This window comes from Zea mays, chromosome 1, assembly GCF_902167145.1.
Source record: "Zea mays cultivar B73 chromosome 1, Zm-B73-REFERENCE-NAM-5.0, whole genome shotgun sequence".
In the NCBI taxonomy this organism is placed as follows: Eukaryota; Viridiplantae; Streptophyta; class Magnoliopsida; order Poales; family Poaceae; genus Zea; species Zea mays.
Genome location: NC_050096.1, coordinates 109127663 through 109199751, shown reverse-complemented (window position 1 = coordinate 109199751; position 72089 = coordinate 109127663). Strand labels below are relative to the sequence as shown.

General features: G+C 49.6%; 1 pseudogene; it reads right to left on the bottom strand.

Annotated features, from left to right (window-relative positions):
* Positions 1 to 39415: 39415 nt before the first annotated feature.
* LOC103637758 (mitogen-activated protein kinase 12-like) lies at positions 39416 to 56521 on the bottom strand (annotated as a pseudogene).
* Between the last annotated feature and the right edge of the window lie 15568 nt (positions 56522 to 72089).

Genomic DNA, 72089 nt, shown 5'->3' with positions numbered 1-72089 from the left:
TATATTCGATTAAAATAAAAAAATTAAAAAACACACAACTTACGCGCACACATCTAAATTGAAAAAAAAGAAGAAACGAGAAACAAAAACAAAATCAAAACAAAAAGTCATGGTCCTGCCTAAGAGCATCTCCAATAGACTAACTAAATAGCTTGTCAAACTAAATTTTAGCTACTTAAATCAAAATAGCTCTGCAGCAGACTAGTCATCTAACTTGTCAGACTATCTGGCTCTCTAAATTGACTCCATCACTAGTCAAATTTCGCTAGCAACTCTCGCTAGCCAAGCTAACTTGCATGTTGGAGAGTCTGTTGGAATGAGATGTTATATATAAAGTTTAACTAGTCGGTTGTCCGTACATTGCGACGGCTTACAACAATACCCATGTAACCTATCCACAAAAAAATTCAATATTTTTTATTGATTGTCTCCGCTCTTTGTATAATATTTTTTTTAGATTTGGCTAACTAATATTATTATTTACTTCATTCAATATGTCTTGGTATAACACGACCAATGAAGTAAGCGATTAGAAGGAGTTCACAAAAACTGTCTGAACGAATAGAGATTATAGAATGACATAATTCCACCATACATAGACCAAATAAGAGAAAGTTTATGAGCTCAAGTTTCTAAAATAAGTCACATGAACTCAAACTTATAAAAAAAGATAGATCAAAATATGGAGTGATTGCTAAAGTCAGACATCAATAAAAACTAAATGCGCTCCATATAAATTATGCTACTTCGTAGCAATTACTAACGTTTAAAACCAACAAATAACATTTTATTTTACTGTTAGTGTGACAAATCATTGTTGCTACATCCAATTCAGCAAACTCAAACATTATGGAGTCAATTGCGCCAATGTGGTCTCAGAAATGATATAATGCTTGCAAGAGCCAAGAACGCCGTGTCGTGCTTGAGTTGTAGCCTCGGCCCGTAGTGCTGGTCCGGCCCGACACGATTATATATTTTTTATTTTACAAAAAAACATATATACATATATATAATTTATATTCAATATTACAAATATTTGAGCATAATGTTCTACTGGTTAGACAGCTTTACTTATTGTTTCCTGCCCTTCTTCCATCGGGGCATGAGTTCGAACCCCCACCTCCTGCACCGTTTTTTTAATATTTTACGCTGATTTAATCAAATGGGCCGACGGGCTAACGGACTGGCCCGGTACAGTCAGCAGGCCAGCATGACATGCGTGGGCCAGAGTTGTGGCCCGCGCGCGTCTGGCCTGTGCCGGGCCGCCGTTTGGCCATGTATAAACGTGCAACGGATTAATTTGAAATAGTTGTGAGTGGTTATTTGTAAAAATATGACGCTTGACGATCGTTAAAACTGGTGATTTAAGTATATTAAGTTTTATTTTTATAGAGAGATAAATAAAGATTTAAATAGAGAATAAAAAACAAAGAGTCTATTGGAGATGATCCAAGGAGCACGTCAGCCACTCTCGCCAAATTTTTTTTGTGCCCATAACAAGTGGGTCCCACTAGATAGTAGATCTTCTCCATTTCTCTACCCATCCGCTCTCTGTTCGCAGAATGGCATAACCGCTGCTGCTGCTCCTGCCTAGTAGCTCGTCCACCGTGCGCTCGCCTTCTCGTGCCCCCTCGCCTTCTACTGAGCAAACGCCGCTAACTGCCATCTATTCCCCTTCCTCTTCCTCCTACCAACACAGTGTGTGCTCGACAGTTTCTTCTTCTCACCGTTAATGGTTGCGACTGTTTCTTCGATTTGTAGCACCATTCTTCAATCTACATCAATGGAGATTCCCACCGCCAGCTGCTCTGCGTTTCACCTCCTCGAAGCCTCTCTCCCTTCTCTGCTCAGCTATAAAGTTGTCAACGCAGCAGTATTACCCGAGGTGTCACAGGAGGATCTACAGCCACAAGATGCTGGCCAGCACCTGCTCGGGCGTGGTCGACGTACTCGCCGAGCTAATACTTGTGTACACGGACCTGAATGGGTGTAATGTGGTGTGTGTGGGTTTCCCTGCGTGGTAACCGGGTCACATATAAGGAGAATACTGCTCTGGTGACGGGATGGAAAAACTGAACTCTGAATACACTACCCTAAATTCCCCAATTCCCGTCTCCTTCCTCTGCTTTCTCTATGCAATCTTCTTCCTCCAGTAGTCGTAGCTAACAAGTGGTATCAGATTCGTTCGTCCTCGGCCTCTTCCATGGCGTCTTCTACTCCGATAGACTTTACACTTACCCTCGCGCTAGAATCGCAAACCAGATCCCTCCTGTCCGAGCTGGATAAACGTCTCCATGCGATCGATTCCAAATGGGAATCCCGTGTTGGCTTGCTGGAACAGCGCGCCGCCGAGTCGGCCAGATCCATGTCCGATTTCTCCACCGCGCTGCGCGCCGATGTGGAGGCTCACCTGACGGCTGCCGATAGCGAGACCGACTCGAAGTTGCTCCAGATCGAGGCAGCTGCCAACTCTCGGATGGCGGCGCTAGAGTCATCCATGCGCTCCGTCGAGACTTGGCGCCCATGCGTGGACTCGACGCTCGACGCCTTACCCTCGTCTCTGGACTCCGTCGCTACCGAGGTGTCGAAGATGGAGATCCAGTGGTCGCGGGAGGCACGCGCCGATGGCTACACCAAGCCGGGCGTGCTCGACGCACCTGGATCGGTGCCGGGACGACCTGCTGTTCCCGCGGCATACACCGACGGCTCCCAATTTGGGCACGGCTACGACAACTTCCACCGGGATAGTGGTTATGGGCACCCCGGTGCCGATTTCCACTACCCGGTCACGGGTATGTGGAACTCCAGCCCATCCCCTTCATTCTCATTCCATCACGATAGTCCTCGTCCTGGAGAGTTGGAGCCCAACAGCATGCTGAATCGCCACCTTGGCGGTCTGCCCAAACTGAATTTTCCATCGTTTGATGGGTCCTATCCTAAGTTGTGGCAGAAAAGGTGTGAGAATTATTTTTCCATGTATGCCACTAATGAATGTGTCTGGGTTAAGGCAGCGACAATGCATTTTGAGGGAGTCGCAGCTCGTTGGTGGCAATCTGTCGAGTCCCGGGTAGCATCCATGTCTTGGCGGAAGTTTTGTCAGGCTATCCATGATAGGTTTGGGCGTGAACAGCACGAGTTAGTGATTCGCAAATTGTTTCACATACGTCAAACCTCCACTGTTCAGGAATATGTCGATCGTTTTTGTGAGCTGGTCGATTTACTGGTCACGTATGGGCACAACACTGATCCTCTTTACTATACTATGAAATTCATAGATGGTCTTCGTGATGACATTAAATCAGTTATTCTTGTTCAACGCCCGGGAGATTTGGATACTGCTTGTGTACTCGCCTTGTTGCAGGAGGAGGCTGTGTCGGCGCGACGCCATTCCGTTCGGGGTGACCCTACAATCTATGCTCGTTCGCAGTTGAAGCCATCCTCCGCAAATTCTTCTCGTTGGGAGAAGCCCCTGCCTGCTGCATTGCCAGCTACACCACCTGCTGCTACTTCTTCGATGGATGCCAAGGTGGATTCTCTTCGTACTTATCGTCGGGCTCGTGGGTTGTGCCAATACTGTGCTGAGAAATGGGTCAAAGGACACAAATGTGCCCCTACAGTCCAATTACATGCAGTTCAAGAGCTCTGGGACATGCTGTCGGTTGACCAACCTAAACCTGAGCCTGAGTTTCAAGATAGCACTGACCAGTTTTTGATGTTGTTGTCGCAAGAGGCTTTTTCAGTTAACCGACCATCTAAAGCTTTCAGGTTACGTGGTCAGCTTCAAGGCATGAACCTGTTGATACTGATTGATTCTGGCAGCTCTCATTGTTTTCTGAACTCCGTCCATGCTGCATCCTTGTCAGGCATTACACCTTTGGACCATCCCTTAACAGTTAAAGTGGCCAATGGCAATGTCCTACAATGTCACCAACAAATTACCAAGGCTGAGTGGTCAGTCCAGGGTGTGTCCTTCTGCTCTACACTTAAGCTGCTGCCTCTGCCTTACTATGATTTGGTTTTGGGAACAGTTTAGCCCCATGTCAGTGGATTGGAAACACAAGTGGATTTCTCTTCCTTACCAAGGACAAACTATTCAACTGCATGGTTGCCCTCCTGTTGTGCCGGCCGGCACATTGTTGGAAATCAGGCATATTCCGGTGATGTCCGAATCTTCAGAGCAGCTCTTCTCTGTGGATAGCCTTGCTGTCCCTGAGCCGATTCAGCAACTCCTTCACAAATATGAAGCACTGTTTCAGCCTCCTACTACATTGCCTCCAAGCCGATTCTGTGACCACTCTATTCCTCTCATCGAAGGAGCAAGACCTGTCAATATCAGACCATACAAATTTTCGCCAGACATGAAGGATGAGATAGAATCCCAGGTTAATGAGATGTTACAAAGTGGGCTGATTCAACACAGCTCCAGTGCCTTTTCATCTCCAGTCTTGTTGGTGAAGAAGAAGGACAATTCATGGCGATTTTGTGTTGACTATAGACATTTGAACGCCCTCACTCTCAAGTCCAAATATCTTGTGCCTATTATTGATGAACTGCTCGACGAACTGTTCGAGGCTGCTTGGTTTTCTATCCTCGATCTTCGAGCGGGGTTCCATCAGATACTGTTAAAAGATGGTGAAGCCCACAAAACAGCATTTCAAACCCATGTCGGTCATTATGAGTTTAGGGTAATGGCGTTTGGACTCCCTGGAGCGCCAGGAACCTTCCAACGAGCCATGAACCACACATTAGCCCCTTTGCTCCGGAAGTGCGTCCTTGTATTTTTTGATGATATACTCATCTACAGTGCAACACTGACTGATCATGTCCGCCACTTACAACAAGTGTTTGAATTGTTGGATCGAGCACATTGGAAGGTTAAAATGTCTAAGTGTTCGTTCGCCCAGAACAAGGTCTCCTATTTGGGCCACGTAGTCAGCTCCCAAGGGGTTGCTACGGACCCTACTAAAGTGCAGGCACTGGCTGAATGGCCAACACCAACTTGTCTTAAGGAATTGCGCAGCTTCCTTGGTCTTGCTGGATATTACCGAAAGTTCATCCGTCATTTTGGGGTTATTTGTAAGCCTTTTACCGTGTTGTTGAAGAAAGGCCCCTTGTTCGTGTGGACATCTGATCATGATCTAGCATTTAACACTCTGAAGCGAGCACTTATTTCAGCCCCAGTGTTATCCTTGCCTGATTTCTCTACACCGTTTGTGGTAGAAACCGACGCTAGCGATGATGGTGTGGGCGCGGTTTTGATGCAGAATGGTCACCCTCTTGCGTTCCTCAGTAAAGCCTTGGGCCCGAGGTCTCGTGGTTTGTCCACTTACGAGAAGGAGTACCTTGCTGTTATCTTGGCTGTTCAACAATGGCGGGCTTACTTGCAACATAGCGAATTCACCATCCTGACTGACCATAAAAGTTTGTCTCAACTCAATGAACAACGCCTTCACACACCCTGGCAGCACAAAGTATTCACTAAGCTCTTGGGGCTGCATTATAAGATACTGTACCATCCAGGGACTGACAACAGGGTAGCTGACGCTCTTTCTCGCTGTGTCCAAGGTGAATTACAGGCTATTTCTGTGGTGGTTCCAAAGTGGTTGTCCGAAGTGCAGTCTAGTTACCTTAATGATGTTGAAGCCCAAGACCTACTTGCTAAGCTATCTATTGACCCGTTGGCGGTGCCACACTTTACACTGAAGGATGGGCTACTACGCTACAAAACACGCATTTGGCTGGGGGCCGATGCACAGCTTCACCATCGGATTAGCCTTGCACTGTTCTGCTATGGGGGCCCATTCTGGCGTGCCAGTCACTTATAGTCGGGTGAAAGGCATATTTGCATGGACGAATTTGAAGTCTTCTGTCCAATAGTTTGTTGAGCAGTGTCAAGTGTGCCTTCAAGCTAAACCTGATCGCTCGGCTTACCCAGGCAAGTTGCAACCGCTGCCAGTTCCACGTTCCGCGTGGCATACCATTTCTATGGATTTTGTGGAGGGACTTCCCTGGAACAGCTGATTGCATTTTAGTTGTTGTGGACAAATTTACTAAGTTCAGTCACTTTATCCCTCTCAGTCACCCTTATACAGCAGCTTCCGTCGCACACCTATTCATGTCTCATGTATACCGGCTCCATGGATTTCCCATTGCCATCATTTCTGACCGGGACCCAGTATTTACAAGCCAGTTTTGGACCACTCTCTTTAAGCTTGCTGGTACCGAGCTGCGCCTGAGTTCAGCATATCACCCTCAATCAGACGGCCAGACGGAACGTGTTAATCAATGTCTTGAGACCTTCTTGAGATGCTTCGTCAGTGTCTGCCCGAAGAAATGGTCTGCTTGGCTTTCCGCAGCAGAATTTTGGTACAACACAAGCTGCCATTCTGCTCTTGGTCGTTCTCCATTCGAAGTGTTGTATGGGTGCAAACCTCATTCGCTGGGGTTATCCATGAATGCTACAGCGCCAGTGCAGTTGTCTGAATGGCTGCAAGAAAGAACAACTATGCAAGAACTGATCCGACAACATCTCGTCCGTGCTCAGGATCGTATGAAACGTCAAGCTGATAAGCGTCGCTCAGAAAGGGTGTTTGCAATTGGTGATTGGGTCTATATGAAGCTTCAACCGTATGCTCAATCCTCGATACTACCTCGTGCCCATCAGAAGCTGAACTTCAGGTAATTTGGACCATACCGCGTCCTATCCAAAGTGGGAGCTGTCGCATATCGCCTGGACCTTCCGACGTCCAGCCGTATTCATCTCGTCATACATGTTTCTCAACTCAAGCTAGCTACCGGGTTCAAAGGCACTGTTTCACCTACCCTGCCATCGTCTGTTCTTGAGCTCAGTGTTCCATTAAACATCCTGCAGACTCGAGGTGTCACCAAGGGCAATAGATTGGTTCAACAGGTCCTTGTGGAGTGGTCTGGTCTACCGTCAGAGCTGGCTACCTGGGAAGATCGCGAAGCTCTCAAACAATGTTTCCCTGGTGCTCCTGCTTGGGGGCAAGCAGGCTTCAAAGGGGCAGGGAATGTCAACACAGCAGTATTACCCGAGGTGTCACAGGAGGATCTACAGCCACAAGATGCTGGCCAGCACCTGCTCGGGCGTGGTCGACGTACTCGCCGAGCTAATACTCGTGTACACGGACCTGAATGGGTGTAATGTGGTGTGTGTGGGTTTCCCTGCGTGGTAACCGGGTCACATATAAGGAGAATACTGCTCTAGTGACGGGATGGAAAAACTGAACTCTGAATACACTACCCTAAATTCCCTAATTCCCGTCTCCTTCCTCTGCTTTCTCTCTGCAATCTTCTTCCTCCAGTAGTCGTAGCTAACAAAAGTGTGCGCCGTGAGCCACTGAGCCCGTACCCACTCCTCGAAGCCTTTCCCTCACCCGCTCCCTCGAGCATGTTGCTCTCTCTGTCTCTCGGCGCCGCGTCCGCCCTACTGCTTCGTCGTGCCGTCGTCTTGTTGCTGCTGCTCGCCGACCGCTGTTGCTCATCACCATTCGTTCCACGCCCGTAGCCAGCCGATCAGCCACGCCTGCCATGTCTGACTGTGCACCGCCAAGTTACCTACTCGCACAGCCACCTCGCTGCCAGCAACCTTCGCAGCTCTCTAGAACACTGTCACGCGCCCTGCTTGCTGCTGTTTGGTCGTCGTCAGCAGTGCTCGCCGCGACGCCCTTGTTGGGGCGAAGGCGAAGACGCCACCTTCGCTCGATGCCTTCACCAGCCTCGCTGCACCAACGAAGACAAGACGACTAGCAGACTTACCATTCGTCCCACGCATCGCCGGACGAAGGCCTGTGACGAGGTCGTCCCATCCCGCGGCCCCATCCAACATGGAGGCCCACGTATGATCCGTCCCATTGTAACAGGCTCTGCGTGGCCGCTGCGCATTACGGGCCTAATTTGTAAAGGTCTCCCTGTAATTACATTCTGTAACCCTGCTTTATGGGAATATTCCGGGGATAACCTAAGCGCCTGAGGGCACATGCGTCCTTAACTCAGGATGCTGGGCACTCAGATACCTATAAATACCCCCGCACAGTGCCCTTGAGAGGCTAGATTAAAAGAGATGTTGTCATCTCGAATTGAAACCTTGTTTACGTTGCTCTCACTCCCCCGTTGGATCAACTTGCTCGGGAGAGCAAGTTCCAACAGCCCTACTGCTGTGCCTCGCCGGTGACCGAGCCTTACCGCCGGTACCGAAGTCGTTCCTCCACGCCACACCACACCTTCATCGTCGCATCACCGCCTTGTCAAATTCTGCGCCCCAGATCTCTGTGTCGTGCCACGACGTCTAGTCCCTTCTGTTTCTCGACGTGAGGTAGAAGAAAGATCAAATTTTTTTACACGCTACCTTCTATCATCTACGTTTAATTTTAAGCTAACCACTACAACAATTTTTCCCATTATAAAATGTACATTTGAGACTAAAATAAATTAAATATTAATTTTTAGGGTTTTTTAAATTTGTGCCCTTAGTTTTAGTGGTTTGCTCACCTATACCCTTAGTCGTATGCTAAACATTTAAAACTAGTGTTTTCAATAATTTACATGTTTTCGCAAATAATTTTGAAATATGCTTGCTATAATCAATTTATGTGTATTCAATATCCAAATAAATTAAATAGTATTTATATAGCTATATGTTATTGCGTTGATCAGTTTGAATTGATAGTTGCAATGATTTATATGTTTTTGTAAATTAATTTGTATTATATTTGTTGTAATGTGTAGTTTTCAAATTAAGAAATTAAAAAGATTTATAGCCTTATGTTTCATAACAAAGAAAAGTAGAGATAATGATTTATAATGACATATGTATACAAAAATATAAATGTATCAGCTACCCTTTCTAGCCTATCTTTATTTATGTGTAGGTCCTTGTTAAATTTTTATTATAAAATGTAAATTTAGAATCCAAATAAAATAGAAATAGCTTTGTTAGTTTTAATAATTAGTTGATAAGCATTTTAATTAGTGTTTCCAACATTTCATGTATTTTCATAGTTCAATTTGAATTATGGTTGTTATACAAAAAAATATTAAAATGGTCTTCTTAATAGACATCATGTTTTCATAATTTAATAATGTTCATTATAGATGTTAAAGTATAGCTTTCTTAAATAGAAATTTAAAATAAATATCATACTTTTCCTAATAACAACAAAACATAATAATTATCTTTTCACATAAAATGAGATTTAGATTTATACCCAAGTTTTTCTTAAATAAGATATATTATATGTTTTGCAATACCAAATTTGTCATAGAGTTTTTCTAAATATACTAGAAGTGATATAATTAGTGTTCATGTTTTGGTAAATAAAGTAATGAAGTGTGTGTGTGTGTGTGTATATATATATATATATATATATATATATATATATATATATATATATATATATATATATATATATATATATATATATATATATATATATATATATATATATAAGCTTCCAATAGTTAAAGGAAGTCCAGGCCAATCACTCCTCCAACGTGGTTCAATCCAGCGCGCTGACTCAACGAGATTGTCGGGTGCGCCACCCACCCTATGTCTGTGCGCGCAAAAAAAAAGAATGCATACATGTGTCAAACACGTTTGCTTGCATGAGCGTAAATTTAGGAAATATATGTTTGACGGTTTCTATTTTTAAATGCTTTATTTTCTCCATAAATTTAGGATCGCTGCAACAGCCATGCAGCTAGACTCGTAAGTACCATTTTATGATATATACTGATACTAAATATGCTACACTGTGTAGATAATTATGCAATTCGGTATACTGCATAAAAATCTGTTATCAGCTGCATGTGGACGAATTTATGATGAAAAGAATGTGCAATGAAAGGAAATGAATTGCACGCATAGAAACAAAAAATCGTATTTAATGTTTTATTTCCTTCATAAATATAAGATCCTCCAGCAGTCATGGAGCTAAACACGTTAGAACTAGTTTATGATATATACTGATACAAATTATACTACACGGTGTAGGTATTTATGTAATTCGGTACACTGCGTAAAAAACCTGGCATGTTGTTCACTGGTGGACGCATCTCCGGGTTGGAGCGTAAAAACCTTAAGTTTTGAGCATAAAATTCCTCAATTATAAGCTTAAATACCGAGCTAATCTGAGAGGTTGATAGCTCTAGTAGGTTGTTATTACGATCCTATTTTTATGGCAGATCCGAAAAACATGGCAGCCGTATGCATGCGGTTTCTATTTTTATACAGATCTAAAAATTATGGCAAAATGAATGTATGAGTCACACGTTTTCTTGAATGCTCGTAAATTTAGGAAAGATATGTGTGGCGGTTTCTATTTTAAATGTTTTATTTCCTCCATAAATTTAGGATCGCTGCAACAACCATACAGCTAGACTCGTAATGATCATTTTATGATATATACTGATACTAAATATGCTAAACTGTGTAGATAATTATGCAATTCGATATACTGCGTAAAAATCTGTTACCAGCTGCATGCGCACGAATTTATGATGGAAAGAATATACAATGAAAGGAAATGAATTGCATGCATAGAAACAAAAATCGCATTTAATATTTTATTTTCTTCATAAATATAGGATCCCTCCAACAGCCATGCAGCTAAACGCATTAGAACTAGTTTATGATATATACTGATATAAATTATACTACACAGTGTAAGTATTTATGCAATTCGTTACACTACGTAAAAAACCTGGCATGTTGTTCACTGGTGGATGCATCTCCGGGTGGAGCGTAAAAACCTTAAGTTTTGAGCATAAAATCCATCAATTATAAGCGTAAATATCGAGTCAATGTGAGAGGTTGATAGCTTTAGTAGGTTGTTATTATCCTATTTTTATGACAGATCCGAAAAACATGGCATCCGCATGTATGCTGTTTCTTTTTTTTATACAGATCCAAAAATTATGGCAAAATCGTGGAAGTTTCCATTGCATGCGCGCAAATTACGAACAACATAAATCAAGAAATTGACTTTCCAATGTGCATGCAAAAAATATGCATGCAGTAAACTGATATACGAACTCCGTGTTCAAGCATAAAATCGTACAGTTTTTAGCGTAAATAATACATGTAGTAGGCATAAAACACAATAATCGAAAAGAAAACATGAATCGAAGGAGGTAGTGGCCGGAGAACGTCGTCGATGACACAAGCACAAATGTAGGTCGTCACTCGGTGCCGCCCAAACTGCGCCGGATCAGAGGATGTCACGCGCGATCATCGTTGTGCGCATCTCGCGCCTTCCGTGACACCGCTCGCTCGAACGTCGTGCCTCATGCATCGCCGTCGCTACTCGCACGTCGACGGGCGCTGCTTGCTTGCCGGCCTTGAAAGTGCCACCTCCTCGGGGCCTCAGGGACGCCGCCGCCCGCACAAGGGCCCCGCTGTCGCTCACCCTCTGGATCGAGGAGCCGCTGCCACCGACCTGGGAACCGCCGCCACTACTCCGGATCGAGGAACCTCCGCCACCGTGCGTCGAGGTCATGGAGCTGCGGCCACCGGCTGGGGGTCCACTGCCACGCACGCTCTGGGGCAACCATCGTCGTTGCACGCGGCGTCGCTAATGAATCGAGGTGGAGCGTAAAAAACTGAACCCTAGCACTCTGGGTCCTGTCGGGGACCATAATTAGGGGTACCCCCAAGACTCCTAATCTCAGCTGGTAACCCCCATCAGGACAAAGCTGCAAAGGCCTGATGGGCGCGATTAAGGTCAAGGCTCAGTCCACTCAAGGGACACGATCTCGCCTCGCCCGAGCCCAGCCTCGGGCAAAGGCAGCCGACCCTGGAGGATCCACATCTCGCCCGAGGGTCCCCTCAAGCAACGGACGCACCTTCGACTCGCCCGAGGCCCAACTCAGGCAAGCTTCGCGGAGAAGCAACCTTGGCCAGATCGCCACGCCAACCAACCGTATCGCAGGAACATTTAATGCAAGGATCGCCTGACACCTTATCCTAACGCGCGCTCCTCAATCGACAGAGTCGAAGTGACCGCAGTCACTTCGCCGCTCCACTGACCGACCTGACAGGAAAACAGCGCCGCCTGCCTTGCTCCGATTGCTGTGCCACTCGACAGAGTGAGGCTGACAGCAGCTAAGTCCAGCCTCGGGCGCCATAGGAAGCTCCGCCTCGCCCGACCCCAGAGCTCGGGCTCAACTTTGACGCCGGACGACGGACTCCGCCTCGCCCGACCCCAGGGCTCGGACTCCACCTCAACCTCGAAAGATGGTCTCCGCCTCGCCCGACCCCCGGGCCCGGACTCAGCCTCGACCTCAGAGGAGCCTCCGCCTCGCCCGACCCCGGGCTCAGACCGACCACGTCACAGGGGGGCCATCATTACCCTACCCCTAGCTAGCTCAGGCTACGGGGAACAAGACCGGTGTCCCATCTGGCTCGCCCCGGTAAACAAGTAATGATGGCACCCCGCGTGCTCCATGACGACGGCGGCTCTCAGCCCCTTACGGAAGCAAGGAGACGTCAGCAAGGATCCGACAGCCCCGACAGCTGTACTTCCACAGGGCTCAAGCACTCCTCCGACGGCCACGACATCACATGAACAGGGCGCCAAACCTCTCTGACTGCCACGACGGCATGTACTCAGGGCTCTGGCTCCTCTCTGCCGGACACGTTAGCACATTGCTACATCCCCCATTGTACACCTGGGCCCTCTCCTTACGCCTATAAAAGGAAGGTACAGGGCTCTCGTACGGGGAGATTGGCCGCGTGGGAGAACGGGCCGCCGCACAGTCTCTCTCGCTCTCGCTCTCTCCCACGCGGACGCTTGTAACCCCCTACTGCAAGCACACCCGACCTGGGCGCAGGACAACACCAAGGCCGCGGGTTTCCCCTCTGCTGTTTTCCCCCTTTGTGCTCCGTCTCGCGCCGACCCATCTGGGCTGGGACACGCGGCGACAATTTACTCGTCGGTCCAGGGACCCCCCGGGGTCGAAACGCCGACAGTTGGCGCGCCAGGTAGGGGCCTGCTGCGTGTTGACGAACAGCTTCCCGTCAAGCTCCAGATGGGTAGTCTCCAACAACATCTTCAACCCGGGACGATGCTTCATTTCGGGAGTCTTGAGTTCATGTCCCTCGACGGCAGTTACGATATGATACTCCTTCCTCCGCCACGCGACAACGACAATGGCGGCCGTCAGCCCGCCCGCCGGCGGCGGAATCGACAACGTCTTCCCCACGTGGCGGAAGAGCAACACCCGGGTCTGTCTCGTCACCTTCCCGACTGACGGAGGAGGAGGCGGGGCAGGCATGGCCAAGCAGGAGGCAGCACCTTGTCGGCTGTCGAGCGAGTCGACAGCGCCGGCGCCCCAACGGGGGACACGTCTGGCGTTGACCTCGCGTTTGAGACGAAGACGAGCGTCGTTTCCCCGCAACACGCCAACTCCAAGCAGACGGACGACGCCAGCACGCTCGCGAAGGACTTGCTGGGTGTTAGCTTCGTACCTGAGATAACGGTACAGTCCGTCCCTGACGCGACTTCATCACCACCCATCGATCAAGAGGTACCGTCCGTTTCCCGTTCCATGCCTTTTAGATTCAGCTGCGACCCACCAAGCGACCTCGCTTCGGTGGAGGCTTTCATAAAGGCATGTCCAAACCCTCCGGGGTATCATATGCGGTCACCCTGGGACCGGCTGACGGCCGTCTCGACCTACGGGCCTCTAGGTTCCGAGGAAGATAACGAGCCCGACTCTGGTTGGGATTTCTCCGGGTTCGATAACCCCAGTGCCATGCGGGACTTCATGACCGCATGTGAATACTGTCTCTCCGATTGCTCCGATAGCAGCCACAGCCTCGGTGATGAGGACTGTGGCCCAAGTCGCGAATGCTTCCACGTCGATCTAGGGGGTCTCGACGAAGGCAACCATCTTGGTATGCCGGAGGATGGTGATCCCCCTAGGCCTGTGCCTCGCGTTGACATCCTTCGGGAGCTAGCTGTGGTCCCAGTCCCTGCGGGGGGTCAGGACGCATAGCTCGAGCAAATCCACGAGGTACAGGCCAGGCTCGACGAGGAAGCAGGACAACTTGTGCAGCTTCGGCAAAATATCGGGCAGGAGTGGGCAGGCCGAGCACCGGCCAGAGAAGCGCGTCACCTGGCCCAGGACGTCCAGCACCGCATCGCCGACGATGCCAGGGCAAGGCTGCCCCCGGCTTCTAGTGGGGTCGGCCAGAACCTGGCTGCAGCAGCGATATTACTCCGAGCGATGCCGGAACTATCCACTACCGAGGGGCGGCGTATCCAGGGAGAGCTCAAGAATCTCCTGGAAGATGCCGCGGTCCGACGGGCCGAGAGCTCTGCCTCCCGAAGGCAGGGGTACCCCCCAGAGCATCGCGTCACGACTTCCCGATTCTTGCGGGAAGCCTCGGTCTACACCGGGCACACGCGGAACACAGCGCCTGCGGCCCCGGGTCGCCTCGACAACGAGCACCACCGCCACGACCGTCGAGCCCACCTCGACGAGAAGGTGCGTCGAGGCTACCACCCCAGGCGTGGGGGACGCTACGACATCGGGGAGGATCGGAGCCCCTCGCCCGAACCACCCAGTCCGCGAGCTTTCAGCCGGGCCATACGACGGGCGCCGTTCCCGACCCGGTTCCGAACACCGACTACCATCACCAAGTACTCGGGGGAGTCAAAGCCAAAGTTGTGGCTCGCGGACTACCGGCTGGCCTGCCAGCTGGGTGGGATGGACGATGACAACCTCATCATCCGCAACCTTCCCCTGTTCCTCTCCGACGCCGCCCGAGCCTGGCTGGAGCATCTGCCTCCTGCGCAGATCTCCAACTGGGACGACCTGGTCAAAGCCTTCGCCGACAACTTCCAGGGCACATACATGCGCCCTGGGAACTCCTGGGATCTCTGAAGCTGCCGCCAGCAGCCGGGAGAGTCCCTGCGGGACTACATCCGGCGATTTTCGAAGCAGCGCACCAAGCTGCCCAACATCACCGACTCGGATGTCATCAGCGCTTTCGTCGCTGGCACCACTTGCTGCGACCTGGTGAGCAAGCTAGGTCGCAAGACTCCCACTAGGGCGAGCGAAGCTGATGGACATCGCCACCAAGTTCGCCTCTGGGCAGGAGGCGGTCGAGGCCATCTTCCGCAAGGACAAGCAGCCTCAGGGGCGCCAGCAGGAAGACGTCCCCGAGGCGTCCGCTCAGCGCGGCGCGAGGAAGAAGGGCAAGAAGAAGTCACAAGCGAAACGCGACGCCGCCGACGCGGACCTTGTCGCCGCCGCCGAGCACAAAAACCCTCGAAAGCCTCCCGGAGGCGCCAACCTATTCGACAAGATGCTCAAGGAGTCGTGCCCCTATCATCAGGGTCCCGTCAAACACACCCTTGAGGAATGCGTCATGCTTCGGCGCTACTTCCACAAGGCCGGGCCACCGGCGGAAGGTGGCAGAGCCCACAACAACGACAATAAGGAGGATCACAAGGCAGAGGAATTCCCCGAGGTCCACGATTGCTTCATGATCTACGGTGGGCATGCGGCGAACGCCTCGGCTCGGCACCGCAAGCAGTCGGGAGGTCTGCTCGGTAAAGGTGGCGGCGCCAGTCTACCTAGACTGGTCTGACAAGCCCATCACCTTCGACCAGGGCACCCACCCCGACCGCGTGCCGAGCCCAGGGAAGTACCCGCTCGTTGTCGATCCCGTCATCGGCAACATCAGGCTTACCAAGGTCCTCATGGACGGAGGCAGCAGCCTCGACATCATCTACGCCGAGACCCTCGGGCTCCTGCAGATCGATCTGTCCTCGATCCGGGTCGGCGCGGCGCCTTTTCACGGGATCATCCCTGGGAAACACGTCCAACCCCTCGGGCAACTCGATCTGCCCATCTGCTTCGGGACTCCCTCTAACTTCCAAAAGGAAACCCTCACGTTCGAGGTGGTCGGGTTCCGAGGAACCTACCACGCAGTGCTGGGGAGACCATGCTACGCTAAGTTCATGGCCGTACCCAACTACACCTACCTCAAGCTCAAGATACCGTCGGCTCCACGTACCGACACGCATACAAATGCGATGTGGAGTGCGTGGAGTACACCGAGGCCCTCGCCGAATCCGAGGCCCTCATCGCCGACCTGGAGAGCCTCTCCAAGGAGGCGCCAGATGCAAAGCGCCACGCCGGCAACTTCGAGCCAGCTGAGACGGTTAAGTCCGTCCCTCTCGACCCCAGCAACGACGCCTCCAAGCAGATCCGGATCGGCTCCAAGCTCGACCCCAAATAGGAAGCAGTGCTCGTCGACTTTCTCCGCTCGAACGCCGAGGTTTTTGCGTGGAATCCCTCGGACATGCCTGGCATACCGAGGGATGTCGCCGAGCACTCGCTGGATATCCGAGCTGGAGCCAGACCCGTGTAGCAGCCTCTGCGTCGATTCAACGAAGAAAAGCGCAGAGCCATAGGCGAGGAGATCCACAAGCTGATGGCTGCAGGGTTCATCAAAGAGGTATTCCATCCCGAATGGCTTGCCAACCCTGTGCTTGTGACAAAGAAAGGAGGGAAATGGCGGATGTGTGTAGACTATACTAGTCTAAACAAAGCATGTCCGAAGGTTCCCTACCCTCTGCCTCGCATCGATCAAATCGTGGATTCCACTGCTGGGTGCGAAACCCTGTCTTTCCTCGATGCCTACTCCGGGTATCACCAAATCAGGATGAAAGAGTCCGACCAGCTCGCGACTTCTTTCATCACACCCTTTGGCATGTACTGCTATGTTACTATGCCATTCGGTTTGAGGAATGCGGGTGCGACATACCAAAGGTGCATGAACCACGTGTTCGGAGAACACATTGGTCGAACGGTCGAGGCTTACGTCGATGACATCGTAGACAAGACGAGGAAAGCCTCCGACCTCCTTTCTGACCTTGAAACGACATTCCGGTGTCTAAAGGCGAAAGGCGTAAAACTCAATGCCGAGAAGTGTGTCTTCGGAGTCCCCCGAGGCATGCTCCTGGGGTTCATCGTCTCCGAGCGGGGCATCGAGGCCAACCCGGAGAAAATCACGGCCATCACCAACATGGGCCCCATCAAGGATTTGAAAGGAGTACAGAGGGTCATGGGATGCATTGCGGCCCTGAGCCGTTTCATCTCGCGCCTCGGCGAAAGAGGCCTACCTCTGTACCGCCTCTTGAGGAAGACCGAGCGCTTCACTTGGACCCTCGAGGCCGAGGAAGCCCTCGGGAACCTAAAGGCGCTCCTTACCACCGCGCCCATCTTGGTGCCCCCCGCTGCCGGAGAAGCCCTCTTGATCTACGTCGCCGCTACCACTGAGGTGGTCAGCGCCGCGATCGTGGTCGAGAGACAAGAAGAGGGGCATGCATTGCCCATCCAGAGGCCGGTCTACTTCATCAGTGAAGTACTGTCCGAGACCAAAATCCGCTACCCGCAAATCCAGAAGCTACTGTACGCGGTAATTCTGACGCGGTGAAAGTTGTGACACTACTTCGAGTCTCATCCAGTAACTGTGGTGTCATCCTTCCCCCTGGGGGAGATCATCTAGTGTCGAGAGGCCTCGGGTAGGATTGCAAAGTGGGCGGTGGAGATCATGGGCAAGACAATCTCATTCCCCCCTCGGAAGGCCATCAAGTCCCAAATCTTGGCAGACTTTGTGGCTGAATGGGTCGACACCCAGCTTCCAGCAGCTCCGATCCAACCGGAACTCTGGACCATGTTTTTTGACGGGTCGTTGATGAAAACAGGAGCGGGCGCGGGCCTGCTCTTTGTCTCACCCCTCGGGAAGCACCTCCGCTACGTGCTGCGCCTCCATTTCCCGGCGTCCAACAATGTGGCCGAGTACGAGGCTCTGGTTAACGGGTTGCACGTCGCCATCGAGCTAGGGGTCCGACGCCTCGACGCTCATGGCGACTCGCAGCTTGTCATCGACCAAGTCATGAAGAACTCCCATTGCCGCGACCCGAAGATGGAAGCCTACTGCGATGAGGTTCGGCGCCTGGAGGACAAGTTCTACGGGCTCGAACTCAATCACATCGCCCGACGATACAACGAGACTGCGGATGAGCTGGCTAAGATAGCCCTGGGGCGGACAACAGTCCCTCCCGACGTCTTCTCCCGAGACCTACATCAACCCTCAGTCAAGACCGACGACACGCCCGAGCCCGAGAAGGTCTCGGCCCTGCCCGAGGTGCCCTCGGCTCAGCCCGAGGCACCCTCGACTCAGCCCGAGGCACCCTCGGCCCCTGAGGGTGAGGCACTGCGTGTCGAGGAAGAGCGGAATGGGGTCACGCCTAATGAAATTGGCAGACCCCGTACCTGCAATATCTCCACCAAGGAGAGCTACCTCTCGATAGAGCCGAAGCTCGGCGACTGGCGCGGCGCGCCAAGTCGTTCGTCTTGCTGGGTGACGGGAAGGAGCTCTACCACCGTAGCCCCTCAGGCATCCTCCAGCGATGCATATCCATCGCCGAAGGTCAGGAGTTATTACAAGAAATACACTCGGGGCTTGCGGTCACCATGCAGCACCTCGAGCCCTCGTTGGGAATGCCTTCCGACAGGGTTTTTACTGGCCAACCGCGGTGGCCGACGCCACTAGGATTGTACACACCTGCCAAGGGTGTCAATTCTATGCAAAGCAGACCCACCAGCCCGCTCAGGCTCTGCAAACAATACCCATCACCTTGTCGTTTGCTGTGTGGGGTCTAGACCTCGTCGGTCCCTTGCAGAAGGCACCCAGGGGCTACACGCACCTGCTTGTCGCCATTGACAAATTCTCCAAGTGGATTGAGGTCCGACCACTAAACAGCATCAGGTCCGAACAGGCGGTGGCGTTCTTCACCAACATCATCCATCGCTTTGGGGTCCCAAACTCTATCATCACCGACAACGGCACCCAGTTCACCGGCAGAAAGTTCCTGAACTTCTACAAGGATCACCACATCGGGGTGGACTGGGCCGCCGTAGCTCACCCCATGACGAATGGGCAAGTAGAGTGTGCCAACGGCATGATTCTGCAAGGACTCAAGTCGCGGATCTACAACGACCTCAACAAGTTTGGCAGGCGATGGATGAAGGAACTCCCCTCGGTGGTCTGGAGTCTGAGGACAACGCCGAGCCGAGCCACGGGCTTCACGCCGTTCTTTCTAGTCTATGGGGCCGAGGCCATCTTGCCCATAGACTTAGAATACAGTTCCCCGAGGACGAGGGCGTACGACGACCGAAGCAATTGAACCAGCCGAGAAGACTCACTAGACCAGCTAGAAGAGGCTTGGGACATGGCCTTACTACACTCGGCGCGGTATCAGCAGTCCCTGCGACGCTACCACGCCCGAGGGGTTCGGTCCCGAGACCTCCAGGTGGGCGACTTGGTGCTTCGGCTACGACAAGACGCCCGAGGGCGCCACAAGCTCACGCCTCCCTGGGAAGGGCCATTCATCATCGCCAAGATTTTGAAGCCCGGAACATACAAGCTGGCCAACAGTCAAGGCGAGGTCTACAGCAACGCTTGGAACATCCGACAGCTACGTCGCTTCTACCCTTAAGATGTTTTCAAGTCGTTCATACACCTCGTTTACATACGCCAATAAAGTCTAACCATCAAGGAAGGTCAGCCTTGCCTCGGCAAAGCCCGACTCTCCCTCGGGGGCTAGAAGGGGCGAACCCCCTCTGCGTCAAAATTTTCCTCGGAAAAAGTCTTTCTGCCAGAACATCTTTCGTGCTTTTCGACTACTTCGAAAGTGGGATCCTGAAAATGACGGAGTACACGTAAGCAGGCAAGGCCGACCGAGCCAAGGGACTCCTACGCCTCCGGGATACGGATACCTCACTCATCACCTTCTGCGATAAGTAACTCACGCTCGGATAAGCGATTCCGCTGACCGAACAAGTCTTAATGCTCGAAAACTTTTCTGCCGAAACAATTTTTCGTGCCTTCTCGACTATATCGATAACAGAATCCAACGGACGAGTAAGAGTACACGTAAGCGGCAAGGCCGACCGAGCCGAGGGACTCCTACGCCTCCGGGATACGGATACCTCACTCATCACCTTCCGTGAAAAGTAACTCTCGCTCGAACAAACAATTCTGTTACCGACAAATAAGTCCAGATACTCGAAACAAGGGGAAAAGAAACGCGGCTTTACAACACGACGACGATATGTTTGGGCCTCGGCGGCCGCAAAAAACATACGCACACTACAAGATAAACTGTTCCTGTAGGATCAGACATCAGTGGGGGAGCAGCAACACCCTCGACGTCGACTCCACCTTCGGCGGAATCCGACCCGGCCTCGAACGGCAACACGGTCGGAGGATCTCCACCTCGAAGGAACCTGTCAGCACCGCGCCTGGGCCATCGTCGCCGGGGTCTCCTCCGGGAACCCGGCCCGAGCAGACGGCTCGACCGGCCGCTCAGTAGCCTCAGCCAGCTGTCCCCCGAGGACATCAGCCCGGCTCGTGGCCTCGGCAACCCGACTCCAGCGTCAGTCCCGCCAGTGGACGGCCCGACCAGGCTCCGGCCGACGAAGCTTCTTTTCGAGCCAACTCTACCTCTGTTCGTGCTGGCACCGCTGCCTCCGGCTCTGGCTCATCGCAGAGCGGCGGAGGGTTTCTTTAACTAAGCAAGAGAAGCCTCAGGCGGCAAGGCCGACCGAGCCGAGGGACTCCTACGCCTCCGGGATACGGATACCTCACTTGTCACCTTCCGCACGAGGCAACTCACACTTGGTTAAGCGGTCCAGCTAGCCGACAGGCGAGTCCTAGTGCTCGAAATGAGGAAAAAACACGGCTTTATGCCAAAATACACATGTTCAGGCCCCGACAGCCACAATGAACAGACACCGGCACTCAAGGTGCCATTACAAACGGAACTCCGGTTCCACTCCCGCGGGTATGAACAACCTCCACATCGAAGAGCCTGCGGGACGACAAACTCCTGGTGACTCGCCGGCGACCTTTGCAGCAGCAGCGATGGTCCCAGGACGGACGCTGCCGCCAGAAGGCTCTCGTTCGCGTCCCCACTCAAGGGACGAGAACCAGATATTAAAGCTAAAGAGCCATAGGTCGGTCCGCAGGTGGCGCTGACGGTCTAGACGGTGGGGAAGCTTTCTCCAGCTGCCACCACCTCAGCACCGAAGGTGGTGACCACCTGTCCACCAACACCGCACCAGCGAGCGCCGGCTGCCCCAAAGCGCACTGGCAGGTCCTCACTCTCGTCCTCGCCACGAAAACGAGGACAGAGGACGGAATGTTGCACCCTGGCTGGGTGGCAACAGTTCGCCTTCCCTGGCATGGCTGGAGGGCGCCTCCTCCGCAGAGCTGGAGGATGGTTTCCACCCCCAGAAGCTGGAAGAAGAGGTGGCCCGCCGACCCGTGCGGGAGGTAGACCTCCGGCTCAGCCCGCCCTCCGCCCCAGCAAGGATGATGAAGATCCTTGAAGCTGAGGGCGAGGCAGAGGCCGCAGCCCGGCTCGCTTCTCCCCACCATCGAACTGGTGGTCACCGTCTTGGGTGACCACCGGCGAGGGGATGCAACCGGGCTGCCTGTTGAAAATCCTTGAAGCCGAGCGATGGCCGAAAGGTACCAACTTCCGTGAAGTTATGTTCCTCCAACGACGACAAGACGAAAGCGACGCGGGCGCTCCCCATCCGGGGGCTCGGAAGGCGGAAGGGTGCGATGCATGAAGGGAGTGCGAAGACATGGTTGCCACCCAAGGGGGTCACCCTCCTTTTAAAGGCGACTCTCCCCACTTGCGTCCTCAGCCGTTGCGGGCTGAGTCTTCACCAACACGCTCCAAGGTCCTCCCCCTACGACACGGGGGCTGGGTCCCACGCGTCATGCAAGCTAGCCCAGGACAGAAGGAGCCAAACCGCCACGCGCGGAGCGTACAACTGCCCAGCGGTTACAAGCACTCCTCCACTTTCGCCCAGACCAGCGGGTGAAAAGGCGGACCTCCATGCAGGCGGCATGCAACCACACCAAGGGGGCACACCCTTTCGACTCCGACGCGTCCAGCATGGAGGCCCAGGCCCACACGTCATGTAACCGGCGCGCCGGTTACTACGTGCGAGAAACTGCACCGCCACTTGCACCAGTACCGCGCCTTCTCGACTGCGGAACCGGTGCCGCGACTCAAGGCAACCCTGCGCATGGCCCAACAGTGCCAACCGAGCACGTCGATCATGGGTCTGTCAGCCGCGGGAGAAGGCGCGACAGTCGATATGGCCAAAAATGGGCCGGCAGTAATGGCAGCGGCAGGCGGGCGGAAGCAGCGGTCAAGTCATCTGCAGGCTCATGTCCCCTCCTGGGACAGCGAGAGAGCCCTCTCCCACGGAGTGAAGACGACACGCCCGTGTTCCGTTCCTCGAACGGCTCGCGCACGCACAACGGCAGCCCCGCGAACCACTCGTCTCGTCGCATTAACTCTGTGGCAGGACAGGCGGCACCTTTGGCAGGCGAAGCAGGCGACGCTTCGCCTCCGCCATAATGACCACGTCAAAAAAGGTGCGCCACGTCGTTCGATTTCGTATCCTTTTCCTCTTCCTCTTTCTCTCTCTTGCTACAGGGACCGAGAAAGGGGATACGCCGAAAGGGATCCTTCTCCATGAAGGAAGCGGGCCCCGAGCCCCCCTACTGATCAGAGGTTCGAAGGCTGGCCCCTCGGAAGGGTTCGACAGCCGCCTCAGAGCACTCGAGCTCCGCGCCCACCACTGGTCAGAGGTTCGAATGCTGGACCCTCGGATGGGTTCGACAACTGCCTCAGGCCACTCGGGCTCCACGCCCACTACTGATCAGGGGTTCGTAGGCTGGCCCCCGAAGGGTTCGACAGCCGCCTCAGAGCACGCAGAGCGAGGGATGACTCTGGGTACGTCTGATACATGGCCGAGGCTCGGGCTACGCTCTCGAGGTACCCTAGGACATTTCCAAGACCAGCAGGAGCGATTCTGTAATGGAATCCCATCAGAGGGAGGCATCGAGCCCTTGGACCCTATCAAACGGGACCGGGTCCGGCAAATCACCTGCAGGTACTTTTGGAGCGCACCTCTGGGCCACTAGCCGACCCTTATCGAACGGGGCATGGGCGTCCACTCGGATCACCCGCTAGCAACTCAGTGGAGACACCACGTTCGGCGCCCTCCTAGGGCAACATGGTGCTTTCCCCCCTCCTCCTTGCGGAAAGGCGACGCAGGGGCGTATGAAAAAAGCCGAGTCTGTCCTTGACCGTCCTCTCGCTCTATGCGGAGGCTCGGGGGCTGCTCTCGCAAACCCGGCTCTGGCCAAACCGTTGACAGCGTCAACATATCAGCCCAAGAACTTGGAACCTGACAATGCACCCGGGCTATGGCCAGTTCACATGAGGGAACAACCAGATCGGTCGAAGCATCACGAAACGCGCTAAGACCTCGAAGGAGTCAAACCACTCCTCCGAGGCCTCGGGGGCTACACCCGGCGGGTGCGCTCGCGCGCACCCACCGGAACGAAACGCAACCGAGAAAGGTCGGTCCCCTTGCAAAAAAGTGCGACAAAAGCCTCCAAGCGAGTACCAACACTCCCTTCGAGGCTCGGGGGCTACTGTCGGGGACCATAATTAGGGGTACCCCGAAGACTCCTAATCTCAGTTGGTAACCCCCATTAGCACAAAGCTGCAAAGGCCTGATGGGCGCGATTAAGGTCAAGGCTCAGTCCACTCAAGGGACACGATCTCGCCTCGCTCGAGCCCAGCCTCGGGCAAAGGCAGCCGACCCCGGAGGATCCACGTCTCGCCCGAGGGTCCCCTCAAGCAACGGACGCACCTTCGACTCGCCCGAGGCCCAGCTCGGGCAGGCTTCGCGGAGAAGCAACCTTGGCTAGATCGCCATGCCAACCGACCGTATCGCAGGAACATTTAATGCAAGGATCGCCTGACACCTTATCTTGATGCGCGCTCCTCAGTCGAAAAGAGCCGAAGTGACTGCAGTCACTTCGCCGCTCTACTGACTGACCTGACAGGAAAACAGCGATGCCTGCCCTGCTCCGACTGCTGTGCCACTCGACAGATTGAGGATAACAGCAGCTAAGTCCAGCCTCGGGCGCCATAGGAAGCTCCACCTCGCCCGACCCCAGAGCTCGGGCTCAACTTCGACGCCGAACGACGGACTCCGCCTCACCCGACCCCAGGGCTCGGACTCCACCTCAACCTAGGAAGACGGTCTCCGCCTCGCCTGACCCCCGGGCCCAGACTCAGCCTCGACCTCGGAGGAGCCTCCTCCTCACCCGACCCCGGGCTCGGACCGACCACGTCACAGGGGGGCCATCATTACCCTACCCCTAGCTAGCTCAGGCTACGGGGAACAAGACCGGCGTCCCATCTGGCTCACCCCGGTAAACAAGTAATGATGGCACCCCGCGTGCTCCATGACGACGGCGGCTCTCAGCCCCTTACGGAAGCAAGGAGACGTCAGCAAGGATCCGATAGCCCCGATAGTTGTACTTCCACAGGGCTCAAGCACTCCTCCGACGGCCACGACATCACATGAACAGGGCGCCAAAACCTCTCCAACTGCCACGACGGCATGTACTCAGGGCTCTGGCTCCTCTCTGCCAGACACGTTAGCACATTGCTACACCCCCATTGTACACCTGGGCCCTCTCCTTACGCCAATAAAAGGAAGGTCTAGGGCTCTCTTACGGGAAGGTTGGCCGCGCGGAAGAAGGGCTGCTGCACAGTCTCTCTCGCTCTCGCTCTCTCCCACGCGGACGCTTGTAACCCCCTGCTACAAGCGCACCCGACCAGGGCGCACGACAACACGAAGGCCGCGGGTTTCCCCTCTCCTTTGTGCTCTGTCTCGCGCCGACCCATCTAGGCTGGGACACGCGGCGACAATTTACTCGTCGGTCCAGGGACCCCCCCGAGGTCAAAACGCCGACAGGTCCTATTTTATAGACGTCCGGACCTGGTCCGGCTCGACAGGATTGCACCGTCCGACCTGGGCTTCCTCTAGGTGGAGGTAATGGAAGCCCTGGGCTTCCATTAGTATGGGAAGCCCCAGTCAGGTATACTCACGCGCGCCCGATCGCGTGCTGGTTCTGGCTCGGTCGGATTCTAGCGTAAAACGTGAGCTAAAATAGCGTAAATGAGTATGAAATTTAGAGTAAATCCTATATTTATTTTGTAACAGCAAACGAGGCCCAAAATTACGGCGTGAAAATCGCGTGCAACCGATCGTGCGCTGGTTCTGGCTCGGTCGGATTCTAGCGTAAAACGTGGTATAAACATCGTAAATGAGTACGAAATTTAGCGTAAATCCTATATTTGTTTTGTAACAGCAAATGGGGCCCAAAATTCCGGTGTGAAAATCGCGTGCAGTCGATCGTGCGCGGGTTCTGGCTCAAATAGAGTTCAGCATAAATCGTGAACTAAAACAGAGTAAATGAGTATGAAATTTAGAGTAAATCATTTATCTGTTTCGTAACAGCAATGGGCCCCGAGATTACGGTGTGAAAGTTATGTGCGGCTAATCGTGTGCGGGTTCTGGCTCAAATGGATTTTAGCGTAAACGTGAACCAAAACATCGTAAATTAGTACGAATGTTAGCATAAATCATATATCTGTTTCGTAATGGCGAATTGTAATACCTACTTTGTAAGAAAAGTCTAAAAAAGAGAAATCATATTCCTTTATACATATATGTGTTATCTATATTTATCATTTCATGAGAACATCACATGAAAACATATAAATAAATAACAAAAGATACCCAAAAATAAATTATGAATCATGGTGGGATTTTATTTTGTGTGCATTTTGTGACAATATAAAAATGATGTGACAAGAAAAATATTGAAGTCCAAAAAGGGAATTTAGAACCTAAAAGAAATTCTTGAATCTAGAAAAGAGAAGAAAATAAATATAATGTGGAGAAAAATAAGTAAATAAAGATATGTGATCCCTATACTAGGGTTTGAATTTGTATAATTGACTCAAAGGTGAAACCTATATTCAAATTCAAATTTTGATTCAAAAGAATTAAGAATAAAAGGAAAGAAAAAAGGAAATAAAAAAGGGAAGCAGCCTGATGGGCCAACTTCACCATTTCGGCCCATTTCGCATTACCACGGCACGGCCCAAACCAAACCTCAGAAGACCGGCGCTGACCAGTGGGCCCGTGTTGTCATTCACTGAGTCGCGCGGCCCCAACTCCATCACCGCGGCGCCGACAACCGGACCCATCCCGTCAGCCTCCCCGTTCTTCTTCGCTTGACTCGGGCGTCAGCTGCAGTCGCTGGTACACTTTCGCGCTCTCTGTCATGCGGGCCCTCACAGTCATACTCGTCACCTCCGTAGCTTGCGCACCTCGCGGACGACATTCTGTTACGCCGCGCGCGTGAAGCCCGCCGGTAGACTCGGCGTCCGCGCCATCACCACACACCCCCACGCTTTAAGGCCACGTCCCCTACTCGACCGCACCCTCTATTCCTCTGTTACTCAGCGCCCCAAGCCGCCGCCACCATTGTCGTACATGTGGGCAGAGAGAGATGTTTAGCCGGCCGCTGCATCTTGGGGTCGCGTGGTCAGCTCTCTCACCTTCCTCGCGTGGTCAGCGCCTCTATCTTTCCTCCGTCCTTCTTGCCGAGGTCACAGGTACGGTAACAGACTTCCGCGCAAGACTCTCGCCGACCGTTTTCGTCCCCAAAATCGGTCTCAGTCCTAGGTATAAGAACCCTAGGCGCCGCCATCGTGTGCTCGCCGAGAGGGTTGGTAGCCGCCGTGATCCGTACCGTTGAGCACACAGAGAGAGATGAGACGAGAGAGAGAGAACGGGGGCAGCACCGCCGCTAGGAGAAATCACCAGGGGGGTTTCCAGGCCGCGCGCAATCTTCTTTCCCCTCACCGAAATCCACTCCACCGGGTTCGTTCTGCCGTGGAGAGAGGTTGGAGTTTGGCCGCCGCCGCGGACTTGACTGTCCGCCACTGGTGTCGCCCTCAAAGCCACTCGGTGGCACTACACGAGTCTCGAGAAGGTTGCCATAGGGACGCCATGGGCGAAGAACGACGGATGTGGTGGCAGGGCTCTGGGAATTTCTCGTTAATGTGCATGGCGCCGCCGCGGGCCGCGCTCCACCGTGAGCAGGAGGACTCGGGCTACAAATCACGGTAAGATTCCACCCATTCGATAAGCCATACTGCGAATTTCACTTTACACTTGTTGGTCGGGAGAGTGGCGCTTTGGGGTGAGGCTGGGTATTTCGCCAGCGACTGACCGCCGGGTGGCGCTCTGGCGCCGCTGCATGCCGCCTGGTTTGGGTCGAGGATTGAAGACGCGCCCTACGCTGTTGATATGTGGTGCGCCATGGAGATTAGAAGGGGGCTGGGCTATGGACTTCTCGCTGGAGAATTACCCCGCCACGGCTCCGCCGTTGGGACATTGTGCTCCGCCGCGGCTTGGTAGGCACGGTCGTGTTCTGCCACCTGAGGAAGAAGAAGTAGTGTGGGTCGTTGATCCGGATTTGAATGACCGGGATCAGATCACCATTTACCCCTTCGTGCTAGGACATCGTGACCGTCGGATCCAGGGGGAGCTGCCTAGATTATTTGATGGCTGGATCAAACCGTGACCGTGGATCCAAAATCCAATGATGGGGAGCCCGTACCGATTTATTTACGGACCAGACTAATCCGCGCCCTCGATTTTGGATCTAACGATCAGAAAACCCCCATATCTCTTCGGCCATGGTAAACTTGCTAAAGAGACCCTAAAGTTTATGTTAGTCAACCCGCAGTCCTGCGCTGTGGGCACTAAGTCACGGGAATACTTGCGCAGGGGTCCTTGTCTTATCTGGTTATTCGGTGCGCAGTCCAGGGATTTTGTAAATCAGAGGAATAGAGTTAAAAATAGATTTTTAATATAAAAACAGTTGCTAGAATTTGTATAAATCATAGAAAATGCATATGAACTCCAAATCGACCCATTCCAATTTCTATAATTTTGTAATAATGTGGTTTATCACCTATTGCCACTATTTTGACATGAAAGTCACATTAAATTTTATATGCTATTTAATCTTGTACAAAACACATAAAATCCTTAGAAATTCATAACTCCTCCGTTTTAACTCAGATTTGATCCGTTCAAGTTCCACGATCTCGTAGCAATGCGTAGATCATTATCATCCAGTTTGTTATTATGTTTGATGTGATGTTAATTTTATCTATACCATATTTGTTTGTATTGCTACGACTAGCGCGAGGACACGTGTCATCTGAAAAGCAAGTTGGTACCTAGAATCTCAAGTGCCAGGCAAGTTGTGCCCTTGACCACTTTTTACCCAATAATGTTCTTTAATATCATTTACTCATGCATAGGTTAATTTTGATGGGACCCAATAGGTCACCCTAGATTGTTTATCTCATTACCTTGCTTACCCCTGAATCACTTGGGTAGTTTGCTATTGCTTTACATGGTTTTGGGATAATCATTTATTACATCTATGTTCCAATTCTTTTTGTTATTCTATTTATGTTCATGTTAAGATCATTAATTTCAATTGGAACATAGAGCTTAACTTGAGAAACACGTGCCACCACAAGGGTTTAATGGGACGCCCTTGGCTGACTAATTAGGAAAGCTAGTGGAAGACTACCTTACCCCAAAGGGGCAAGGGCAGTAGGGGAGTTGCATGCAAGGAGGTTCTCGGGTTGATTTAGCTGCGATGGTGGTCAGACGGGGGATTCTTGCAAGTGCTCTTCCCATAAACTGTAGCGGGTTTTCGGAAGCTAGTGGAACTTTGTAAAGGCCTCGTAGTGTTGCCCTGCCGCGCTTCCTAGGTAGAGGTGTATGGGAGTCGCGACCCCTTGGCAGATGGGTAACATGACTTGTGGGTAAAGGGTACAACCTCTACAGAGTGTAAAACTGGTATACTAGCCGAGCTCACGGTCATGAGCAGCTCAAGACTCTCTGATGATTAAATTATGGAACTTAAATTCAATTTTGTCATTTGCATTGCATGGGTTTATTTTTAATTTTGTTCTATTACTTTATTTAAGGTTTGGTATTTACTTACACTTAGTAACTGCTAATAAAATTTTGACCAACTACTTAAAAGCAATGCTCAGCTTTAACCCATGTCATTGATTAGCCTTACACATCACATGAACTCCCACCTTTGTGAGTTCATGTCCACTGGTTACCCACAACTTGTTGAGCTATGATCATGTGTGAGCTCACCCTTGCTGTCTCACACCCCCCCCACAGGAGAAGAACAGGTGGTTCAGGAGGAGCCACAAAGCGAGGAGTTTGATCTGATCTAGGTGGCGTTTCTCAGTTGACATTGGCGCCAATGACGATCCTTAGTTCGTTTTATATTTATCCTTTTATTTTGTAATAAGTCTTCTGCTATGTAATAAGTACTCTGATGTTTTATGACATTTATCTCTATACACTCTGTTATTATATATGTTGTCTTCTTGGCGCATGTATGAGATGCACCTGGCTTTGTTCCTTAAAGTCGGGTGTGACAGAAGTGGTATCAGAGGAAATGTTGACTGTAGGACGAAATCTAGATAGAAATGGACAAACCCTCTCCTACTTACCTTACTCTGACTCATTCTATACTCATCTCATCTTGATCTTGTCTCACATTTTGCTACTCTACTATGATTAATCTTATCTTTTCTAATCTAAGACAAGATGGATTTCACACCTTGGAATCCTACCACTATGATCTTTTTAAGAGATAGGGAACCTAAGACAAAATTTAAAACTATTTTCTTTATTTAAAAATGATTGGTTGATTGTGCTGATGATAAATGCCTGATTTGCTTCTTTGATTGATTGAATTATTATAGATGGACATCTTATCATGTACCAACATAAGGTATTGAATTAGCTTTAGTAGATGAAATATTAATCTGCTTAACTAATAAATCCCCCAAAGTAACCTGATTTGTAAAATACCTGCCTTGTCTACTATTCTCTTACCATATGTATCTAACTCAGATGGTCAATACCAGGAGGGGTGGTGGAATTGATTTGCCTCCTAATCGACACACTCGAAGGATATATAGACAACCTCAGCCACAACCAGCAGAGATGAATCCTCCTAATCCTCCACCAGACGGAGTTGACCCACTGATTGCTGCTCAGATGAGGATGATGCAGCAAATGGCGGACACTATGGCGGATATGCGTGCTCAGATGCAGCAAGAACACCAGGAGATGCGTCAGGAAAGAGAAGAGATACGACAGGAGTTGTGCCAGGAGCGAGAGGAGATACGCCAGGAAAGGAGGGCGCAACAGCAGCTGCAACAGCAAATGCAACAACAACAGCAACAAGTACCACTGCCTCCACCTCCACCACCACCGGTTCCACCCCGAGATAAGCATAGGGAGTTCATGAGCCATAAGCCACCAACGTTTGCTAGCTCACCTGATCCACTGGACGCGGATGATTGGCTAAAATCTGTGGAAAAGATGTTGAATATTGCACAATGCACTGATCGGGAGAAGGTTTTATATGCTTCTGGACGTCTGACGGGTCCTACTGCTGACTTGTGGGATTCATATACTGCTGCCCACGATGCTACTGATACTATCACTTGGGCAGAGTTCAGTACACAGTTCCGGAATTATCATATACCAGCTGGATTGATGAAGATTAAGAAGAAGGAATTTCTATCATTGAAGCAAGGGAGCATGTCAGTCAGTGAGTATCGCGACAAGTTCATCCAGTTATCCAGATATGCCCCTGATGAAGTTGCTGAGGATGAGAGGAAACAAGAGCATTTCATTGAAGGACTTAATGGACCCCTGCAGTATGCTCTGGTGGCACATACATTTCCATCATTTCAGAGGCTGCTCGATAAGGCGCTAGCTATTGAACACAAGCGTGTTCAGCTGGGAGATTTGAAGAGAAAGGCTATATCTCGAGGACAAGGAAGCAGCAGTGTTCGTTCTCGCTATAGTTCACCCTAGGGTACACCAGTTCGCACTGGCGGAGGCCAGCGCCCAATTCAGCAATCACCTTTGAGGGCTCCACCTCCTCGACAGGCTACCCCTACTGGCACCCCAACGAAGTTCTCAGGATAGAGTCCAGGCACTACTTGTTTCAAGTGTGGGAAGACTGGTCACTATGCAAATGTCTGCCCACAAAGGATTGCTACTACTCCAGTTCAGAACAGGCAGCAAACTCCAGGATCTGGCAAGGGATATTCTATTGCCAAGGTTAATCAAGTCAGCGTTGATGCTGCTCCGGATGGTGCTGACATCGTGCTTGGTATGTTTTATGTTAATGCTATTCCTGCAACCATCTTATTTGATTCTGGTGCTACACATTCATTTATGTCTGCTAGATATGCCAACACAAATGAAATACCACTGCTAAATATGAGAAAACCAATGATAGTAATTACACCTAAAGGGCCTGTTGAGGCAAATTAAATGACACGTAGATTGACATTGACCATTATGGGTAGAGAATTTGGAGCTACTGCTATAATATTAGAGTCAAGCAGTATAGATCTGATCCTTGGTATGTCGTGGTTAAGAAAGGCAAAGGCTATTATAGCATGTGGTAGAGGTACTGTAGAACTCACTACCACTAAAGGAGAAAGATTTCAAGTTAATATTGCAGTGACCACCTCATCCAAACGTGCAATGTTCTTTATACCTGAGGAGTTTGTTGGTGACAACATCCGTGTGGTTAGAGATTTTCCGGATGTCTTTCCAGAGGAGTTACCAGGGATGCCACCTGATAGAGAAGTTGAGTTTGTTATTGATCTCTTACCTGGAACCGCCCCTATTTCTAAACGGCCATATAGGATGTCCGTAGAGGAGTTGAAGGAACTTAAGAAGCAGTTAACTGAGTTACAAGAGGCTGGGTACATTCGTCCGAGTTCCTCACCTTGGGGAGCGCCGGTTCTGTTTGTACAGAAGAAGGATGGATCACAGCGGATGTGTGTGGATTATAGATCTCTTAATGATGTTACTGTGAAGAATAAGTATCCGTTACCCCGTATTGAGGATTTATTTGATCAGATGAGAGGTGCAAGAGTATTCTCGAAGATTGATCTCCGATCCGGTTACCATCAGATGAGGATTAGACCATCGGATATTCCCAAGACGGCTTTCTCGACTCGATATGGATTATATGAGTTCACTGTTATGTCATTTGGATTAACCAATGCATCAGCTTATTTTATGAATTTGATGAATAAGGTGTTTATGGAGTATTTGGACAGGTTCGTCGTGGTATTCATCGACGATATTCTTATCTATTCCAAGAGTGATGGCGATCATGAAGAACATCTAAGGTTGGTGCTACAGAAGCTACAAGATAACCAGCTATATGCCAAGTTCAGCAAGTGCGAGTTTTGGATTGGTGAGGTGCCATTTCTTGGTCATATCATTTCTAATGGAGGAATATCAGTGGACCCTGCTAAGGTTAAGGAGATAATGGAGTAGAGAGTACCCACTACAGTTACTGAGATTCGGAGTTTCGTGGGACTTGCAGGCTATTATCGGAGATTTATTGAAGGATTTTATAAGATTGCTAAGCCTATGACTGCGCTTCTGGAGAAGGGCAGAGAATTTAAGTGGGACGAGAAGTGCCAAGACAGCTTTGATCAATTGAAGAAGAGATTAATGTCGCCACCAGTGTTGGTTATGCCAGACCTGCAGAAGGGATTTGATATTTATTGTGATGCATGTGGCCAAGGCTTAGGATGTGTGCTCATGCAAGAGGGACATGTGATTGCCTACGCTTCTCGTCAATTGCGGAAACATGAAGTGAACTACCCCACTCATGACTTGGAATTGGCAGCTGTTGTGCATGTGCTTAAGATTTGGAGACATTATATCATGGGGACCAAGTGCCAAGTGTACACGGATCATAAGAGTCTGAAGTATATATTCACTCAGAAGGATCTCAACCTTAGGCAACGCCGTTGGTTGGAGCTTATTAAAGATTATGATTTGGAGATTCACTATCACCCGGGCAAGGCAAATTTGGTTGCAGATGCCTTGAGTCGAAAGGAGCATGTTCATTCAGCTATTGTTGCCCAGCTACCCGATGAGATTGTTGAGGATTTCAGGAGACTTAACCTGGGGATGGTTGCTCACACTGAAGGAGTTACTATTGATGTGGAACCTACTTTGGAGCAAGAGATCTGCAAAGGTCAAATTGGTGATGCCAAAATACAAGAGATTAAGGATCTGATTACTGAAGGTCGAGGTCCGGAATTCACGGAGGATGAGCAAGGCACCATATGGTTCAAGGACAGGATGTGTGTTCCTGATATTGAAAGCCTTCGAGAGACTATATTGAAAGAGGCCCACGACTCGGATTATTCTATTCATCCTGGTAGCACCAAGATGTATCAGGATTTGAAACGGAAGTATTGGTGGTATGGATTGAAGAGAGATGTAGCTGCACATGTGGCTATGTGCGATGTATGCCAAAGAGTTAAGGCTGAACATCAGAGGCCAGCTGGACTATTGCATCCACTGAAGATACCCGAATGGAATTGGGAAGAGATTGGTATGGATTTCATTACTGGATTGCCACGCACCCAGAAAGGATATGATGCTATATGGGTGATTGTGGATAGATTGACTAAAGTGGCTCACTTTATCCCTGTGAAGACTACTTATAAAGGTTCTTAGCTAGCAGAGTTATATATGGCTCAGATTGTGTGTTTACATGGAGTACCAAAGAAGATTGTGTCTGATCGAGGTTCGCAGTTTACCTCAAGATTTTGGAGAACCTTTCATGAGAACATGAGCACGAAGTTGAACTTTAGTACGACTTATCACCCTCAGACTGATGGACAGACTGAAAGGACTAATCAAGTTTTGGAAGATATGTTGAGAGCATGTGCCCTTCAGCATGGAGGAAGTTGGGATAAAAGTCTACCATATGCTGAGTTCTCATATAATAATAGTTATCAGGCCAGTCTGAAGATGTCACCTTTTGAAGCTTTATATGGGAGGAAGTGCAGGACTCCTCTATATTGGGATCAGACTGGAGAGAGATAGTTCTTTGGGCCTGAACTGATTCAAGAAGCAGAAGAACAAGTCCGTATAATTCGAGAGAATTTGAGGGTGGCTCAAACCAGGCAAAAGAGTTATGCTGATAATAGAAGGAGGCCATTGGAATTTGAAGAAGGAGATTATGTGTATCTCAAGGTGTCACCACTTCGTGGAATGAGGAGATTTAAAGTCAAGGGCAAATTGTCCCCTCGCTTTATTGGACCCTTTAGAGTTTTTTTAGGCAAGTTGGAGAGATGGCCTATCAACTCGAGCTACCTGATAATCTATCTGATGTGCATAATGTATTTCATGTGTCTCAACTTAAGAAGTGTCTTCGTGTCGCTGAGGAACAGTTACCAAGGGAAGAGCTCAATGTTCGGGCTGATTTGACTTACACGGAGTATCCTGTCAAGATTCTGATACATTGACTCGAGTTACAAGAAATAAGGTGATAAAAATGTGCAAAGTGCAATGTAGTCACCATGGAGAGGATGAAGCAACTTGGGAAAGAGAAGAAGAGCTTCGCGTAGATTTTCCCCATGTTTTCTCTAGACCTTCTTAAATCTCGAGGACGAGATTCTTGTTAAGGGGGGGTAGGATTTGTAATACCCACTTTGTAAGAAAAGTCTAAAAAATAGAAATCATATTCCTTTATACATATATGTGTTATCTATATTTATCATTTCATGAGAACATCACATGAAAACATATAAATAAATAACTAAAGATACCCAAAAATAAATTATGAATCATGCTGGGATTTTATTTTGTGTGCATTTTGTGACAATATAAAAATGATGTGACAAGAAAAATATTGAAGTCCAAAAAGGGAATTTAGAACCTAAAAGAAATTCTTGAATCTAGAAAAGAGAAGAAAATAAATATAATGTGGAGAAAAATAAATAAATAAAGATATGTGATCCCTATACTAGGGTTTGAATTTGTATAATTGACTCAAAGGTGAAACCTATATTCAAATTCAAATTTTGATTCAAAAGAATTAAGAATAAAAGGAAAGAAAAAAGGAAATAAAAAAAGGGAAGCAGCCTGATGGGCCAACTTCACCATTTCGGCCCATTTCGCATTACCACGGCACGACCCAAACCAAACCTCAGAAGACCGGCGCTGACCAGTGGGCCCGTGCTGTCATTCACTGAGTCGCGCGGCCCCAACTCCATCACCGCGGCGCCGACAACCGGACCCATCCCGTCAGCCTCCCCGTTCTTCTTCGCTTGACTCGGGCGTCAGCTACAGTCGCTGGTACACTTCCGCGCTCTCTGTCATGCGGGCCCTCATAGTCAGACTCGTCACCTCCGTAGCTTGCGCACCTTGCGGACGACATTCTGTTACGCCGCGCGCGTGAAGCCCGCCGGTAGACTCGGTGTCCGCGCCATCACCACACACCCCCACGCTTTAAGGCCACGTCCCCTACTTGACCGCACCCTCTATTCCTCTGTTGCTCTGCGCCCCAAGCCACCGCCACCATTGTCGTACATGTGGGCAGAGAGAGATGTTTAGCCGGCCGCTGCATCTTGGGGTCACGTGGTCAGCTCTCTCACCTTCCTCGCGTGGTCAGCGCCTCTATCTTTCCTCCGTCCTTCTCGCCGAGGTCACAGGTACGGTAACAGACTTCCGCGCAAGACTCCCGCCGACCGTTTTCGTCCCCCAAAATCGGTCTCAGTCCTAGGTATAAGAACCCTAGGCGCCGCCATCGTGTGCTCGCCAAGAGGGTTGGTAGCCGCCGTGATCCGTACCGTTGAGCACACAGAGAGAGATGAGACGAGAGAGAGAGAACGGGGGCAGCACTGCCGCTAGGAGAAATCACCAGGGGGGCAACACAGAGAGAGGCCGCGCGCAATCTTCTTTCCCCTTACCGAAATCCACTCCACCGGGTTCGTTCCGCCGCGGAGAGAGGTTGGAGTTTGGCCGCTGCCGCGGACTTGACTGTCCGCCACTGGTGTCGCCCTCAAAGCCACTCGGTGGCACTACACGAGTCTCGAGAAGGTTGCCATAGGGACGCCACGGGCGGAGAACGACGGATGCGGTGGTAGGGCTCTGGGAATTTCTCGTTAATGTGCATGGCGCCGCCGCGGGCCGCGCTCCACCGTGAGCAGGAGGATTCGGGCTGCAAATCACGGTAAGATTCCGCCCATTCGATAAGCCATACTGCGAATTTCACTTTACTCTTGTTGGTCGGGAGAGTGGCGCTTTGGGGTGAGGCTGGGTATTTCGCCAGCGACTGACCGCCGGGTGGCGCTCTGGCGCCGCTGCATGCCGCCTGGTTTGGGTCGAGGATTGAAGACGCGCCATGCGCTATTGATACCTGGTGCGCCGTGGGGATTAGAAGGGGGCTGGGCTATGGACTTCTCGCCGGAGAATTACCCCGCCACGGCTCCGCCGTTGGGACATTGTGCGCCGCCGCGGCTTGGTAGGCACGGTCGTGTTCTGCCACCTGAGGAAGAAGAAGTAGTGTGGGTCGTTGATCCGGATTTGTACGACCGGGATCAGATCACCATTTACCCCTTCGTGCTAGGACATCGTGACGATCGGATCCAGGGGGAGCTGCATAGATTAGTTGATGGCTGGATCAAACCGTGACCGTGTATCCAAAATCCAATGGTGGGGAGCCCGTACCGATTCATTTATGGACCAGACTAATCCGCACCCTAGATTTTGGATCTAACGATTAGAAAACCCCCATATCTCTTCGGCCATGGTAAACTTGCTAAAGAGACCCTGAAGTTTATGTTAGTCAACCCGCAGTCCTGCGCTGTGGGCACTAAGTCACGGGAATACTTGCGCAGGGGTCCTTGTCTTATCTGGTTATTCGGTGCGCAGTCCAGGGATTTTGTAAATCAGAGGAATAGAGTTAAAAATAGATTTTTAATATAAAAACAATTGCTAGAATTTGTATAAATCATAGAAAATGCATATGAACTCCAAATCGACCCATTCCAATTTCTATAATTTTGTAATAATGTGGTTTATCACCTATTTCCACTGTTTTGACATGAAAGTCACATTAAATTTTATATGCTATTTAATCTTGTACAAAACACATAAAATCCTTAGAAATTCATAACTCCTCCGTTTTAACTCCGATTTGATCCGTTCAAGTTCCACGATCTCGTAGCAATGCGTAGATCATTATCATCCAGTTTGTTATTATGTTTGATGTGATGTTAATTTTATCTATACCATGTTTGTTTGTATTGCTACGACTAGCGCGAGGACACGTGTCATCTGAAAAGCAAGTTGGTACCTGGAATCTCAAGTGCCAGGCAAGTTGTGCCCTTGACCACTTTTTACCCAATAATGTTCTTTAATATCATTTACTCATGCATAGGTTAATTTTGATGGGACCCAATAGGTCACCCTAGATTGTTTATCTCATTACCTTGCTTACCCCTGAATCACTTGGGTAGTTTGCTATTGCTTTACATGGTTTTGGGATAATCATTTATTACATCTATGTTCCAATTCTTTTTGTTATTCTATTTATGTTCATGTTAAGATCATTAATTTTAATTGGAACATAGAGCTTAACTTGAGAAACACGTGCCACCACAAGGGTTTAATGGGACGCCCTTGGCTGACTAATTAGGAAAGCTAGTGGAAGACTACCTTACCCGAAAGGGGCAAGGGCAGTAGGGGAGTTGCATGCAAGGAGGTTCTCGGGTTGATTTAGCTGCGATGGCGGTCGGACGGGGGATTCTTGCAAGTGCTCTTCCCATAAACTGTAGCGGTTTTCGGAAGCTAGTGGAACTTTGTAAAGGCCTCGTATTGTTGCCCTGCCGCGCTTCCTAGGTAGAGGTGTATGGGAGTCGCGACCCCTTGGCAGATGGGTAACATGACTTGTGGGTAAAGGGTACAACCTCTGCAGAGTGTAAAACTGGTATACTAGCCGAGCTCACGGTCATGAGCAGCTCAAGACTCTTTGATGATTAAATTATGGAACTTAAATTCAATTTTGTCATTTGCATTGCATGGGTTTATTATTAATTTTGTTCTATTACTTTATTTAAGGTTTGGTATTTACTTACACTTAGTAACTGCTAATAAAATTTTGACCAACTACTTAAAAGCAATGCTCAGTTTTAACCCCTGTCATTGATTAGCCTTACACATCACATGAACTCCCACCTTTGTGAGTTCATGTCCACTGGTTCCCCACAACTTGTTGAGCTATGATCATGTGTGAGCTCACCCTTGTTGTCTCACACCCCCCACAGGAGAAGAACAGGTGGTTCACGAGGAGCCACAAAGCGAGGAGTTTGATCTCATCTAGGTGGCGTTTCTCAGTTGACATTGGCGCCAATGACGATCCTTAGTTCGTTTTATATTTATCCTTTTATTTTGTAATAAGTCTTCCGCTATGTAATAAGTACTCTGATGTTTTATGACATTTATCTCTATACACTATGTTATTATATATGTTGTCTTCTTGGCGCATGTATGAGATGCACCTGGCTTTGTTCCTTAAAGTCGGGTGTGACACGAATGGAGCCAAAATTTACGACGCGAAAATCGCGTGTCACCGGTCGTACGCGGGTTCTAGCTCGAACGGATTTATGCGTAAAATGTGAACCAAAACAATGTAAATAAGTACGAACTTTAGCGTAAATCATTCATCTGTTTCATAATAACGAATGTAGACCAAATATATCTCTCTGTTCACGAGGTTGTCATAAAATGCATCAAGAAATATCGTAAAATGGTGTAAAATACAACAAGTGATCCGAGGTAATTGTAGCGTAAAATGCAAGCTAAACATCTACAGGAGAACTGTTTTAGATTTTACAATAAGATATAAGAGATATTATTCTTGTACTCAACTATGATAATGTCGTGTTTACATTTTAGTTGTTGGTACATACACGCAAAACTATGTTCCACCATAACACCATTGTTAGCAAAAAAAAGTGAGTTCAAAAGGCTCTTCCAGCTTTCCTAATTTGGAGAAAACCATCGAGATTCATATCTCCAAACGTAACATGAACTATTAATATGATCTTTCCTTGTTAATATGATCATCTTTTCTAGCTTGTTATCACTAACATAACCTACAGTCTAAACTGAATGCACACTTGAGTTAGAAGATCAGATTACCAAAAGAAAAATCTCTTGAGTTAGAAGATCAGATTACGACGAAAAGGTGCAAAAATACACACCCTGCTACACTAAAACTCAACTCTCTTTTCAACTAAATCGTTAATCTAAAGCCATGCTACACTGAATCCCCTGCTGATGCCCATGGCTATAATCCCCTCTCCATCCAATTACTTGAAGAACGGTTTCTGTTGTAATTGTTTCATGAATCCTAAACCAGGCTGCTTATAATTTAAAATAAAAGGACCAATTCAAATCAACATAAAAGCATAAAAAGGAATAACATAAACAATGTAGAATTAGTAGTCTACATGTTTACAACGTGGAGCGTACGCAAGATCTGGTAATTGAGCGTAATAAAATATTCAAATTAGCATAAAAAGATTAAGACATAGCTACTGTGTTAATTGAAAATAATAGTACCCATGCCAGAAGGGATGATTTTTTCAAAGAGAAGAAGTTAATCTGTTCTCCGCCTTTCATGTACTCCTCCAGCATCTGTGGATGATACTCCAAAATCTGCATGCGTATTATAGACAAATAATAATAATACTCAAGCACAGTGACTGCACTTGTTTACACAAACAGGAAAATATATTAGAAGCTATTGCTCATTACCTCTCGATAGATCAGTTCTCTAACATCATCTTTGGCCAGCTTCCTTCTTTCAAATTCAAACTCGAGTTTAGAAATCGGGTGTCTTGATGGCTCATGTTCCACATTAGCAAGGGATGCAAAGTATGGATCAGCTAGAGCCTGAAGTACGATAAAATAATAATATAATGTCAAAAATGCATATATATGTGACAAGTTTTTATGGAAAGCAGATCTAATGAAAGAAAAAGAAAACATATTTTAATTGAGTTCACCTCTTCTGCAGTAGGCCGATCTTTAGGATCAAATGCAAGCAAACGCTCTAGAAGACGAAGAGCTAAAGGATCAGCATGTCAAAATTTATGAGTAAAGGGCACGAGATATTTTTTCCGCATGCAGCTCAAATATCTCCTGGCCTTCTCATTTCGAATCTGTAAAGACCTTAGACAACATTATGGATGTTTTCTCCACATGTGGAATCTCTAGAAGGAGCAGACATCACAAAATAAACAAATAAATGGGGCCTGAAGGAAATATTTCAGTGGCTTGCAATGGACTTTGTTGATAAAATGGTGCATTAATATTATATTCACATAGATCCTTTGCTTAGGGACTGTTTGGATACACACACTAATTAGGGCTGAAAAATAAAATAGCTCAAATTACCTATGGTTGCATAGCTAGTTGGCTACAACTAGTTCAAGATTTGGCTAAAAAATAGTCCATCTATTAGCTCTTTTGTTGGGATGCACTAGAGCTATTTTTAGCTAGCTAGTAATTAGCTCTTGTACAAAAACAAGCCCAGAGTCTTGTTAGAAAACATTAGCTACTTTAATGATATAATAGGTGGTTTGGGCAACAGTGACACAGAAAAAATTGAGATGTAGTACCCGGGATAAAGTCTCAGATGATGCAGTCCCAAGAAGATTTGTTATAATATCTAATTGGTGTACAACATTCTTCCCAGGAAATAGTGGCCTTCCAGTGAGAAGTTCAGCAAATATGCACCCAATGCTCCAAATATCAATTGCAGGAGTGTACTTGTAGGGTACCGTAATTAGGGGGACCCCCAACACTCCGAAACACGGCTGGTAACCACCATCAGCACAAACCGTGAAGACTGATGAGCGCGGTTCAGGTCAAGGCCTCGTCTACCAAGGGACGCGATCTTGCCTCACCCGAGCCCGGCCTCGGGTGGGAACAGTAGTCCCGGACGAATTCACGCCTCGCCCGAGGGCCTCCTCAAGCGACGGGCGCACCCTCGACTCGCCCGAAGCCCAGCTCGGGCAGGCTTCGTTGTGAAGCAACCTTGGCCGAATCGCCTCACCAACCGACCGTATCGCAGGCGCATTTAATGCAAGGATCGCCTGACACCTTATCCTGACACATGTGCCTCAGTCAGCAAGGTCGAAGTGACCGCAGTCACTTCGCCCTTTCACTGACCGACCTGACAGGAAAACAGCGTCGCTCGCCCCGCTCCGACTGCTATGCCAGCCACCTAGGCAAGGCTGACAACAGCAAGTTCAGCCTCAGGCGCAACAGGAAGCTCCGCCTCACCCGACCTTAGGCCTTGGCCTCATGAGGAGGTCTCCGCCTCGCCCGACCCCAGGGCTCGGCCTCAACCTCGGCCTCGGAAGGTGGTCTCCGCCTCGCCCGACCCTAGGGCTCGGCCTCAACCTCAGCCTCGGGAGGAATCACGTCCTCGCCCGACCCCGACCTCGGCCTCAGGGGAAGTCTCCGCCTCGCTCGACCTTGGGCTCGGACCGACCGCGCCACAGGGGATACATCATTACCGTACCCCTAGCTAGCTCAGGCTACGGGGGAACAAGACCGGCGTCCCATCTGGCTCGCCCCGGTAACAAGTAATGATGGGTCCCCGCGTGTGTCCATGAGGACGGTGGTTCTCAGCCCCCTACGGAAGCAAGGAGATGTCAGCAAGATCCTAGCAGCACCGACAGTTGTGCTTCTATAGGGCTCAGGCACTTCTCCGACGGCCACGTTACCGCGTACACAGGGCTCTAGCACCTCTCCGACAGCCACGTTGGCATGTACACAGGGCTCAGGCACCTCTCTGCCAGACACGTTAGCGCATAGCTACACCCCCCCATTGTACACCTGGACCCTCTCCTTGCATCTATAAAAGGGAGGTCTAGGGCCTTCATGCGAGGGGGTCGCGCGGGGGAACGAGCTGACGAACGGGCTCACTCTCTCTCTCGCGAACGCTTGTAACCCCTACTACGAGCGCACCCCCTGGTGCGAGATAACACGAGCCATGCTTTCCCCTTGTGTTCCATCTTGCGCCAACCAATCTGGGCTGGGACATGCAGCGACAAATTTACTCGTCGGTCCAGGGACCCCCCGGGGTCGAAACGCCGACAGTTGGCGCGCCAGGTAGGGGCCTGCTGCGTGTTAATGAACAACTTCCCATTGAGTTCCAGATGGGTAGTCTCCAGCAACCTCTTCAGCCCGGGACGCTGCTCCGCTTTGGGAGCCTCGAGTTCATGTCCCTCGACGGCAGCTACGACATGGTACTCCTCCCCCCGCAGCGCGACAGCGACAACGACGGTCGTCAGCTCGCCCGGCGGCGGCGAACTCGACGACGTCTTCCCCCCGTGGCGGAAGAGCAGCATCCGGGTTTGTCCCACCGCCCTCCTCGCCGCAGGAGGAGACGGGGCAACCGTGGCCAGGCAGGAGGCGGCATCCCGTCGGCTGTCGAGCTAGTCGACGACGCCGGCACCCCAGCGGGGGACGTGTCGGGCATTGTCCTCGCGCCTGAGACAACGACGAGTGTCGTTTCCCCGCAACGTGCCAACCCCAAGTGGACAGATGACGCCAGCACACTCGCGAAGGACTTGCTGAGCGTTAGCCTCGTACCTGAGATAACGGTGCAGTCCGTCCCCGACGCGACTTTGTCACCGTCCATCGATCAATAGGTACCGTCCGTTTTCCACCTTGTGCCTTTTAGATTCAGCTTCGATCCACCAAGCGACCCTGCTTCGGTGAGCGCTTTCATAAAGGCATACCCTAACCTTCCGGGGTACCACATGTGGTCATCTTGGGACCGACTGACGGCCGTCTCAACCTACGGGCCCCCGGGTTCCGAGGAAGAAGACGAGCTCGACTCTGGTTGGGATTTCTCCAGGCTCGGTAATCCCAGTGCCATGCGAGACTTCATGACCGCATGTGACTACTACCTCTCTGATTGCTCCGATGATGGCCATAGCCTTGACGACGAGGGTTGTTGCCCAAGTCGCGAATGTTTCCACGTCGATCTAGGGGGTCACGACGAAGGCAACCACCTCGGTATGCCAGAGGATGACGATCCCCCTGGGTCTGCGCCTCGCGTTGACATCCTGCGGGAGCTAGCTGTGGTCCCAGTCCCTGCGGGGGGTCAGGACACACAGCTCGAGCAAATCCACGAGATGTAGGCCAAGCTCGACGAGGAAGCAGGGCAACTTGTGCAGCTCCGGCAAAACATCGAGCAGGAGTGGGCAGGCCGAGCACTCGCCGGAGAAGCGCGTCATCAGGCCCGGGACGTCCAGCGTCGTATCGTCAATGATGCCAGGGCAAGGCTGCCCCCGGCCTCCAGCGGGGTCGGCTAGAATCTGGTTGCAGCGGCGATACTGCTTCGAGCAATGCCGGAGCCATCCACCTCCGAGGGGCGGTGTATCCAGGGAGAACTCAAGAATCTCCTGGAGGATGTCGCGGTCCGACGGGCCGAGAGCTCTGCCTCTCGAAAGCAAGGGTACCCCCCGGAGCATCGCGCATCAACTTCCCGACTCGTGCGGGAGGCCTCGGTCCACACCGGGCGCACGCGAGATGCGACGCCTGCAACCCCGGATCGCCTCGGCAACGAGCGCCACCACCGCGACCGTCGAACCCGCCTCGACGAGAAGGTGCGCCGAGGCTACCACCCCAGGCGTGGGGGACGCTACGACAGTGAGGAGGATCGGAGCCCCTCACCCGAACCACCGGGTCCGCAAGCCTTCAGCCGGCCCATACGACAGGCGCCGTTTCCGACCCGGTTCCGGGCCCCGTCTACCATCGCCAAGTACTCGGGGGAAACAAGGCCGGAGTTGTGGCTTGCGGACTACCGACTGGCCTGCCAGCTGGGAGGGACGAACGACGACAACCTCATCATCCGCAACCTCCCCCTTTTCCTCCCCGACGCTGCCCGGGCCTGGCTGGAGCATCTGCCTCCCGCACAGATCTCCAACTGGGACGACCTGGTCAAGGCTTTCGCTGGAACTTTCCAGGGCATGTACGTGCGCCCTGGGAACTCCTGGGATCTCTAAAGCTGCCGCCAGCAGCCAGGTGAATCCCTGTGAGAGTACATCCGACGGTTTTCGAAGCAGCGCACCGAGCTGCCCAACATCACCGACTCGGATGTCAATGGGGCGTTCCTTGCCGGCACCACTTGCCGTGACCTGGTGAGCAAACTGGGCCGCAAGACTCCCACCAAGGCGAGCGAGTTGATGGACATCGCCACCAAGTTCGCCTCTGGTCAGGAGGCGGTCGAAGCCATCTTCCGGAAGGACAAGCAGCCTCAGGGATGCCAGCAGGAAGACGTCCCCAAGGCATCCGCCCAGCGTGGCACGAAGAAGAAGGCAAAAAAGAAGTCGCAAGCGAAACGCGACGCCGCCGACGCAGATCTTGTCACTGCCGTCGAGCACAGGAACCCTTGGAAGCCTCCCGGAGGGGCCAACCTGTTCGACAAGATGCTCAAGGAGTCATGCCCCTATCACCAGGGTTCCGTCAAGCACACCCTTGAGGAATGCGTCATGCTTCAGCGCTACTTCCATAAGGCCGAGCCCCCGGTGGAAGGTGGCAAAGGCCAAGACAACGACAAGAAGGAGGGCGACAAGGCAGAGGAGTTCCCCGAGGTCCACGGTTGTTTCATGATCTACTGTGGGCAAGTGGCGAACGCCTCGGCTCGGCACCGCAAGCAGGAGCGCCGGGAGATCTGCTCGATAAAGGTGGCGGCACCAGTCTACCTAGACTGGTCTGACAAGCCCATCACCTTCGACCAAGGCGACCACCCCGACTGCGTGCCGAGCCCAGGAAAGTACTCGCTCGTCATCGACCCCGTCATCGGCAACGCCAGACTCACCAAGGTCCTCATGGATGGAGGCAGCAGCCTCAACATCATCTACGCCGAGACCCTCGGGCTCTTGGAGATCGATCTGTCCACGATCCGGGCCGGTGCGACGCCCTTTCACGGGATCATCCCCGGGAAGCGCGTCCTACCCCTTGGACAACTCGATCTGCCCGTCTACTTTGGAACTCCCTCCAACTTCCACAGGGAAACCCTCATGTTCGAGGTGGTCGGGTTCCGAGGAACCTACCAAGCGGTGCTGGGGAGACCGTGCTATGCCAAGTTCATGGCCGTCCCCAACTACACGTACCTCAAGCTCAAGATGTTAGGCCCCAACGGGGTCATCACTGTCGGATCAACGTATCGACACGCGTACAAATGCGACGTGGAGTGCGTGGAGTACGCTGAGGCCCTCGCCGAGTCCGAGGCCCTCAACGCCGACCTGGAGTACCTCTCCAGGGAGGTGCCTGATGCGAAGCGCCATGCCAGCAACTTTGAACCGACTGAGGCGGTTAAGTCCGTCCCTCTCGACCCTAGCAACGACACCTGCAAGCAAGTCCGGATCGGCTCCGAGCTCGACCCCAAATAGGAAGCAGTGCTCGTCGACTTTCTCCGCGCAAACGCCGAAGTTTTTGTGTGGAGTCCCTCGAACATGCCGGGCATACCGAGGGATTTCGCCGAGCACCCGCTGGATATCCGAGTTGGAGCCTGACCGGTGAAGCAGCACCTGCGCCGCTTTGACAAAGAGAAGCGCAGAGCCATAGACGAGGAGATCCACATGCTGATGGCTACAGGGTTCATCAAAGAGGTATTCCATCCCGAATGGTTAGCTAACCCTGTGCTTGTGAAAAAGAAAGGTGGGAAGTGGAGGATGTGCGTAGACTACACTGGTCTAAACAAAGCATGTCCGAAGGTTCCCTACCCTCTGCCTCGCATCGATCAAATTGTGGACTCCACTGCTGGGTGCGAAACCCTGTCATTCCTCGACGCCTATTCAGGTTATCACCAAATCAAGATGAAAGAGTCCGACCAGCTCGCGACTTCTTTCATCACACCTTTTGGCATGTACTGTTATACTACTATGCCATTTGGCTTGAGGAATGCGGGTGCAACATACCAAAGGTGCATGAACCACATATTCAGAGAGCACATCAGCCGAACGGTCGAGGCTTACGTTGATGACATCGTTGTCAAGACGAGGAAAGCCTCCGACCTCCTCTCCGATGTTGAAACGACATTCAAGTGTCTGAGAGCGAAGGGCGTGAAGCTCAATCCCGAGAAGTGTGTCTTCAGAGTCCCCCGAGGCATGCTACTGGGGTTCATCGTCTCCGAGCGGGGCATCGAGGCCAACCCAGAGAAAATCGCGGCCATCACCAACATGGGGCCTATCAAAGATTTGAAAGGAGTACAAAGGGTCATGGGATGCCTTACGGCTCTGAGCCACTTCATCTCGCGCCTCGGCGAAAAAGGCCTACCCTTGTACCGCCTCTTAAGGAAGGCCGAGCGCTTCACTTGGACCCCTGAGGCTGAGGAAGCCCTCGGAAACTTAAAGGCGCTCCTTACAAACGTGCCCATCTTGGTGCCCCCCGCTACGGGAGAAGCCCTCTTGATCTACGTAGCCGCAACCACTCATGTGGTCAGCGCCGCGATCGTAGTCGAGAGACGAGAAGAAGGGCATGCACTGCTCGTCCAGAGGCCGGTTTACTTCATCAGTGAAGTGCTATCCGAGACCAAGATCCGCAACCCGCAAATTCAGAAGCTACTGTACGCAGTAATTCTGACACGACGAAAGTTGCGATACTACTTCGAGTCTCATCCGGTGACTGTGGTGTCATCCTTCCCCCTGGGGGAGATCATCCAGTGCCGAGAGGCCTCGGGTAGGATAGAAAAGTGGGCAGTGGATCTCATGGGCGAGACAATCCCGTTCGCTCCTCGGAAGGCCATAAAGTCCCAAGTCTTGGCGGACTTCGTGGCTGAATGGGTCGACACCTAGTTGCCAACAGCTCCGATCCAACCGGAACTTTGGACCATGTACTTCGATGGGTCGCTGATGAAAACAGGAGTAGGTGCTGGCCTGCTCTTCATCTCACCCCTCGGGAAACATCTCTGCTACGTGTTGCGCCTCCATTTCCCGGCGTCAAACAACGTGGTCGAGTACGAGGCTCTGGTTAATGGGTTGCGCATCGCCATCGAGCTTGGGGTTCAGCGTCTCGACGCTCGTGGCGACTCGCAGCTTGTCATTGACCAAGTCATGAAGAACTCCCACTGCTGCGACCGGAAGATGGAGGCCTACTGCGATGAAGTTCAACGCCTGGAAGACAAGTTCTACGGGCTGGAGCTCAACCACATCGCTCGACGGTACAACGAGACTGTGGATGAGCTGGCGAAAATAGCCTCGGGGCAGACAACGATTCCCTGGACATCTTCTCCAGAGACATACATCAACCCTCTGTCAAGATCGACGGCACGCCCGAGCTCGAGGAGGCCTCGGCCCAGCCTGAGATATCCTCGGCTGCCGAGGGTGAGGCCCTACGCGTCGAGGGAAAGCGGAATGGGGTCACACCTAACCCAAACTGGCAGGCCCCGTACCTAGAATATCTCCTCCGAGGAGAGCTACCCCTCGACAAGGCTGAAGCTCGGCGATTGGCGCAGCGCGCCAAGTCGTTCGTCTTACTGGGGGATGAAAAGGAGCTCTACCACCGCAGCCCCTTGGGCATTCTCCAACGATGCATATCCATCGCCGAAGGACATGAACTATTGCAAGAAATACACTCGGGGGCTTGCGGTCACCATGGAGCACCTCGAGCCCTCGTGGGGAACGCCTTCCGACAAGGCTTCTACTGGCCGACCGTGGTGGCCGACGCCACTAGGATTGTACGCTCCTGCCAAGGGTGTCAATTCTACGCGAGACAGACGCACCTGCCCGCTTAGGCCCTACAGACAATACCCATCACCTGGTCGTTTGCTGTGTGGGGTCTGGACCTCGTCGGTCCCTTGCAGAAGGCACCCGGGGGCTTCTCGCACCTGCTGGTCGCCATCGACAAATTCTCCAAGTGGATCAAGGTCCGACCCCTAACCAGCATCAGGTCCGAGCAGGCGGTGGCGTTCTTCACAAACATCATCCATCACTTTGGGGTCCCGGACTCCATCATCACCGACAATGGCACACAGTTCACTGGGAAGAAGTTCCTGGACTTCTGCGAGGACCACCACATCCGTGTGGACTGGGCCATCGTAGCTCACCCCATGACGAATGGGCAGGTGGAGCGTGCCAACGGTATGATTTTGCAAGGACTTAAACCGAGGATCTACAACGACCTCAACAAGTTTGGCAAGCGATGGATGAAAGAGCTACCCTCGGTGGTCTGGAGTCTGAGGACGACGTCGAGTCGAGCCACGGGTTTCTCGCTGTTCTTTCTAGTCTATTGGGCCGAGGCTATCTTACCCACAGACTTAGAATACGGTTCCCCGAGGACAAAGGCGTACGACGACCGAAGCAACCAGGCCAGCTGCGAAGACTCACTGGACCAGCTGGAAGAGACTCGGGACGTGGCCTTGCTACACTCGGCGCGGTATCAGCAGTCTCTGCGACGCTACCACGCCTGAGGGGTTCGACCCCAAGGCTTCCAGGTGGGAGACTTGGTACTTCGGCTGCGGCAGGACGCCCGAGGGCGCCACAAGCTTACTCCTCCCTGGGAAGGGTCGTTCATCATCGCCAAGATTTTGAAGCCCGGAACATACAAGCTGGCCAACGATCAAGGCGAGATCTACAGCAACGCTTGGAACATCCAACAGCTACGTCGCTTCTACCCTTAAGATGTTTCAAGTTGTTCATATACCTCGTTCTCTTTACATACACAAATAAAATCTAACCGTCAAGGAAGGGTCAGCCTTGCCTCGGCAAAGCCCGACCCACCCTCAGGGGCTAGAAGGGGGGAACCCCCTCTGCGTCAAAATTTTCCTCGGAAAAGTTTTCTACCAAAACGACTTTCATGCTTTCCGACTATATCGATAACAGAATCTTGCAAGCGAGTAAGAGTGCACGTAAGCGGCAAGGCTGACCGAGCCGAGGGACTCCTACGCCTCCGGAATACGGATACCTCACTCGTCACCTTCCGCGAAAAGTAACTCTTGCTCGGATAAGCGATTCTGCTACCGATGAACAAGTCTAGATACTCGAAACGAGAGGAAAGGAAACGCAGCTTTATAACACGACAGTAAGATGTTTAGGCCTTAGCGGCCGTGAAAAACACATGCATACTCCAAAACAAACTGCTCCAGCAGAATCAGACATCGCCCAGGGGAGAAGCGGCACCCTCGGCATCGTCTCCACCCTCGATGTCGTCTCCACCCTCGGCAAGATCTGGCCCGGCCCCAGACGGCGACACGAGCGGAAGGATCTCCACCTCGAAGGAGGACGCCAGCACCGTGCTTGGGCCCGCGACGGCCGCGTCAAGCCTCTGAACCTCGGCTAATGCAGCCTCATCTTCATCGGGTAGACAGTACCCCTCGCTGACCCGCTCCAGATCCACGTCGTAGTGGGAAGCGAGCACGGCGAAGGCCTGCCTAACGCCGTGATGCAGCGCCTCGCGGAGTCTGCTGCGCAAATGGCCGCCCAAGACCCGCAGGTGACTCTGGGGGAGCTACCCGAGGGGACGTCATCGAGGCCAAAGGCCTGGCAAAAGGCCGAGATAGCCTCAGACATGGCCACGCGGTCGGCCTCCTTCTACTCAGCCGCCTGGGCAAGCGCCCTGACGGACTCATTAAGAGCCGTCTCGAACTCTATAGACAGCCGAACAAAATTCTTCAGACATGAGTTGAAGAATGAAGCTAAATCGGAGTCACAAAGCGGCCGAAAAGTACCTTCGGCCTGGGCACGCTACTCCGAGGCTACGGCTTGGGCGGACTGAGCAGACTGGACGGCCACGGCCAGGTCCTCTGCAAGGGCTCCGGCCCGAGCAGACACCTCGGCCAGCTGACCCCCAAGGGCCTCAGCCCGGCCTACAGCCTTGGTAGCCTGGCTTCGAGATTGGTCCCGCTCGCCAATGACCTGGCCAAGCTCCAGCTGCCGCTGCTGCGCCTCCGTCCGAGCCGCCGCTGCCTCCGCCTCCAGCTCATCACAGAGCAGCCGAAGGTCCCCCACCTTGGAGCTCCGTTGGGCGAGGCGTTCATTAGCCTCGGCAAGCGCGGCCCTCTGGGACCGCAGCGAACCCCAGACGCCACTCTCGCGGCGGATGAACAGTGACTTGGCGGTGCTCACATCTGCCAGTTCCTGAGGAAGGGAAGCAGGGTGTTACAAAGAATGCCCTGGTCACGCAAGGGGTATGCCTAAAATCCTTACCTGGAGGACCCTGGGAACGTCCCTAGAAAGGATCTCCATGGTCGACCGAAGCGACCCCATCGCCGCCTCGGCATACTCACGGAGCTCATCCCGAGACTGCTCCTCCCGCTCATCGTTGAGGACGAGGAGGGGTTCCGAGGCGCCGCAGCTCCAGAACCGGAGCGCCTGCCCACACCACTCGTTGGGGTTGCGCCGCGTGGGGATAAGGTCGTCGCTCCCCAAGACGGGTCATGGTTCGGCGTGCCCCTCCTCCAAGGCGTTGGGACCCCCTGCAATCGACGCATCGGGTACCATCGATGTCGACGTACTGGGCCTCCCCTCGGCTAAGGAGGTGGGCCTCCGATCACCGACCACGGCAACGGCGGTCGTCCTCTCCTTATGGCCGAGACTGGGGAGGTCGGGGATGACCTCGAGCAGCGGCACCTTAGCCATCCCAACATCAGTGGCGATGGGTGGCTCCACGGGCAAATCAGCAACGGCCTCGGCAGGAGCTGATGTCGGCGCTGGCAACACGTCAGGTGGGCTTGGGGCCGCGGCCACATCAGCAGCCTCCCCCGGCATGATGGTCGCCCCAATGGAGGGGTCAGCCTAGGAGGCTTGCCCCATGGCAACTTGTGCCGCCTGGGCCCCCCGCTCGAGGGCGTCTTGTGCAGAGGTCAGCCAACCAGCATGGTGCGCTACGGCACTGGCTGCAGAAGCCGGCACTGTCTTGAGGGCCTTCCGGGGGGCCAGACCGGCCGAGCCCTGCCTCCGTTTGCTGAAAGAAGGAGAGAAGACAAGATCAAGACACACAGAGGAAAAAACCAAAGCAGAGGTATCCTCGGATACTTACCCACTCCGGACCAAGGCCAATCGTGCCTGCGGGGAGGCCCCTCGGGCCTCGACCCTTGCAGGCGCTGCCGAGGGTAGCCTCGCTGCCGACTCCGGCGCCGCCTCCACCTCGGGTGCCCGAGGCGCCAAAGAGGCGGCCTACCCAGGCGTCGTCACGATGGCCGAAGGACCAACTTCCTGTGTAGCCGGCACGGGCGACTGCTCTTGGGGGACAGGCGGATTGGCCTGACTCCCCGGAGTCACCTCAACTACCTCGGCCAAGGGGTCAAGTACCCCCTCAGCCTACCCCCGCTCCTCGGACCGGGACCTTGATGTCCCGACCCCAGATTCTAATGATGCCAACCCACTTGGGGGCTGGCTCGGCGACCCCTTGCCTAGCCTCAGATCCACGCTGAGGCCAAGACGGGTCGCCATGTCGTCGCCCTCGTCATCATCATCGTCATCGTCGTCAGACGTCTCCAGCAACGGCTCCCTCGGGAGCCCGTCCCTCTCCTGCCTCCGACGGCGCCTCTCCAAGGCTTCCCGAGCCCGCATCCGCTCACGGGCCCGGGCCTTTTCCGCGTCCTTCTTCTCCTTTTTCTTCTCCACGGCGACCCTCCGCACGGCTCGGTCCACCGCGTCCTCCGGGACCGGTGGCAGGGAGGGCTTGTAAAACTGCAACCCCTAGAGACGAACGGAAATCCCGATGGTAAGAATCAAAGGCAACTCGACGCAAAATAGGAGAAGGAGCGAACACTCACCAGGGACACGTACCCATGCTCGGGACGCATCATGGGCTGGGTAAGGGCACCGGCATCTAGCCTCCCTACCGTACCTGCTACCCACCTGCGGAGGTCGGCGGCGGAGAGGGAAGCCGAGGACATCTGCGAGCCCTCCAAATCAACCCCCAGCTTCATCTCCGAAAGCGGCAACTGCCGCTCCGCCAAAAGAAGCACCCTCCAGCGATGGGTAGCGGCGACGACCCCCGCGGCGGTAAGACCCCCATCTCGTAACCTCTGCAAGGCCTCCAGAAGAGGCTGGAGCTTCTCCTGTTTCTCGCGCGTGGCCCCCCAGCGCCAGTTGCTGCCGGCGGCAGTCACCACTCGTTGAGAAAACGACGGGAGCCTTTCGTCGTCATTCCGGAGGTAAAACCACCGGCGCTGCCACCCCTTGTTCGAAGACACAAGGATGGCGGGGATGTACTGCTACGCGCGCCCCTGCCTCAACTGAAGTGTGCAGCCACCGGCCCTCACTGCCATGCGGACCTTCTTTTCCCCCGTCGTCAAGGCGAAGAGCTCCGTGGAGAAGAGATGGGTCCACAGATCCCAGTGGGGGTCAATCCCCAAAAAACCCTCGCAAACCGCCGCGAAGATGGCCGCTTGCGCAATGGAGTTGGGGTTGAAGTTGTGCAGCTCCACCCCATAGTAGTGCAGGAGCGCCCGCATGAAACGGCTTGCTGGCACTCTGAACCCCCGCTCGTAGAAGGAGACGAAACTGACCACATACCCCGGCGGAGGAGTCGGGTCGGCCTCGCTCGCAGGGGCCATCCACTCCGGCTGCGGGTCACCGGGGAGGGGACGGAGCAAACCATCGGCGACGAGGGCCTCCAGATCGTCCACCGTGACGGTGGAGAAAGGCCACGGATCGCGCGGCGGAACGACGGTCACCTTGTCAGCCATCGCTGAACGAAGGGGGTGGAGGCGGAGGAGGTGCACGGTTTTCTTTTCTCTGGCTATTCTCTTAGGTTGCGGAAACCAAAGCTGAAGGCAAGCGCAAATGGCAGAGTAAAGAACCACCGCCGGCCCCTCTTCCGGGTATATAAAGGCCCGGGCGAGATCCATTCAAAACTTCGCCCGAACCCGCCGCGAAATTCGAACTCGAAGGCGAAACGCCCGTTCCTCGAACGATTCGTGCACGCGCAACGGCCGCCCCGTGAATCGCTCGTCCCATCGCATTAACTCCTTGGCAGGGCAAGCAACATCTTTGGCAGGCGAAGCGGGCGTCGTTTCACCTCCACCATGGTGACCGCGTCAAAAAAGGTGCGCCACACCATTTAAAATTCATATCCTTTTCCTTTTCCCCTTTCTCTCTCTTGCTATAGGGACCAGGAAAGGGGATATTTCGAAAGGGATCCTTCTCCGCGAAGGAAGCGGGCCCCGAGCCCACCTACTAATCAGGGGTTCGAAGGCTGGCCCCTCGGAAGGGTTCGACAGCCACCCCAGAGCACTCGGGCTTCAAGCTCATTACTGATCAGGGGTTCGAAGGCTGGCCCCTCGTAAGGGTTCGACAGCCGCCCCAGAGCACTCGGGCTCCGCTCCCACTACTGATTAGGGGTTCGAAGGCTGGCCCCTCGAAAGGGTTCGATAGCCGCCCCAGAGCACACAAAGCGAGGGATGACTCTGGGTACGTCCGTTACATGGCCGGGGCTCGGGCTACGCTCCTGAGGTACCCTAGGACATTTCCGAGACCAGCAGGAGCGATTTTGTAACCGAATCCCACCAGAGGGAGGCATTGAGCCCTCAGACCCTATCGAACGGGTCCGGGTCCGGCAAATCACCTGCAGGTACTTTTGGAGCGCGCCTCTGGGCCACTAGCCGACCCTTAACGAACGGGGCACGGACGTCCACTCAGATCACCCGTTAGCAACTCACTGGAGACACCATGTTTGGCGCCCTCCGAGGGCAACATGGCGCTTTCCCCCCTTCCTCCTTGTTGAAAGGCGACGAAGGGGCATATAATAAAAGTCGAGACAGTCCTTGATTGTCCTCTCGCTCCGTGCAGAGGCTCGGGGGCTGCTCTCGCAAACCCGGCTACGGCCAAACCGTTGACAGCGTCAACAAACCAGCCTAAAAACTCGGAACCTGACCATGCACCCGAGCTACGGCCAGGCCGCATGAGGGAACAACTAGGCCGGCCAGGGCATCACGAAAGGCATTAAGACCTCAGAGGAGTCAAACCACTCCTCCGAGGCCTCGGGGGCTGCACCCGGCGGGTGCGCTCGCGCGCACCCACCGGAACAAAGTATAACCGAGAAAGGCCGGTCCCCTCGCAAAAAAGTGCGGCAAAGCCTCCAAGCGAGTACCAACACTCCCTTTGAGGCTCGGGGGCTACTGTCGGGTACCGTAATTAGGGGTACCCCCAACACTCCGAAACACGGCTGGTAACCACCATCAGCACAAACCGCGAAGACTGATGGGTGCGGTTCAGGTCAAGGCCTTGTCTACCAAGGGACGAGATCTCGCCTCGCCCGAGCCTGGCCTCGGGTGGGAACAGTAGTCCCGGACGAATTCACGCCTCGCCCGAGGGCCTCCTCAAGCGACGGGCGCACCCTCGACTCGCCCGAAGCCCAGCTCGGGCAGCCTTCATTGTGAAGCAACCTTGGCCGAATCGCCTCACCAACCGATCGTATCGCAGGCGCATTCAATGCGAGGATCGCCTGACACCTTATCCTGACACACGTGCCTCAGTCGGCAAGGTCGAAGTGACCGCAGTCACTTTGCCCTTTCACTGACCGACCTGACAGGAAAACAGCGCCGCTCGCCCCGCTCCGACTGTTGTGCCAGCCACCCAAGCAAGGCTGACAACAGCAAGTTCAGCCTTAGGCGCAACAGGAAGCTCCGCCTCGCCCGACCATAGGTCTCGGCCTCGGGAGGAGGTCTCCGCCTCGCCCGACCCCAGGGCTCGGCCTCAACCTCGGCCTCGGCAGGTGGTCTCCGCCTCGCCCGACCCTAGGGCTCGGCCTCAACCTTGGCCTCAGGAGGAATCACGTCCTCGCCCGACCCCGGCCTCAGCCTCAGGGGAAGTCTCCGCCTCGCCCGACCTTGAGCTTGGACCGACCGCGCCACAGGGGATACATCATTACTCTACCCCTAGCTAGCTCAGGCTACGGGGGAACAAGACCGGCGTCCCATCTGGCTCGCCCCGGTAACAAGTAATGATGGGTCCCCGCGTGCGTCCATGACGACGCTGGTTCTCAGCCCCCTACGGAAGCAAGGAGACGTCAGCAAGATCCTAGCAGCACCGACAGTTGTGCTTCTACAGGGCTCAGGCACTTCTCCGACGGCCACGTTACCGCGTACACAGGGCTCTAGCACCTCTTCGACAGCCACGTTGGCATGTACACAGGGCTCAGGCACCTCTCTGCCAGACACGTTAGCGCATAGCTACACCCCCCATTGTACACCTGGACCCTCTCCTTGCATCTATAAAAGGGAGCTCCAGGGCCTTCATGCGAGGGGGTCGCGCGGGGGAACGAGCTGACGAACGGGCTCACTCTCTCTCTCTCGCGAACGCTTGTAACCCCTACTACGAGCGCACCCCCCTGGTGCGAGATAACACGAGCCGCGCTTTCCCCTTGTGTTCCATCTTCCGCCAACCCATCTGGGCTGGGACACGCAGCGACAAATTTACTCGTCGGTCCAGGGACCCCCCGGGGTCGAAACGCCGATAGTACTGCATGTGAATAAAAACATGTCAGAATTCGGATAGTTGTAACATAAGGCTTTTGGAACATAATCATGTCTATACACCTCAGTTTTCATCATAGGTTACTACAAGAAAATAAAGAATACATAATTGCAGGAGTATACTACAAGAATATTCACTACAAGGGAAATATGATGCACTACACAATTGACCACTTCTTGCATTAGGAACTTCAATATGCACGTGCATACATAGTGCTCTAACAATATTAACTTTGATGTCATACAAGAGAAGGAGACCTTACTTTGGAGAAAAAGGAACCACATAGTTTAGGTGCTCGGTACCACCTTGTTGCAACATAATCCTTCAAATAGAAAAGCAGAAGCACATTAAAAACGGGAAAGTGGAACATGAATGCTTCCATAAAATGGCAAGCGTCTTACTATCCAAAATATAGCTGAAGGGGCATCATTGGATGATGCACGGGCAAGTCCAATGTCACATATTTTCAGTTTGCAGTCCGCGTTAGCCAGTATATTCTTGGGCTTTAGGTCACGATGGAATACATTAGCTGCACCAATATAGACCGCAAGGAGCACATTATCATAATATATCATAACAACAAACTAGATAACCATGAGCAGATGAACCACAACAGTCTGACAAATATAAAATCTGTCTTGGTACATGGGATAGGTACCATGTGGTTGGTACTAGCTAATATACTTACTGGCATGTATGTACTTGAGAGCTCGAAGAAGTTGGTACAGGAAAAACTGGTGATGTTCAGGGGTGAGGTCATCATTCGCCCTGATCACTTGATGGAGATCCGACTCCATGAGCTCAAAAACAACATAGATGTCTTGGAACTCCCTCCGAGAAGGAGGGAGCATGATGTGCTTAATCTCGACTATGTCTGGGTGACGAAGCAACCGGAGGAGCTTGATCTCCCGCAGTATGCATGTGGCATCCGAGACGTGCTCAAACACATCATTGATCTTCTTGATAGCAACCCGCTCACCGGTGCGGGTGTCCGCAGTTGTAGCAACTACTTCGTAGCTCCTTTTACCAATGACTTCTTGGATCTGGTACTGGCTTGCCTCTCCGTACTCTATGAAGAACTCCATTTCTACTGAGTTTTGTTAGACCGCAATTTCAAGAACAGATTGAAGTTAACTAGAGATATACATAATGATGAGTATCCAAGGAATGACTTGTTACAAAATACCTGTAGTGAAACAACCTATGGCTAACTGAATAGTAGTGTATCCTATCGTTGAGAGCTGTTCGTCAGCAAATCAAATGGAATGGCCGCATGACATGCATCTACAAGTTTATAAAGCTAGGATCTTTACCCTGGTCCATGACCGACCAACTAAAAATTGACTTTTCACTAAAGACGCAGTTAGCTAATTCAGTAGGAACACACGCGAGGACAAGACTTTTTCTCATTGAGCTAGTCGAATCCCCAATAGCAACAGGCAAAGGGAAACTGGAGGTACAGGTGCAAATCAAGTCTACCTCATTGAAGACGAGCTGGTGCCCTGGTCAGCTAGTCAAATTATCAAAAACACAAGTGGGCAACTTAGAGAAGATTTCCCCACAGGCTCAGTATAACACGGACGATGCCAGCAATTGCCGAGATATATAGCTAATAACTGAAGTTTGACGGCGCAAGACGAGAGCACCATACTACTACTACTACAGATCCGAGAACGAGAGTAAGTTAGGGTTTGGGTGCTCAGTTTCGCACAGCGGTAAGGGAAGATAAGGGGAGGACGTACCGGGTGAAGCTCGTCGCCGGCGAAGGGCCCCAGGAAAACTTGGGCACCAAACATGGGGTGGCAGCTGTGAATTCTCTAGGCCCCTAAGTGGTGTTTTGGTAATTAATGACAACCGGTTGCGGACTAACAGTTCCTCAAGTGATAAGATTGCAGGACTGAATCATAAGGTACAACAAAGTTCTTGAGGAATCATAACCATTGATTGTGGATCGAGTGAAGGCAAAGGTAAAACATAGGTTTTCGCTTTTGCCGGTCAGCAGGTGTTTAGAGAAGAAACTGACTGGATTAGTAGGATAGATAGTAGTACTATTAAGAGGAGTAAATGAACTTGAATGGTGTATGACTTAGTGCCTCATAGAGTATAAACGATAATATGTGTATAAGGGGGTAACAGCGCTACGGATTTCAACATTAAGTTTTTCTTGAGATAGCGCAAAAACATGCTTCCCTGAGGACGGCAGACCGTTTGGGCCAGATGGCCGGACCGTCCGTGACTCTGCCAGAGAGGTTTGTCCCTGCCTCGTTGTGCCGGACCGTCCGAACCTGGCAGGCGGACCGTCCGCATAAGGAAAATCGAGTTTGGGCAGGGACAGTGTATTTTTAGGACTTTGTACTACGGACCGTCCGAGGTTTTTAGTCAGACAGTAAGTGGTCCTTGTGCGGACCGTCCGGCCATGATTGGCGGACCGTCCGCTCGTTTTACTGAGACGTTTCAGGCTGTCTGTTACTCAAGTTTGTCAGGTTCCGGACCATTCGGCCCCAGTGGGCGGACCATCCGACCTTGGCTTTTCTGACAACTCTGACAGGGTTCAAACGGTCGATATAGTCGTTACTGGTACGGCGGACCATTTGGCCCTAGGGCGCGGACCGTCCGCGTGTACGCAGAAACTATGTAAATTGCTCATAACAACTATATATGAGGAGAGGGGTTATAAATAGAAGGGTAGCTTGTGTGTGGGGGCTCTCTTGGCCATTTCTAGCAGACATTGAACTCATTTGTGAGCATCCCACTCAACCACTCACACTAGTTGATTGAGATCACATTCTAGTGAGTGATTAAGACACCATAGAGCATTCGCATCCGTTGAAATCTTTGAGGCACTAGGTGATACACCGAGCAAGCATCATCGACTTGTTACTCTTGGAGGTTGCCGTCTCCTAGACGGCTTGGGTGTTGTCTTCGTCGAGCTCTCCGTGAAGATTGTGGAGGAGCCGCGAAATTGATTGTGAGAGGTTTGCGCCTACCTCGCTAGAGTGGCAAAGGTGACACTAGTGAAATCGAGGTATTGAGTGAGTTCTTGTCCATTTGGCTCAAAGATCAAGTCGTGTCTTGGTAAAGGAGCAAGTGAGAGCTTGAATTCCACCTCAACGTGGATTAGGGGTGAACGACAAATCACCGATACCACGGGATAAATCTTGGTGTCTTTCTCGCAACTAATTTACATTGTTTACAAGTAGTTGGTAACTTATATATTGTTTACCTTAGTGGCATTAGATTAGATTGCTAGTTGCATTTAATTGGTTCATCAAGGCTAGAAAGATTTTCATTCATTGTTGTTTTAATTAAATTTGTCGAGTGTATTTCATTTTATTCAAAACCGTCTATTCACCCCCCCCCTCTAGCCACTGTCCTAGATCCTACAAGTGGTATCAGAGGCAAGGACTCCATTGATTATGGATTTTATCATCCTGGAGTTGGACAAAATGGCTAATAACAACAATGTGCACATTGGGAAGCCACCGCATTTTGATGGGAACAATTATGACTATTGGAAAATAAGAATGTCAATGCATCATAAAGCTATGGCGGGGGAAGATTTGGCATATTGTCAGAGATGGATTTCTTGTATTGAAGGAAGATGAACCGTCTCCCAATGATCATGAGAATATTCTAACCAATGATCAAGCAATGAATGTATTCTATGATGCATTAGACATAAATGAGTTCAACCGCATCAAAAATCTCACAACCATTCATGAGATTTGGACAAAGCTAATGAAAATTCATGAAGGAACCACAATTGTGAAGAGTGCAAAGTTATATGTATGCAAAGGAAATTTTGAACAATTTCTCATGAAGGAAGATGAAAGTGTATCCGACATGTTTAATCGCTTAAATGAAATAGTGAACGAGGTCAAGGGACTTGGTTTTACTGTACCGGATGTGGATTTCACTCACAAGTTCCTTAGATCTCTTCCGGAAAAATATGACACTATTGTGACCATGTTAGTAAGGAGTGATTTGACCACTACCTCTCCAACCAAAGTATTGGGAGAAATTCTTACTCAAGACATATTCAAGAAATCTCAAGCCGAAGCTATGAGTTTGGCTAAAAAGGTGAAAGGGGAATCAATAGCTCTAAAAGCTAAAGTTTCAAAGGCAATTGAAAAAGAAGAAAGTGAAGATGAAGGAAATGGAAGTGAAAGCGATGAGGCATTTGCTCTCTTTGTGAAGAAATTCAACAAATTCATGAGGAAAAAGAAGGGTCAACCTAGAAAGGGACAAACATCAAGAAGAAATGTCTTCAATGATAGAAAATGTTTTGAATGTGGGGAACCCGGTCACATTGCCATGAATTGTCCAAACAAGAAGAACAAAGGTAAGGATGGAGATGATAAGAAGAAAAAGAAGTTCAACCACAAGAAGAGGGATGGCAAAGCCTATCTAGTTGAGTGGGATTCAGATGCAAGTTCGGATGAGGATGATGATGATTCTTCTTCTAAATTAAATGTCGGAATTGCAATCAAGGAGGCTCCCTCACTTTTCTCATCTCCTCATTGTCTTATGGCGAAAGGAGATGCTAAGGTAAAAATCATAACCGACTTAAATGACATTGATGATGATGATGACATTGATGGTATTGATTATGATGGATATTCTTATGATGATCTTGTTAGAATGTTGGGTGAGGCCGATGACTACATGCACAAAGAAAAAGAAAAATTTAAGACCTTGAAGGAACTATACAAAAATCTTCAAGTGTCTTTTGAGGAGCTCAAGACTTCTCAACAATCTAAAAGTTGTGAGAGCCTTGTGAAATCTCAAAACTCACGTCTTAGCATGAAGTTGTGGTGGTCACCAAAGATGTTGGAGTCACTTGTGACTTATTTGATAGCTCTACAAGTGATTCACAACCTACTAAATTCATTTGTGACAAATGTAAAATCTCTCTTGAAAATGATGATATTAGTTGTGATAAATCTAACATTCTTGTGGAAAATGAGATTTTGATAGAAAAAGTAAATACTCTAACTCATGACTTAGAAAAAGCATATGGTGGAAAAGCTAAACTTGATTTTATCTTGGGAAGTCAACGTTGCTCACTTAATCGTGAAGGTCTTGGATATCTTCCTAAGAAAGGAAAATATGCTTTTGTTAAGCAAAAGACCATGTTTGTGAAAGAATGTGACAAAGTGTGTCACAAATTCCACAAGGGTCATGTCAAGAAAAATTGTCCTAAATTCAAAAATGTATCCTTGCCATGTTTTGAGCATTGTTATGTCCTTTCACATAATGCAAAAGGTGTACATGCAAAATTTGTTGGCACTTCAATTGTTGGTACCAAAAAGAAAGAAATTTGGGTGCCAAAATCCTTGGTCACTAACATCCGAGGAACCAAACAAATTTGGGTACCTAAAAGAGATTGATTTCATTTTGTAGGTAAATTACAAGGCAGGAGGAAATCATTGGGTATTGGATAGTGGGTGTACTCAACATATGACTGGTGATATGAGAATGTTCACCGAAATGAATGAGGAAGGTTGCTCATCCTATGATAGCATCACTTTTGGAGACAATCGCAAAGGAAAGGTTAAAGGTTTGGGTAAAATAGCTATTTCAAATGATCACTCCATTTCAAACGTACTATTAGTTGATTCTCTTAACTTTAATTTGCTATCAGTAGCTCAACTATGTGATTTAGGTTTTACTTATAACTTTACCATTGATGATGTTCTCATCTCAAGTGTTGATGGTAGCAATCTAATATTCAAAGGTTTTAGACATGAGAATCTTTATCTTGTTGATTTTTCATCTAATAAGGCAAAACTTACAACGTGTCTATTCTCTAAGTCTTCACTAGGTTGGCTATGGCATAGGAGACTTCGTCATGTTGGCATGAAACAATTGAATCAACTATCCAAGCATGATTTAGTTCGAGGGTTGAAGGATGTGAAATTTGAAAAGAACAAATTATGCAGTTCATGTCAAGCTGGGAAACAAGTGGCAAATACTCATCCGTACAAGAGTCAAATGTCTACTCATAGACCATTATAATTACTTCACATGGATCTTTTTGGACCAACATCTTTCATAAGTATTGGTGGTAATTCCTATTGTCTTGTAATTGTGGATGATTATTCTAGATTTACTTGGGTCTATTTTCTTCGAGTTAAATCAAATGTATTTGAAACCTTTAAGTCATTTGCTATATTGGCCCAAAATCAATTTGATTTTGACATCAAGAAAGTTAGAAGTGATAATGGGTCGGAATTCAAAAATGCTAGAATTGATGAATATTGTGATGATAAGGGCATTAAACATGAATTCTCTTCCAAATACACACCGGAACAAAATGGAATTGTTGAGAGGAAAAATAGGACTCTTATTGATATGGCTAGGTCTATGTTAGCTGAATATAATGTGCTAGACTCCATTAATACCGCTTGTCATGCATCAAATAGATTATATTGTCACAAGCTCTTGAAAAAGACTCCCTATGAATTGCTTATTGGAAGAAAGACAAACATTTCTTATTTTAGGGTGTTCAGTTGCAAATGCTATATTTTGAGAAAGGGTAGTCGACTCTCTAAATTTGAGAAAAAATGTGATGAAGGTTTTCTTCTTGGATATTCTTCAAATAGCAAGGCATATAGAGTTTTCAACAAAACTCATGGAATCATTGAAGAAGCATATGATGTAGAGTTCGATGAAACAAATGGTTCTCAAGATGAAAATAAAAACCTTAATGATGTTGGTGGAGTTCATTTTAGAAATGCTATGAAAACTATGGCTATCGGTGAAATAAAGCCAATAGAAGATGATGATGATAGTATGGTTGTCATTCCATCCTCTTCAACTATGAATGAGGACATTCAACAAAATCAACATAATGATGAAGTTGAGGATGATCATGTTCAAGACATCTCGGGTCATGGAATTTCTCCTCAAAATACAACCAGTGATTTTCAAATTACGTCAAGAATTCATCATTCAATCATAAAAGATCACCCACCAAATCAAATTGTGGTGATATAAGTAAAGGTATTCAAACTCGATCTCGTATAGCTTCATTTTGTGAGCATTTCTCTTTTGTTTCTTGTATTGAACCTAACCGTGTAGATGAAGCTCTACTTGATATTGATTGGGTGAATGCAATGCATGAGGAATTAAACAAATTTACCTGTAATGAAGTTTGGGAGCTTGTTGAAAGACCAAAGGATCACAATGTTATTGGCACCAAATGGATATTTCGAAACAAGCATAATGAAGATGGTTTGGTGATAAGAAACAAAGAAAGACTAGTGGCACAAGGTTATACACAAGTAGAAGGATTGGATTTTGGTGAAACATTCGCACCCGTGGCAAGATTGGAAGCCATTCGAATTCTTCTCGCCTATGCCTGTGCTCGTAATATCAAGCTCTACCAAATGGATATTAAGAGCGCCTTCTTGAATGGTAAGATTAGTGAATTGGTGTATGTGGAACAACCTCCCGGTTTTGAGGATCCCAAAAGACCTAACCACGTGTACAAGCTCTCTATGGGCTTAAGCAAGCTCCACGCGCTTGGTATGAAAGGCTTAGGGATTTCTTGCTTTCCAAAGACTTCAAAATTGGGAAAGTTGACACTACTCTATTCACTAAAAGAATTGGTAAAGATTTATTTGTTTGTCAAGTTTATGTTGATGATATTATTTTTGGATCAACTAATGAGCTATTCTGTGATGAATTTGGTAAAATGATGTCAAATGAGTTTGAAATGTCCATGATAGGAGAATTGAGCTTCTTTCTCGGTCTTCAAATCAAACAATTGAAAGATGGAATCTTTGTAAGTCAATCTAAATATTTGAAGGATATGCTCAAAAAGTTTGGATTGGAAAATGCAAAGTCTATTAAGACTCCTATGGCAACAAATGGTCATCTTGATTTAGATGAGGGAGGTACCATTGTTGATCAAAAACTTTTTCGTTCAATTATTGGTAGTTTGCTTTACATTACTGCATCTAGGCCTGATGTTATGTTTGGTGTTTGCACGTGTGCTCGTTTTCAAGCATCACCTAGAGATGTTCACTTGAAGGCTGCCAAAAGAATTCTCAGATATTTGAAGCATACCCCCAATATTGGTCTTTGGTATCCTAAGGGTGCTCAATTTGAATTGATTGGTTATTCGGATTCGGGCTATGTGAGGTGTAAAGTTGATAGAAAAAGCACATTAGGATGTTGTCAATTTCTTGGAAGGTCTCTTGTTTCATGGTCATCCAAGAAACAAAATTCAGTTGTTCTATCCACCGCTGAGGCAGAATATATATCGGCCGATAGTTGTTGTGCTCAATTACTATGGATGAAACAAACCCTATTGGATTATAGGATTTCATTCAAAAATGTTCCTCTCTTGTGTGATAATGAAAGTGTTGTAAAATTGGCTACAAATCCTGTTCAACACTCAAGAAAAAAGCATATTGATATTCGGCATCATTTCTTAAGAGATCATGTTGGCAAGGGAGATATTTCTGTTTATTCTATTGGCACAGATGATCAACTGAATGATATTTTTACAAAGCCGCTAGATGAAGCAAGGTTTTGCAAGTTGCGGAGTGAAATGAATATAATTGATCTCTCGAATGTTGCTTGAACATGAGTACAGACATTTTTGTCATTTTTGATGATTGTTATCTTCTATTTTTTGATCACTTACTTTTATTGCATGAGAATAATTTTATATGTGCAAAAGATTATTCGCTCAGGTGTATTATATATAAGCTTCTCTATACAGATCATATGATAAATAACATTGTCTATCATTTGTAAAAATCTATGTTAACTACACAGGATTTGGCAGTCATTCTGTCAGGCCGCGGACCGTCCGCCCCTGACAGCGGACCGTCCGGCGTTTCGGCTGCAGGACTATCCGGATAGCCGTGCAGATTGTGTGCCTCTACCAGGTCGCGGACCGTCCGGTCGTGTCGCGCGGACCGTCCGCGAGGGGTCTTTTAATATAACCCGTCGCCGTCTGACCTCTTCCACCTCATTTGCCTCACTCGCACTCACCTACCACCATTTTTAAAACTTTTTTTCTGTGATTGCTATCCCTTTCAATTCCAAAGTGTGGACTGTCCGAGAATCCCTGTGGTGATCTCCTACGATGTCCTCCTCTCGGTATTAGTTTCTTTTTCTCTTATGCAATTTCTAAAATTATTGTAATTTTTAGGGTTTGCTCAAATCAGTCCCTGATCTATTCTTGGATAGATCTTTCTTCAAATCGATCGATGGAATTTGATAGGATTGTCCTAGTGAACGCTCTATAAAAATTTGGTTTCACTCTATTGAGTATTTTCGTCTAAATGTTGGGATTATTGTTTGGAGCGCATTAGGGATCCAAAATCGCCTCTGACCAGTTGCGGACCATCCGGTTGTGTAGTGCGGACCGTCCGATCCTTGTGTGCGGATCGTCCGATCCTTGTGTGTGGACCGTTCGGTACACTTGCGTGGACTGTCCACCCCCTGACTGAGCACCCCATTACTCATGTTGTTCTTCTTTTTCATTTGTTATTCTCTTGGTATTGGTATTATTTATATTGTGTTTTTCAGTGGACTCGGTGGTATCAAGAAGAAGCTGGCAGGGCGATTTCTGTCTAAGCATCGTCGTGTAGATGATTCTGACTACATTTATGCCGCAGATTCTGAAGCCCAATCCTCAGCTGGGGGCAGTGTTTCTCTAGATACCGAAGATGCTCCTCATTCTCACCTAGACTACCCAATTGATATTACAGGATGGACCTATCCTAAGATGCTCTTTTCAATGGCTGAGTATTCTTCTAGAAGGATTATAGATCAATTCTCTCTGCCCAGTGACACCAACATTCAGTACTTCCATACTCAGTTGCAGTTTGATGTGTTTTGGGGCACTCTGATGGATATCAAATTTCATAAACATCAAGTTATTGACTGGGACTACATGCAGGGCCAAACTGTTATGGAAGGCTTACTAGCAAAATTTCAGGCCTATGGCTTATATGACTTCATGGGTCAAAGAACTGACTTTAATGAATTAACTGTCAAGCAGTTTCTTGCCACTACTGAAATCAACATTGATGAGCAGCTCATTGTATGGATGACTGGTTTTAAACGATATGTTGCTACATTTGCTGATTTTGCAGCGGCAAATAACCTGGATTATGCACTTATATCTCAGGGAGTTGATCTTTATACTGAGGATCAATTTGAAGATATTGCTCAATATTATGAACCTGCCAGGCTGGGTATACCTAGGTGGTTCGGTGAGACTCTAGGACTGCGCCATCATCCAGCTGTCATTAACAAGATTGCAAGAGTCACCATTCTTCCAAAGAGTGGAGACAAAAGCAGAATCCGTGACAAATTCTGGAACATTATTGATCATGTCATGAAAGGGGAAGTCATGGATGTTGTTCTTTTCATGATGCGCCAGTTAAAAGATCTGAAAATGGATAAGAACTAGAATCTGGCCTATGCACCATATATTATGGCATTAATTAAAGCCAAAACCAGATTCGATGGGCGGTGTGAAACTGCTCACACCCTGTTCAGGCCATTCAAGAATGAAATTTATTTTCTTACCAGGCCTCTCACACCGTTCCTTGATCATGAGGAAGCTCAGGGACATGATTTCGATCATCAGCCTGCAGAACAGCACATGCCACCACCTCCACCTCCACCTCCACAATAGCAAGGTCAGTACTGGCAGCCTACCCCTGGTTACTTTGATCCTTATTTTAACCAGATGCATCAAGGGCTCCAGACACATATTGATGGTCAGTTTCAAGGAATGATGTCTCATGTAGATGACCGGTTCGATCATTTGGACTCCACATTTGATGGTCAGTTCTCTGACTTACATGAGAGATTTACGGTTGTCAACTCTCAACTAGATGGGGTCCATGCTCAGTTTAATTATCTTCGCTCACATATTCACACTACTGTGCATGATCTATTATGAACAGAATGAACAATATGCAACAAAGCTTTCAGGACAATATGGGTGCCCTGTCCAGTCAGTTTGAAAATCTCTCTACCAGTGATAGTGTCCATGCTCTGGATGACAGACAACAGCAGCTTCAAAATGATTTTAGTCAATTCACTTCCATATTTGACAACTTCAGCTCTCACTTTTACTCCATGTATCCTCGTCCTCCACCGGGTGTGCAGTAATGTGCCCTTTGTGGAAATTGATGCCAAATGGGGAGAGAGAAGTGATGTCTCAAGGAAAAGTCTGCTGATCCTGCCGCATATTTATGCTATTTATGCTACTACTTATGCTACATTTATGTTTAAAGCTACTCAGTAATTATGTCGCTACTCAGTTATTATGTCGCTTTAAACCTTGGTTACATTTTTGTGTTTAAATTTCTATCCGGTTGAATTTTTTATGGTTAATCAAGGTAGTTTTTACTTGTCGCTTCCATTCTTCATAATACTATGTACCTCGACAACCAAGATTATAGGAAGGTCTTCGCCAAAAACTCTGACATGCAATGTGTGTAAATTTGTGATCTGGATATTCTCTATGCACACATTTAGGGGGAGTTATTCCTATTCTCTGAGTTTCCTGTGATGGCTTATCGGTATTTCGGATGAACTTCAAAATCCAGCTAAGTCACTCAAAAACTCATCTCAAATATTTCTTATACCTAGAAGGTAAGAAAGGTTGGGAAACAAAAATTTCTTTACACAAAAATATGCGGTGTTGTCATCAATTACCAAAAAGGGGGAGATTGTGAATTCTCTAGGCCCCTAAGTGGTGTTTTGGTAATTAACGACAACCGATTGTGGACTAACAGTTCCTTAAGTGATAAGATTGCAGGACTGAATCATAAGGTACAACAAAGTTCTTGAGGAATCATAACCATTGATTGTGGATCAAGTGAAGGCAAAGGTAAAACATAGGTTTTTGCTTTTGCCGGTCAACAGGTGTTTAGAGAAGAAACTGACTGGATTAGTAGGATAGACAGTCGTACTATTAAGAGGGGTAAATGAACTTGAATGGTGTATGACTTAGTGCCTTGTAGAGTATAAACAGTAATATGTGTATAAGGGGGTAACAACGCTACAGATTTCAAAATTAAGTTTTTCTTGAGATAGCGCAAAAACTTGCTTCCCTGAGGACGGCGGACCGTCCGGGCCAGATGGTCGGACCGTCCGCGACTCTGCCAAAGAGGTCTGTCCCTGCCTCGTTGTGGCGGACCGTCCAAACCCGGCAGGCGGACCGTCCGCATAAGGAAAATCGAGTTTGGGCAGGGACGGTGTATTTTTGGGACTTTGTACTACGAACCGTCCGGGGTTTTTAGCCGGACGGTAAGTGGTTCTTGTGTGGACCGTCCGGCCATGATTGGCGGACTGTCCACTCGTTTTACTGAGACATTTCAGGTTGTCTGTTACTCAAGTTTGTCAGGTTCCGGACCGTCCGGCCCCAGTGGGCGGACCATCCGACCGTGGCTTTTCTGACAACTATGACAGGGTTCAAACGGTCGATATAGTTGTTACTGGTACGGCGGAACGTCCGGCCTAGGGCGCGGACCGTCCGTGTGTACGCAGAAATTGTGTAAATTGCTCATAACGGCTACATATGAGGAGAGCGGTTATAAATAGAAGGGTAGCTCGTGTGTGGAGGCTCTCTTGGCCATTTCTAGCAGACATTGAACTCATTTGTGAGCATCCCACTCAACCACTCGCACTAGTTGATTGAGATCACATTCTAGTGAGTGATTGAGACACCATAGAGCATTCGCATCCGTTGAAATCTTTGAGGCACTAGGTGATACACCGAGCAAGCATCATCGACTTGTTACTCTTGGAGGTTGCCGCCTCCTAGATGGCTTGGGTGTTGTCTTCGTCGAGCTCTCCGTGAAGATTGTGGAGGAGCCGTGAAATTGATTGTGAGAGGTTTGTGCCTACCTCGCCGGAGTGGCAAAGGTGACACTAGTGAAATCGAGGTATTGAGTGAGTTCTTGTCCACTTGGCTCAAAGATCAAGTCCTGTCTTGGTAGAGGAGCAAGTGAGAGCTTGAATTCCACCTCAACGTGGATTAGGGGTGAACGGCAAATCACTGATACCACGGGATAAATCTCGGTGTCTCTCTCGCAACTAATTTACATTGTTTACAAGTAGTTGGTAACTTATATATTGTTTACCTTAGTGGCATTAGATTAGATTGCTAATTGCATTTAATTGGTTCATCAAGGCTAGAAATATTTTCATCCATTGTTGTTTTAATTAAATTTGTCGAGTGTATTTCATTTTAGTCAAAACTGTCTATTCAACCCCCATCTAGCTGGTGTCCTAGATCCTACAGCAGCGCCGGTCGCCAAGTCGTCGCCAAGAGAGGAGAGAACGCACGCTGGGGGTATTGGTAAGAAGGGGAAAGGTAGCCACGGGCTCCCGCAGAACGCACGAGTCGGACTCTAGCGGCGGCGCCGCACCAATATTCTATTGTGAGATCCGGTAGCCACGGCTGCGCTGAGCTGGGTGGATCTGGATCTAGGCGGGGTCGTGGTTTGGATCAGGGAGTGGCTAGCTCGGCAGCGGCGTGGGTGGAGGCAAATCCTGATGAGGCGGTCGGTGCCAAGGTCGCCCACATCTGCATCCATGCTCACGTCTCATGCAACCGCTCCCGCTGAAACCCTAGTTATCTCGCACACAGCAGCCGTCAGGGAAGGTTGGATAGAGTAGACGGTTTTATACGATGATGTTATGACGAAATAAGCATAAACTTATGTACAACAAAGCGTAAAAGGTTTACTGACAATATTGGGTGACGATTGAGCGGTCAGGGCTTTCTCCAACTAAAGAGAGCCCAGGGCTCCTAATACATAAACTATATATATAGTTTTCTTAATAAGTCATAGCCCACATATTTCTCAATAAATAAAAGATGATTGAATTAGTTAATTGTCTTTCATTATAAAATTATTTAGTATTATACATGTGTATATGCGTGTATAATGCTTATCCATGTTAATAATGCATTAGTCTATTCTAAAATTGTTAAAATAAACATATTAGTGTGTATCGTATTTAAAATGATGATTTCATCTTATAGAAATATGAAGTTTATAATTTAGACATTTGTTCTTATCATTGCATTTAATATTGTTTAGACCATAATTTAGCTTTTCAATGAGGCATAATAATGTTATATTGTGTTTTATAATCCTTTAGCCCATAACCTTAGTTATTCTATCTTTTCTAAAAAGATTTATGTGGTTCACCAAACGTTCATAAATTTATAGTTAAGTTATTTTCACATTAATGTCTTGTTTTATAAAATAAAACCAAACCTTTCAAAAAGAGTATCTTTTGTTACAACTGTTGCTTGTGGTGTTTTTGAAAAGCAAATAATCCTTTCGTTATGCTTGCTTTTAATTTTGTCTACGGTGAATGTTGTATATTATTGAGTGATGTTTGTTTCTTGTTTGTTATGTGATGTTTTTGGATTGATCAAGTAGTTGAGAAAAAAGATCTATTCCGTGGAAGAATCTCAAGTTTTCTATCAGCAAGGCAAGTGGACTTCTCCCCTGCATATTCTGTTTGAACCTATTCAACACATGATAACTAAGTTTACATCCATGACATGCTTAATTTGATGGGTTACCTATTCAAATACACCTAACCTTTCCATCCTTATTCCTTGATCAAACCTAGGTACTGTACTCTACTTTAGTAGCTAGGCTATTGTTATAACTTTAACTTTATGCTGGTACTCCTGCTGATGATATTAATGTTCCAAATGGTAAATTTACATTATTGTTGTTAATCCGATGATTAAACAAGATCATATGATTTAATTAGAACATGGAGTGATCACCAAGGAAAACAGTGCTACCATGAGGGTGGTATGGGATGCCCTTGGCTAAATAACTAGGGAAGTCTTATATTGGGTGCCGGTCTTGGTCGACCAGAACGGGGCATCTACCATGCGCTTATATTTCCAGCTCATGTAGATTGGATACGGGCATAGTTCCCAAGCTTTACCCTGCAGACTGGACTATAAGTTTAGGTTACATCAAATGACTCTATGCAATGACCATTTCCAACATCTGCATAGTGAGGACTCTAGGGAAAAACCTCGAAGTGAGACCCTGGACACTCACCTCGGAAGTGAATATGGGACTTGCAAACCCGGGCTAGAAGGGAATCACGACTCATGGGTAAAGTTGTGCCACCTCTGTAGAGTGTAAAACTGATATATCAGCCGTGCTCATGGTTATGAGTAGCCTGGACCCTCACATGATAATTAAACTTGAAGATGGAAATAGATCATGATCAGTTTTATTTAAGCGGTATGCTTAAGTGGTTCGCTCAAGAGGTTGAGCTTCATGTTGATGGTATTTGATCAAGTTGTTTGAGCTTATGCTGATTATGAATTATGCTTAATTGGATTTGGTATGTACTTATACTTAGTAATCAGGTGTTGATAATAAAAAGTTGACCAACTAAAATGCTAACCACATTAAAACTTTAGCCTTACCTCGTTAACCTTGCATTTTCATCCCACTTGCTTAGCTCCCACCATAAGTGAGCTCACCCCTTGCTTAATTTTGATTAGAAGTTTGCAGATAAAGATATGGTGGTGAACTTGATGGATGATAGTCCAGTGATACCCCCGTTCATCTTCTTGTGAAAGAATGCCCATGTTTCATTGTACTTTGATGAAAAAAGGTTAAGACATTATGTATGTTCGAAGTGTAATATGTTAATATAATCTTTATTTACGCTTTTATGCATTGTTCTTTTGATATATTACACTTGTGACGTCAACATATGTGTGGAAATAGATCCTGGCACACATATGCTATGCATTCGGTTTTGCCCTTAAAACCAGGTGTGACAACCCAGATATCATAGCGTTCCTAGTGACAATGCTCCGCTGCAACTCAAAGACCAGTCCTGAAAATGGCACATTGTATTTATACATGTATATTATTTACATAATGGCACAAAGACCAATCCTAAAAATGGCACAAACTATTTAGACAGTTGAAAGTCGCCTAGAGGGGGGTGAATAGGCGAAACCTGAAATTTATAAACTTAAACGCACAATAAAGGCCGGGGTTAGCGTTAGAATTAAATTTAAGTCCAAAAGATTATTTCTCTTGCTAGGAGTTGCTCAAAGAGTGCGGATGACGAATGGGAGCAAGCTCAAATTAATACTAGCAAGGAAATGTTAGAGAGAGGAAAGAGGGCAAACAAATCAAGCGAGAATTAAAGCGAGTAGACACGGTGATTTGTTTTACTGAGGTTTGGTTCCAAAGAACCTAGTCCCGGTTGAGGAGGCCACAAAAGCCGGGTCTATTTCAACCCTTTCCCTCTCTCTCAAACGGTCACTTAGACCGAGTGAGCCTTTTCCTTAATCTCACGGGTCACTTAGACCCCCCAAGGACCACCACACACTTAGGTGTCTCTTACTTCGATTAAAAGTCTCTTGAGAATAAGAAGGGAAAATAAAAGGCCAAACCAAGCGACAAGAGCAACAAAAGAACACAATTGATCCCCTCACAAACCCTAATGCACTAGAGTTGATTTGGGGTCTTTGAGTGGATTGATTGCTTTGATTCTATCTTGGAGTGTTGGGCTTTTGCTCTTGCAATGAATGAAGATTTCAGAAGGCTTGGATGGAAGTGAATGAGGTGGTTGGGGGTATTTATAGCCTCCCAACCACTTCTAGCTGTTGGCTGATTT